The 72,089-nt window shown below is 43.2% G+C and overlaps 2 protein-coding genes across 3 annotated transcripts; one reads left to right on the forward strand and one right to left on the reverse strand.

The window, feature by feature from the left end:
* The first annotated feature begins 1,565 nt into the window (after positions 1 to 1,565).
* On the forward strand, positions 1,566 to 28,240 carry LOC136620764 (cytochrome P450 2K6-like). 2 transcript variants are annotated; one of them, XM_066595741.1, is made up of 10 exons: positions 1,566 to 1,653; positions 5,098 to 5,291; positions 6,559 to 6,721; positions 9,393 to 9,542; positions 10,039 to 10,199; positions 17,827 to 18,003; positions 23,753 to 23,894; positions 24,740 to 24,924; positions 25,261 to 25,402; positions 27,044 to 28,240. In XM_066595741.1, the coding sequence occupies exons 2-10, from the start codon at positions 5,118 to 5,120 to the stop codon at positions 27,220 to 27,222; spliced, it is 1,473 nt and encodes a 490-aa protein (XP_066451838.1). In that variant the 5' UTR covers positions 1,566 to 1,653; positions 5,098 to 5,117; the 3' UTR covers positions 27,223 to 28,240. The 2 variants fall into 2 exon arrangements, with proteins under 2 accessions (XP_066451838.1, XP_066451846.1); XM_066595749.1 differs by lacking the exon at positions 1,566 to 1,653 and adding an exon at positions 4,026 to 4,159.
* A 14,975-nt stretch (positions 28,241 to 43,215) lies between these two features.
* LOC136620798 (cytochrome P450 2K4-like) lies at positions 43,216 to 55,256 on the reverse strand. Its single transcript, XM_066595794.1, has 10 exons — positions 55,177 to 55,256; positions 53,977 to 54,173; positions 51,327 to 51,489; positions 50,623 to 50,772; positions 50,045 to 50,205; positions 49,690 to 49,866; positions 48,932 to 49,073; positions 48,050 to 48,234; positions 47,149 to 47,290; positions 43,216 to 45,342 (listed from the first exon to the last, which is right to left on the reverse strand). Exons 2-10 carry the CDS (start codon positions 54,148 to 54,150, stop codon positions 45,164 to 45,166), a joined length of 1,473 nt encoding a protein of 490 aa, XP_066451891.1. The 5' UTR covers positions 54,151 to 54,173; positions 55,177 to 55,256; the 3' UTR covers positions 43,216 to 45,163.
* Positions 55,257 to 72,089: the final 16,833 nt, after the last annotated feature.

Consider the following 72,089-nt stretch of genomic DNA (forward strand, 5'->3'; position numbering starts at 1 on the left):
ACTGTAATGTATTCCGGCTTTACAGAGAAAGTGAGATCCTAGGTAGTCCGAGTACACAGAAATGGATAAACTCTGAGTAGTAACCAAAGGGGGGAGTTTATGTAATGGTTTTGCCATACACTATCTAAGACTGTGTACATGGTTCTTAAAGTGATAATGAGTAGAACGCTGAGAAATTCCAACTTCGGATTTTACATCCTGTTTTAAGAGGCGACGGGTTCACCTTTTTCTAAGTAGGGAGGAACTGTAGCGGCCCAGAGTTAGTGGGGCCCCTGCTTAATGGTATATGTCTGTCTCGTTCCATTGTCTTGTCAGTGTACCATGAGTGTAGAACGGTAGAGAGTGAGAGAGAGAGTTGCTGGGAGCGGGATCACGCAGATAACTTATACTGTGGATAGTCCGGAATATCCCCCCGAAAAAATCCCTGTTTCATCACTTTATCTTGTTGTATTTGTTCCAGCACTGTTGATGTACTTTGAACATTGCCAAGTTACAGTAACCGGACATTACCAACCATTCCCGGTTTTATTCAGAAAGTTTCCCCTGTGTGTGGACTACTTTACTCCATTATCAAGATTCACCACAGAGGATAGAATGGTGGCGTTACGTGTGACAAATGGACTAGAGGTACCCTCTGGTTACTTTTCCCCAGTGATCTCCCCGAGCAGTTATTTGGTCGGGTCTCAAGCTAACTCTAGGGGAGATGATTGTAGATCCCTGTGACCAGGTCTTTATCTACCCCGCTATCTCCTCGGCTGTGGGCTCATTCCTCAGACACTGCACCGGAATCCAGCACTGCAGCACACAGCAGTTTCAAAGATTTCTCTGACCACTACAGCCAATAAGAGGCTGCAATGTCACCGTTTGTTCTTTGGCATCAGTGAGCTACTGAGCGTCACAATGGCAAGAGATCAAGAATGTGATTCTGCAGCCTCTCATTGACTGCAGCAGTCAATGATTTCTTCTGTCATAACAACCCCAGGCACCACAGTGGGCTGCAGAACTATATCCTTGGGTGCTGGTAGGGGTAAGAGCTGACATTCTAAAGGAGAGGTCCATACCTATAAGAGCTTACAGTCCACAGGAGAGACGTCTCTGCCCATAAGAACTATCATTCTACATGAGAGAAGTTCCTGCCCATAACAGCTTACACTCTACAAGAGAGAGGTCCCTGCCCATAAGAGCTGACATTCTACAACAGAGAGGTCCTTACCCACAAGAGCTGACACTCTACAAATATAATGTACAGATAATGGGAACTACTATAACCAGTTTATTCAGCATATAGACGGAGCTGCTATGGGAGAACTGCAGGCTGTTGTAAGACAGTGCAGCAGGGGAGGCAGGGTCAGACTGCTGTATCCACGTTTCTATAGGAGCAATATCCCTGTCCATAGGAGCTGACACTCTACAGGAGCGAGATCCATGCCCACAAGAGCTGACACTCTACACATACAATGTACAGTTCATGAGAACTGCTGTAACCAGTTTATTTGGCATATAGGCGGAGCTGCTTTGGAATGTTTTGGGACTAAGGTCAAAGTACTGTAATTACATGAGTTAAACATTGTCCTGGTTGTTTATAAGCACACAGCTCAGGGCGGAGGAGTGGAGACTCGTGGAGCTCTTTGTGTCGCCTCTACAGCCCTACAAGTAAGAAGCAAGGCTTCCATATTATTAGTATACCCTGTATATAGAATTATTCCATGTCACATATATAATGTGTTGTGTCACCATAGCAGTGATATACATGATGGATTATAGTCAGCTATATGCACCTCTCCATAAGTGATTACCTGTGGACTGGAAATGACTGGAGATGTTGAGCTTCTCATGTTATATCCTATATCTGAAATTGTCTTTAGAAATAAGTCATTATGATACTACAATACTGTATCTTAAGAAAGTCAGATTTCTCACTGTTTTAAGGGACATTTAAATGGGACGATTATCGCTCTAAATTCATCCAAACCAGCTAAACTGATAATCATCCCATGTAAGTGCAAAAAATTAATCTACTATTCGTTCACTTTCACTCAGTATAAAAAGCATCGCTAGATTGCAGGATTCTCGCTAAGTGAAAATGCTCCCCACTTGCAAGAATCCAGTAAGAAGCCCGCCATCCAGCAGTGATATCTGCCTGTCTAAATGCTCTGCACAAGCGCTGACTACCTTAGCGGTGACGTCAGAGCTCATGCAGTCATTGAGACAACTCTTATCCTGTCTAAGGGGGGTCTTACACAAACAGATTTTAATTGCGGAATCCCCAACCACCATCTGCACAGAAGATTCGCGGTAAAACACAGGCATTGAAAGGAAGGTATGAAGAAAATCCGACGCGTTCATGTGAGCCCGTGCCGCTGCCATAGGATTGCATTGGTTTATACAATCCTATGCAGACAGCCGCGATTTGACCGCGTGAAAACTCACGTGGTAAACATATCACAGTATGTCCTATTTCTGTGCGGGCCTCGCAGAAACATCACTGCTGAAGTGCCAGCACTGCTCTGCGCATGTGCGGTTGTGCGCCAGCCAAAACATCACAGAGCAGAGAGAAGACACCGGAGGAGGTGAGCCGCAGGTCACTGCAGGGGCATGGGTCACATCCAACCCGGCCGTCTGTATTTACCCTAACAATGTTGGCTGCAGGTTAGGAGTCCAGCAAGCGAGGCAGAAAACAAAGCTTCAACCAAAGTCCGATTTATTGCAAAATGAAGTAAGTCCCAGCACAAATAATAACCCATTCACACAATTGTATTTTGTGTCCGTATGCAGTCTATATTTTTTGACTGACTGAATAAAACTGGTGTCTGCAGATGTGCGTTTTTTTTTTTAAGCAAACCAACATTGTACATAAAAGGAAAAATAATAGCAGCTTTAACTATTTTGGTTTATATTCACAAACCAAAATTGCTCATTAAATACTATGGATGCAAGAAGCACAAAGCTGAAGGAACATGCAATACCAATCCTATCCACTACAGTAAGAATGGTGCCGTCTGCTTCCTGCAGAATTTTGGTCAGCATCAGCCTGACAAACAATCCCCCACCAAGCTACTAGTGACGATTAATCTTAAGGATAGGCCATTAATAGTTCACAATTAGACAACCCCTTTAATCCATGGATGCAAAAAGCACAGATCTGAAGAAGGCTAGGAAAGCAAAGTCTTCAAACCGCATGATAGCCAAGGCTGCAAGACATGACTGAAAATTCCCTTTGAAAACGGTTTCTGACAGAATGTGTGTGAATGCTTCATTTTCCTTGCTTTTCCCTTTAAACGCCTCATGTTCCTCCTGGGAATTATCACAGCCAATGAAAATGCTAAGAATATAAATCAATATGTTTAAGGGGTTGTCTGAGATCTTTTTTTAATGAAACCGAGCTCCCACCTGCCATAAAACAACAAAGTCCTATACTCCTCTCCCCTATTGTACCCTACACCAACGTTAGGTCTTCACTTGTTTACAGACTACAGTCCAGCCTATTTTTGGGATGTTCCAGGCTGCTATAGCCAATGACAGAGCTCAATGCTTAACCCTTTCCAATCCAATTTGTATACTGGTTTTTCTAAGGGATTACACTTTTTCTGCCATTATACAACGGCACTATATGCTGGCTAAAGCCAGTACTGCATGAGGTGACACGTTGAATAGGCTCCGACAGCAGAGAGGCTGGTAATATACAGTAAGAGAACCCCGACGGACGTCTTCCAAGATCAGAGCTGTACAGCCTTAAATCATAATGTCTTCAGAACTCAGACAGTGGATTGGAAAGGGGTTATCCCTGAGCTCTGTCATTGGCTACAGCAGCCTGTGACGCCACATAAACAGGCTGGGGCAACCTGTAAATTGAGGTCACGGGGCAGGGAGACCCAGAGTGTCAGTTTTGGACATAGCAGGGAGCCGAGAGAGGTAAGTAAGGGACTGTTTTATGAATGGGACAGCTGGGTTTTATAGAAAAAGATCTCGGACAACCCCTTAAAAAAATCTTTTGTTTCTGTGCAGTAATTTCCCTTACATGGACAGGTGAAGCTGCAGCAGGGTGTCTGTTCTGTGGTCATAAGAGACAGTCCAGCAATAATTCAAGGATTTTATAGGGAGACCCTGAAAGGATTGAGAGTTTCCACTTGTATAAAAGGGGCACAAACAACAGTCAAAGGTATATGATTATGCAACTGTGTGCTGAGAACATGTCTGTGGAGTTATGGGCTTGTCTCACACATAGTATTAATGTGCGACAATCACGCTAGTGAAAACAAAACCAAGAAGCACTGCTTTCAATAAAATTCTTATTATTTTCCACAAAACAAGGTCTAATACTACTTTGAAAAATCAAATGATTTACACAGCCATGAAATGTATGGGTTCATGTAATGATCAGCAGGCATTGTCCTGTTGTGTCATCATCTTCTCTCTCCTAGTTTGCTGTTAGTGTAGTTGTTATATAACAATCCCACAGCTGATCCACTAGTCTGGGTCAGATGAATACACTGCTGTTGCCCAGGCTCATTTAGGCAGAAGTTCCTGTTTAGTTAGCATCTCTTTAAAAATTCCTGGGTTTTGTAGTGTGTTGCTGGTTATAGTGTAAGCTATGTGTTTTATTCCAGTATTTCCTATTTGCTCTTATTTTCTTTTTCCTAGTCTAGAGTTTGTCATGCATGTGTATTCCTGTGGTTATATCTAACCCAGGCCTTGTTTCTAGCCTTGTCGTTGGTTTGCTCTTTCCCTTGTTATATCTATCATTTACTTTGCAGCATAATTAGCTTTGCTCAAGTTAGGATTTCTTCTCTACGGCTCTTAGTGCCCTCTCATTGGTTGTCTTAGCTCTCCCATATTGCAATTTGGCTTTCTGAATGCTACTATGGTATATGGTGATTAAGCCTGCCATGTAGTTGATCAGGTGGTGCATATTTGGCTTCATTTTTTGTGAGTTATATCTTTTTGTTAAAAGGGCCCTCCGAAAATAAGTTGAAAAGGTATTTTTCTGCTAGGCTAGACAATCCCTTTAAGTATAATATTTGATAATTTATAGCTAATTTTCCTGCTCTTGTTATAACTTTAGGGTTATTCTTTGTTTCTAAAACTTTTCTTCTCCAGGTTTTCAGAAGACTCTTGCCATGGACCCCATCACAATTCTTCTGTCTCTTCTTCTCATTTTATTTGTGGTCATTGCTTCTAAGAATTGGAAACAAGGAATTTACAAAGATTTCCCTCCTGGACCAACACCCTTGCCGCTCATTGGAAATATGCTCAGTGTTAACATGTCAAAACCTTATAAGACATTTGTGGAGGTAAAGTGCAACTAATGTTTGATCAGAGCAATTTTACTTCTCTGGAAATGTTACAGTTTACCTTCCTTGATATCATCAATGATGGTCAGGAAACTGGAGAATTTCTGGACTTTGTGGGGGACATTTATGAAACATTTTACGCCAACTTCTGGTGTAAAAGTCGCAAAATTTTTTGCAATGGTTGAAAAAATGTAGCAACTTTTGGCAATTTGTGACACTGTCTGCCACTTTCATTGTAAGGGAGCGTGGCTTGTCGAGAGAGGGCATGGCTACCCCAACCGACATGTTATGTATAATTTATGCCAGAAACTGGCATCAGTTTCTGTGTAGGCGCACGGAGGTGCTGAGCATGCGCCTCTTCATATATTAGTATTGTGTAACGGGGGAAATAATATTAGGATCGCAGTTAGAAATATCAGTTTTAAGTTCCTCCCTGTGTCTCTTATATTTTAAGGAATACTCTGGCAAATCTCATAAACTGTGTTAGGTCTACTGTAGAATGTCTACGGTACATTCTGCAGCATTTACACATCTAAAGCAGAGTCAAAATCTGCATCATCGATGTGGAATTGACTGGAAATTAGCAACTGCAGCATTCCCCTCACTCCTAAATTCTTCTCCAATTTGCTTGCAATTGTGATGCATTTTTAACACATATTAGTATAGGGAGGTGTGGGGGGGGGGGGAGGAAAAAAAAACAAGAAGTACAGAACAGTGAAAAATGGATGTAAAGCTGATACAAATTGTGCAGGAAAATCACAAATACAACTGCAAAGACATGAAAATTGCACAGAAAACAGACCAAAATTGCACTTACCTGTGTTAATGCAGCATAATATAGATAATATGTAACCATTCTTAACAGTAAAATATGATAGAACTATTGTTGAAGTAGTCATTTTTAAACTACAGTATATTGGAGTGAAATGTGCTTACTTCTTAATACATTTGGCGCATCTTTTCCTATCCATCCAACAGAAAATAAAATCTACACCTCCTACAAGTCAGTTGTGGTCACAAGTTATAGTAAACTTGTTGGTTGGCGGAACTCCACTGATCTGACCCCTTCTACTAAACTAAATGTTTACACGTAAACAGGGTACGCCAAAATATACAGCTTTTTAATGATGCAAAATTGGCATTTGGGGCAATTTCCAGCTATTTTTAAAGACATCAAAGTTCAGTCTCCATGGCAACAACAGTCTAAACCAGTGTAATAAATTGTATTGTCAGTCATTGATTGATCAACTTATACTTGTATTCACAGTTGTCTAAAACGTATGGTACCGTCTTCGGCATCCAGATGGGCCCTGCAAAAATGGTTATCCTATGTGGTTATGATACAGTTAAAGATGCCTTAATCAACCATGGGGATAAGTTTGTGGACAGGCCGAAATCAAATTTGTTTTCTAAAACCACAAAGGATCATGGTAGGTGAAGAAATTGTAAATCTTACCCTACATCTTTTTATATGTGATTTATTTTACCCTTATACAATAGACATTGGACAGTGTTTGGGCTTTATATGGATACTTTTGGCAAGTTTTTATTAAAGTTGTTTTTGAGGGACTATCATTGCCCTCAGTTACTACTGAACATACTGTATGTATAGCTAACTGATTTGGGACACCAAGGCACAAACGAATCCGGCTTCTTCTCAACTATGCAAATAAAGGATGGAAAAGCACCTCCACTGTGCTATCTATTGGAAGGTGGTTTCCCTATAAGTCAATGTCTGACCTTTTAACCTAAGGGTGTACAGATGTAGCAATTGTTAACATGACTGGCGTATCGTGAGAACTCTATTTACAACATTGTAGTCAATCAACGTCTCCTTCAGAAAAAAAAGACTCTGATCTTTGGACATACTGTGCTGTTTTGGGTTATTTGTCCCTTGTCGGAGCAGGTACTGGTTGGCTGGGGGAGAAACCTTTAATGCAGGTCCAGTAGAGTAAAATTGAGGACAGTGCTAAGTTGGCAAGGGCCATACAATGCTCCTTGGGAGAAAGGTATGCAAATAGGGAATAGAACCTCCATGAAACCACCTATTAGAAGGTGACTTCTTTATAAGGCTACACTAGTACCAGTGTTTCTGGTGGCACCAAGTGCCACTTATTAATATAATATAGTAAAAGGGATTGAAGTTGGTCAAAATATTTCCATGCAAGATTTACAAAAATTCTGCTGCTCACTGAGTTGAAATTACTGTATTAGGTAAGCTGCATTAGCTTCATGGCGGTGTTGAACCTTCTGTAGTGACATGTTTGCATGACAGCGACAGTTTGTTTCAACACTGGACGACGGTTGCTGATTAGATGAAGGCTAGAATGGTATTGGCAGCATTATCACTTGAAATCACATGACAGCATGTTCACAAGACTGTAAATATAGTGGTAAAGGACTGTTTCAATGTTGTTGGTCAATATGCCCCACGAGCTATGTATGTGTACATTTGAGAAGTGTAATTTATTGGAGTCTCCACACAGGTATGCAGCTGTCTCACAACAAACTACAAACTGCCTGTTACATCCATGTGGCACACTTAAGCGTCATGCCTCAGTACAGACACAAGATGGTGTCCTAATAAAACCACGACAACACTTATAGTATTTGCAAGAACCAATTACAACTCTTCAGGTAAAGATGGAAGGACCCATCAGGGAAAGTAGGGCACCCCTGCCTAAAAGCAGGGTGATTGTTCCAATAAGAACAGCCCCACTGACTTCAGAGATAGCCAGGTCCCAGGTGATTAGAAACCTGAAGAGATGCACTAAACACAGAACATGACAGTTCACACCACATGTCTGGCCAGCTGCACAGACATACGGAACAAGTCATTGTTCACACCAACATACAAAGTTTTGCATTCCACATAGAACAGAAACTCCACCCTGAACTCACATGCATCCAGATAGTAAACCATAGCCAGTACAAGTGTCCTCATTCCAAGGGGAAAGAGTCAGCCACCATGCTGAGATACAGGGAACACACATAGGACATCAGACGTCTGGAGGCCACACCTGCCAAGGCAAAGGGAGAAACCTGCGGGTGCGTGTAGCTGCGTGGACCCTGTACCACATACTACTCAATGCATACACCCCAGAATGCAAGGAGGGGAGGGACAACAGGTGTCAAGACACTTCAGACAAGCATGCGTAACACCAGCTCTGAGTGTGTTTACAACAGAGTAACACAGTAAAATGACCAGCGTCTTCTACCAAGAGATACTGGTATTTATGTGCAGTAGATGAAACACCACACCCAGCCAGCTCAATTAACCCTCACCTGTGAAGCTGTGGTCATAGAAACCTGTAGGACCACAGATCCAAGATGCGCAACCTGATACTGCCAGACTGAAAACTGCTGTATCAATAGCAACTGATGCCACATGGGTTTGTGAGGGATGTAATCTGCCCATAATCCTTCATTCAGTGCACAGGGATGAGGGACATGTGATGACGTCACCATCATGTGATCAGGGGCGGGGCTCAGAGCCTCGGGGACTGATCACATGATGGTGACATCATCCTATGTAACTTACACAGTCAGTCAGTCATTCATCACTCACAGACAGGTGGTTGTTAGCAGGGGCATATCTATAGGGGATGCGGTTGAACCCAGGCACAGGAGCCTTAGGGGGCCCATAAGGTCTCTCCCCTCCATATAGAGAGCCCAGTACTATGAATAAACCATTATAGTTCGGGTCCCTGTTACAGGTTTTGCATTTAGGCCCAGGAGCTTCAAGTTACGCCTCTGGCCGTTAGTATTTTGATGTGAGCTTTCAACAGGTCACCTTCCAATAGGTGGCACTGTACAGGTACTTTTCCATCTCCTTTTTGCATACCTTTTTCCCAGGGAGTATTACAGCATCTATGTATGCTTACCTACTTGGACTTGGTACTCCCACAAGGAGACTCTTTACTCCCGAATACATCACCATATGTAATATATAGTGTTACCCAACTGTATTACAGGTTAACTGGTTGTTTCTCACAAATGTACCCAGCATCCCATACATTACAAGAAAGAGCTGAAGAGGTGGCCAAGTTGATTATCACATGTCCCATCAACAATAACATAACACGTCTTTCATGTATTCAGGCATCGTCCTTGCTAATGGAGAGAACTGGAAAGTGATGAGAAGATTCACACTGTCAGCATTACGAGATTATGGAATGGGCAAAAAGACAACAGAAGACAAAATCATTGATGAGGCTGAGTCTCTGGTACAGAGATTCAGAAGTTATAAAGGTGAGTGGATACATCGTTTTCCTAAATGAATGCCTGGTTTAAAAAGATATATTTTCAAAAATCATTTAATAGATTTCTAAGCTACTAAAAAGAAGTCCCTCATGCAGATCTCTCATTTGTTAAAACGGGCAAAGAGCAGTTTCAAAAAGTTTCTCCTTCTAGAGGACAAATCATGCCCATGTATTACATGAACATCTCATGGATTTCAATAGGAAATTGTGAAGGGGCTTATACAAACGACTGTGATTTTGTCCCGTTTTGTGGGTGTGAAAATCACGCCCGCAAAATCGAACGAAGCGAAACCATTCTGCTACTCGCTGCTGAAAGAATTTTATTTTTTAGCTTGTTTATTCATGAATGATTAAGATGAGGATTTTCAGGTACTAGAAGTCTGTATGATGTGAGGTCAGTTCAGATGAGACATCACAGGAAGGCGTGTCCTATTCTATAATTGTGTCCTACTTTATCTTGTAAAACCTATGTGTTCTATTTTCAGGAAAACCTTTTAATAACCTGCAAAATGTGAATTCTGCCGTTGCCAATATAATTGTGGCTATATTGCTCAGTCATAGATTTGATTATGACGATCCAACCATACTGAGACTTGTGAGCTTAATTAATGAAAATATGAGACTCTTTGGGAGCCCCTTGGTCAGGGTAAGTTGGTGCATTATACAGAGTTATTGCAAATCTTCTTCCTAATTCAAACCTCTCATAATTCCTGTTTAATGACACCCAAATACATAAATTTAATATCAATGGAAACAAAAACTCAGAGTTCAATGAGACCCCTTTGTCACTCAACACACATCGAGTCTGGAGTCAAGTTCCTACCATTTAAGTAATAGCATATCACTGTTGACTGATGCAACAGCTTCTATGATGTGTGCTCAGAGATCATGCATGGTGGGTGGTATGGTTGGCATGTAGACGCTAACATATCCCACAAATAAAAAAATCACAAGGCGTGAGGTCCGAGGAATGTGGAGGCTAAGGTTGAAGTTCTAAATTGTCATGATCTGAACGGCCAATACATTTGTTTGGTAGTCACCTATTGAGCTCACTTCTGACTTCATTTTGACAATGGGGGGCAAATGCCCCGTCCTGTTGGGAGATGAAACCTGGGATTTCCTGTTCCAGAAATACCACAAGCCACATATGTAGCGTCCAGATACAAAATCCCTGAGATTGCTTCCTCATTGAAAAATAAGGGGCTGTCCACTCTCCACTGTGCAAAATGCACTCACCTTGAGGGAGTCACCATTATGCTCCACATTTACCTTCCCTAAAATTCTGACATTAGGTTTGTTAGCTGAGCCCGAAAGGTGGTGGGCATATTCATCACTAAACACTAAAGATTCTATGAAACTATTGCTGTCCATTACAGTTTTCATACTCTCAGAGATAGAACGTTGCTTCACTTTGTTGTCCGCTTTCAGGGCCGATAACAATTACAATCTGTAGGTATAACATTGCAAACATTTGCACAGAATTTTCCACACAGTCAGCTGTGGAATGTCCAATTCTCTACTTGCTCTGATGGTGAATTTCTGAGGGCTTTGTATGAAATTTACCCCATGATTCTTTCTCAAAATGCGTCGGCAGACTCGTCCTGATACATTTCCTGCACTCTTACAGCCGTTCCTGAAGAAGGGGCTGTGTCCCCAAAATGCATTAAGGCTGGCGGTTTTTATCAAAAAGAATAGAGAAGAACTGGGTAACTGCCCCATTGTAATATTTTTCTTGGCTAGTGTTTTACTTCTCCTCAAACTACTCTTTGGATATGGTCTCTAATACGTAGACTTGGACACATCCTCCTATTTTGCATGAACAATGGGATTTCCAGCAGCATGTTTATCACAGCATTTTTACTGCACTGTGAATACTGTAAAAACTAACCCCTATTTGCGTTTTTTTTCCACTGTGCCCCATTTACAAACTCTTCAAAATTTTCTAATACATTATATCATGTTAAATGGTACCACTGAAAAATGCAACTTTTCCCACAAAAAAAAACCCTAATGTAGCTATATTGCTGCTAAAATAAAAGTTATTTTTTGAAATCGAGGAGATTAAAATGAAGATGAAAAAGAAACAAAGGGCTGCAGCGGAAAGGAATTGAAGAGCAAATCTATTTGCAATATATTTCTTCCTCATGTACTCTTGAGTAATGCTCCCATTCTCATGCTGCTGGATGGTCACAAGAGGCTTCTCATTTAGTCATACTGTTCAACTCTCCCAAAATAGCTAAGAAACTCCTGGAAAAAGTGAGATCTCTAAGAAGAGCCAGAAAATCTACTGCAGAAGAGCCGGTACATACTCATTTTACTCCATCCCTGTGCTTCTCTCAAGCACACCCACTTCCAGTGCAGTGGGAAGCACAGAAATGGGGAGAAGTGACTATCTGAATTTCTGGTCTGAAGATTGTAAAGTGGTAGTTTGACACACCTCCACGCACCAATAAATTTCCAGACACAAGACCAGACCTTCATATAGATTCACAACTGTTTGGAGTCTTACATTTGGGTTGTATGTACTTGCCATGTCTGGTGTGTGTAGGTCTGTATTCATTTCAGGGTGTACTGAAAAAGGTTATGTATTTGTGATTCAAAGTTTATAAATTAGGGGCATGTCCTTTATAAGTGGGTGGGACATAATTCTAACAATTTTCTCAGCACGCTGCATGCACCACTTTGACTCTACCTTTTGGGTCCTCCTTCATGTTCTTGTTCAAAAGTTGGCAAGTTGGCAAGTATGCATTTAGCCATATCTGCTAATTTAAGAATGCCTATGTTAGTGCAAAAATTAATATTTGCTATATGATATACTTTTGGGGTCCAAATTCTTAGTTAGAGGTAAGCTGAGCTCAGTCGATTATCTCTCACCACAAGAACACTTAGCGTGATCAACGTGATCTTTTTATTGATTGACAGCCAACAGTTTTTATAGGGACATATGCTTCAATTACAATATTTCAAATCTATTATAATTCATTTATTACCATTGGTCAAAAGAAACAAACACAATATGAATATGCAAAATAAGGAAGTTAACATCTAAAATGCCAGGCAAACGCAAGCCAGCGTTGAAACAATCATACATGATTAACTTCGTGGAACAGTAAATCTAGAGAGAATGTTTAGGAACATAAGTGAACAGCTAGGAATATGTCAGTTTGACCTGCCGGACAGTCTAAATGCCACATAGCTATCTTCTGGTGCAAAAGCCTTAGGGTGGCTTCACATCAGCGTGTTTTTGTGCGTGCATATGCACACACAAAAACATGCTTCTATTTGCAACAATGCATTCCCTATGGTGTGCCTGCAAGATAGGACATTTGTTCACCATAGGGAATGCACGCATTGTTTTCAATAAAGCCACGGCTGCTGTCGGCGGCTCCATTGAAAACAATAGTCTGCCGGCACTCCTGCATTGTTTTTCAGGGAAGGGCTTTACATATAATCCTTTCCCTAGAAAAGAAAAATTTTAGTGTAAAAAAAAATAATAAATATACTTACCTGTCCGCCGCTGCCGTGAACTCTGCGGGGATGAAGAACACATCTGCCGCATGCGGCAGATGTTTCCTTCATCCCCACTAGTTAGAAGAATTCCCTGCTGCTACATCTGCCACATCTGTGACAGATGCAGCAGAGGAATTCTTCAATTCTCTACCGCAGCTGTCACACATGTCAATGGCTCAGCCACGTCTTCTCCTGCTGTCCCCTGCACGGTGGTGCTGATCTATCAGCAGGCGGGGATTTAAAATCCCCGGCTGCTGAAAGAGCTGTTTGTGATTGGCTGACCTACTCAGTTAATCACAAGCAGCTCTCGTCGAATGAATGGCGAGAGCTGCCTGTGATTGGCTAAGCATATCAGCCAATCACATTCACCTCTTTCATCAGGCGGGGATTTTAAACTAGCGGGGATGAAGGAAACATCTGTTGAATCATGGTAGCGGCGGACAGGTATATTTTTTATTTATTTATTTTTTTACACTGAAATTTTTCTTTTTCAGGGAAAGGCTTATATGTAAAGCCCTTCCCTGAAAAAGAATGCAGGGGTGCCGGCAGACCATTGTTTTCAATGGAGCTGCCGGCAGCAGCCGCAGCTCTATTGAAAACAATGCACGGACCTGCATTCACGCGTGTTTTTGCACGTACAAGGGTGCGCACCTATGTACGCACCTATGTACGTACAAAAACACGCTCGCATGAAGCCACCCTTAGTCATTCATTCAAGGCTTATTGAACAACTATTTAATATCTATAATTTGTCATGAAGAAGGACAAATGAATATAATGAAAAGAGGCATACAGGATGGGTAGTGGGAAGGAAAATAACTGCGTATAGGATAGAACAGTGATGGCGAACCTTTCAGAGACCGAGTGCCCAAACTGCAACCCAAAACCAACTTATGTATCGCAAAGTGCCAACATGTCAGGGGGCGGGGCTTATCACGACATGATTTTACCCCCGTCATTCTAAAAAGGACAGGGCTGCTTAAAAATAGACAGGGTGCAGATTCTGACTGCTTTTTGGATGTGGAAAATTCTGCAGCATTTCTGCATCCAAAAAGCAGTCAAAATCTGCACCCTGTCTATTTTGAAACAGCCCTGCCAGTTTCTGCCGCATGTAAACATACCCCAGTGGTAATAGTGGCCCTCCTAGCGATAATAGTGACACCCCCCCCCCAGTGGTAATAGTGACATACCCCAGCGGTCCCCCAGCAGTAATAATGCCCGCTTCCCCCCCAGCGGTTCCCACAGCAGTCATATTACCCCCCCCCAGTGGTCCACCAGCAGTCACAATGCCACCCCCAGCTGTCTGCCAGCAATAATGCCCCCCTCCCCTCAAGCGGTTCCCCCAGAAATGATAATGCGCCCCCCTCAGCAGTCATAATGCCTTCCCCCCCAGCGGTTCCCCCAGCAGTACTAATGCCTCACCCCCCAACAGTTCCCCCAGCAGTCCTAAAGTCTTCCCCCCAGCGATTTTCCCAGCAGTCAGAATGCCCTCCCCCCCGCGATTTTCCCAGCAGTCAGAATGCCCCCCCTCCCCTCCCCCCCAGCAATTTTCCCAGCAGTCAGAATGCTCCCCCCCAGCGATTTTCCCACCAGTCAGGATGCCCCCCCCCCAGCGATTTTCCCAGCAGTCAGAATGCTCCCCCCCAGCGATTTTCCCAGCAGACAGAATGCCCCCCTCCCCCCCAGCGATTTTCCCAGCAGACAGAATGCCCCCCTTCCCCCCCCCAGCGATTTTCCCTGCAGTCACAATGCCCCCCCTCCCCCCCAGCGATTTTCCCAGCAGTCAGAATGCCCCCCTCCCCCCCCAGCGATTTTCCCAGCAGTCAGAATGCCCCCCTCCCCCCCAGCAATTTTCCCAGCAGTCAGAATGCTCCCCCCCCAGCGATTTTCCCACCAGTCAGGATGCCCCCCCCCCCAGCGATTTTCCCAGCAGTCAGAATGCTCCCCCCCCAGCGATTCTCCCAGCTGTCAGAATGCCCACCCCCTCCCCCACATACGTACCCCTCCTCCTCGCGGGAGCGCCGCTCCTCTCCTGCCTGATCCCAGGTGCTCACTGAAGGCAGTGTGCTGCTGTTGGATGCCTTCTCCCCCTGCTCTTGCGGAACCAAAGTAGGAGACGTCGGGGGACGGGGGAGAAGGATCCTAGCTGCACACTGACTCAGTGTGCGCCGGGATCAGCACAGAAAGCAGCGCTGAGTGAATGTCAGCAGGGGAGCCACGGCCCCTGCAGGCATTCACTAAGGTGGTGATGAGTGGCCGATGGCGACGCGTGCCAGCAGGGAGGGCTCTGCGTGCCGCCTCTGGCACGCGTGCCATAGGTTCGCCACCACTGGGATATAACATGAAGTCATATTCATTTTATTAACACATATATGTGGCTGTTTCTGTTATTTACTAATATGATTGCAATGCGACAAGGGGTTATATGATCTTTTTTGTATTTAGTTTTGGTTTTTGGGGATTTTTTTTTCCTTTAAAATATTTATTTAAGAGGTTGTCTAGGAAAATGATATACTTACTGGGTCTAGCTGTAAAACATTCACTTTTGGCACGCTTCCAAGAAGAGTCATGAGGTAATGGCCCTTTTAGTTGCTAATCATACAATGGCACTGGGTGGGTTCTTTGGACTTTTCAATACTATGATGGCCCTCTTCTCTTTACTGGCTGATGCAGAGACAGAGAAGGGGCTGGATTAGCTTAAATGAGTTAAATAGCCAGCCCCCGCCATGATGTGAGGGGGAATAGAAAAGGCCATACCACTTGACTGGTGTTGGAAGCAGGCTGAAAGTGAAGACTAAAACCACTGGACCAGGTAGATAGTTTGCCTCCCAAGATAACTCCTTTAATTATTATTGATACTAGATTGACCCAATGTTTACATAGCAAACATAAAATGTTTGGAAGAATGGTCTTCCCCTCTCCCCACTCTTTCTCTGCATGCCGCTTCTCTCTCCCTCTATCCCCCTCCCTCACTTCATACCGCTCCTCTCTCCATCTTTTCATGCTGCTTCTATCCTCTCTCCCTCTCTCTCCATTCCACTTCTCTCCCTCCAGGCTGCTTCTCTCTCTCCATGCTACTTCTCACTGCCCTCTTCATGCTGCTTTCATCTCCCCCCTCTCCTTGCTGCTCCTCTCTCCCTCTCTCCCCATACCACTTCTCTCCCTCTATGCTGCTTCTCTCTCCCCCTCTTCAAGCCACTTTCCTCTCCCCCCTCTCCACGCTGCTTTCCTCTCCCCCCTCTCCACGCTGCTTTCCTCTCCCCCCTCTCTATGACACCTTCCTCTCCCCCTCTCCATGATGTTTCTCTCCCCCCGCTCTCAATGCCGCTTCCCTCCCCCTCTCAATGCCGCTTCTCTCCCCCTCCTCTCCATGCTGCTTGTCCCTCCCTCCTCTCCAAGCTGCTTGTCTCCCCCTCTTCTCCATGCCGCTTGTCTCCCCCTCCTCTCCATACTGCTTGTCTCCCCCTCCTCTCCATGCTGCTTGTCTCCCCCTCCTCTTCATGCCGCTTGTCTCCCCCTCCTCTTCATGCCGCTTGTCTCCCCCTCCTCTCCATGCTGCTTGTCTCCCCTTCTCTCCATGCCGCTTCTCTCTTTCTTCCTCTTCATGCTGCTTCTCTCTGCCTCCCTCTCCATGCAGCTTCTCTCTTCCTACCTCTCCATGCAGCTTCTCATCTCCTCTCCAAGCAGCTTCTCTCCTCCTCCCTCTCCATGCAGCTTGTCTCCCCCTCCTCTCTATGCCGCTTGTCTCCCCTTTCTCTCCATGCCGCTTCTCTCTTTCTCGCTCTTCATGCTGCTTCTCTCTTCTTACCTCTCTACGCAGCTTTTCTATTCCTCTCTCTCTCCATGCAGCTTCTCTCCTCCTCTCTCTCCATGCAGCTTCTCTCCTCCTCTCTCTCCATGCAGCTTCTCTCTTCCTCCCTCTCCATGCAGCTTATCTCTTCCTCCCTCTCCATGTCGCTTCTCTCTTCCTTCCTCGCAATGTCACTTCTGTCTCCCTCCTTCTCCATATCGCTTCTCTCTTTCACCTTCTCCATGCTGCTTCTCTCCCCCATCTTCATGCTGCTTCTTTCTTCCTCTTCCCTCTCCCCCCTCTCCATGCTGCTTCTCTCCCTGCTTTTCCATGCTGCTTCTCTCCCCACCTCTCCATGTCGCTTCTCTCTTAACCCTTTCCCTTCATGCAGCTTTTCTCTTCCACTCTCTCCCTCCATGCAGCTTCTCTCTTACACCCTCTTCCTCCATGCAGCTTCTCTCTTCCCCCTCTTCCTCCATCTTCATGCTTCTTCTTTTCCCCACCATCTCCATGCTGCTTCTCTCTCTACGTGTCAGTGTGTGTGTGTCAGTCAGTGTCATGCCGAGTCTCTCACCGCTGCTGCCACCACCAAGTCTTCAGACTCTCGCCGCCACCACTGCCGGGTCTTCAGTCTCTCCCACTGGCTTTGCAGCTAGTAGAGATGTTCTAAGTCATGAGGGAAAAGAGATGCTGTGAGACTATGAATGTCGCCTAGCAACACCTGAATCTCCATAATGGCCCTCACCGCTATACTTTACATGGGGAACTTTCACTTAATATACCCGCCTTCAATTTTAGGATTTTACAGCTGTGGTGAGGATCTAAGGAATCCAATGACACTAAATTCATCCTCCTAATGTGAGGCAAATTGGTCAAACAGTGGTGCAGGTAAAAGCATGTAGGCTTATTTATATTAGATTTATGTATTTATTTATTAATTTATACTATTTTTTTTCTTTTCTTTTTTTTTAAGCTGGCAAATGCTTTTCCGTTTCTATTGAACTTGCTACCTGGAGCTCACAAGAAAATTTTTGCAAACATAAGAGAATTTCACAGTTTTTTAGAAGCTACATTTACTAAACAAAGGAAAGAACTGGATGTGAATGACCAGCGCAATATAATCGATGCATTCCTTGTCAAGCAACAGGAGGTATTTCTATTTCATTAATCACGATCGGCTACGGGTAAAAATAATTAAATTGCAGAAAAATATATATATATATATATATATATATATATATATATATATATATATATATATATATATATATATAAAGGTGAAATGCCTCACTGACTGACTCACTGACTCGCCACAAATTCTCTAACTTGCCGATGTCACACAAACATGAAATTTGGCAGGAGCATTCTTTAGGTCCTAAATAGGCAATGTAAAGTAGTCACAACTTAAAAATTCAATGTTAAGTGCAAAAGTATTTGCACCTCTATGTAATGCAACTTCCCGGTGTCGTACAAACATGGCATTTGTGATGATCATTCTTTAGGTCCTAAATAGAAAAAGAAAAGGGGTTGCAACTTGATTATTCAATGTCAAGTGCAAAAGTATTGGCACCCCCATGTAATGTAATTTCCCGGTGTCGTACAAACATGAAATTTGGCACAAGCATTCTTTAGGTCCTAAATAGAAAAAGTAAAGGGGTCACAACTTGATTATTCAATTTTAATTGCAAAAATATTGGCACCCCTGTGTAATGTAACTTCCCAGTGTGGTACAAACATAAAAATTTGGCATGACTATTCTTTAGGTTCTAAATGGGAAAAGTAAAGGAGTTACAACTCGATTATTCAATGCTAAGAGCAAAAGTAAGTGCACCCCTATGTAATATACCTAATTTAATTCTCTAACTTCCTGGTGTCATGTAAACATGAAATTTGGCATGACCATTCTTTCGGTCCTAAATGAGCAGAGTGAGAGGGCTGGCACATTCTGCAGAGGGACATCGGTACATGCAGCCTGAAGAGAATCTAATGCTCCTCTATGTGTATACATATTTTATTTCTCGGTTACTTTAAAGTAACCTTGACTTTATAAAATGTTCCATGCAAACAACACGTAAACACCTGTTTGAAAATTAACTTGGGTTAGGCCGGGGAAAACAGCTAATATATATATATATATATATATATATATATATATATATATATACAGTATATATATATACCTATGGCTGGATACCTTTTTTGTATAATTGGAAGGCACATTTCAGGTTTTATGTAATCAAGCATGCTGATTTCAAAAATCAAGACGAAAAAGCTCTCCGAAAACTGGAACACCTCCCTATTTATACTAAAAAAAAGGAAAATCGTATTTGTATCAATAATTTTCATATTTTATATATTTATTTGTTGTTTATTATTTACTTTATGCTTAAAATAAAATAAAACCAAAATACAAGAAACATCGTAACCATATTATTTGTTATTTATATTTCTGTACGTACAGTACAAAAAAAACATTACGATCTTTACAACAGTCATATACTCGTTAGCCTCCTCAATTTACTCATATACTATTTAGGAGAAGGATAGTTAGTAGAGATGAGCGAGCACCAAAATGCTCGGGTGCTCGTTACTCGAGTCGAACTTCCCGCGATGCTCGAGGGATCGTTTCGAGTAACGAACCCCATTGAAGTCAATGGGCGACCCGAGCATTTTTGTATATCGCCGATGCTCGCTAAATCGGGGAAATTCAAGAAAGTGATGGGAACGACACAGAAACGGATAGGGCAGGTGAGGGGCTACATGTTGGGCTGCATCTCAAGTTCCCAGGTCCCACTATTAAGCCACAATAGCGGCAAGAGTGCCCCCCCCCCAACAATTTTTACTTCTGAAAAACCCTCATTAGCAAGGCCCAAGCAGTAAACTGAAGACGGTCACAGGCAGCCCAAATATAGTATTTTTTTTTCCAATTTTTTGAGAAAAAGCCCACTGCCTGTGATATAGCCTGTATATGGATTTCCCTGTTGGAGGATAACTGTGGTTATTGAAAGCACAGTGCAGCCAGAAAAAATTATGCGCAAGGCTGCAGTCACACCTAGCTGGGTAATAGTGAGCGACTACTACCCCCAGCAGACACGCAGTAAACTGAACACGGTCACAGGCAGCCCAAAGATTTTTTTTTAACAATTTTTTTTTAAAAAGCCCACTGCCTATATAGCCAGTATATCTCTTTCCCTGTACCACTGTCCCTGCCTCACCAGTACTGCCCCTATACTCAGTAAAATGACTGCAGACTGAGGACGCTGTGGTCTGCACGCCCGATATACAAAAAAAAAAAAAAATGTGCAAAACTGCTAAAAGCAGCCTCAACAGTACTGCACACGGTCAGATGTGGCCCTAAGAAGGACCGTTGGGGTTCTTGAAGACTAAAATAACACCTAACACTCTCCCTATAGCAGCTACAGCAGCAACAGCACTTTCCCTGATCTCTCTTAGCTTGTGTCTGGGGCAGATTTAAATACGGGGGGGTCACTTGATCTCGCCAGCCACTCACTGCAGGGGGGTGGGATAGGGCTGGAACTTCACAGGAGGAAGTTGTAATGCCTTCCCTGTGTTTCTATTGGCCAGAAAAGCGCGCAAATTTCTCAGGGAAGGAAATGTAATGGAGTAGAGCCCCGCGTGGTGCTCATCTCGAGTAACGAGCATCTCGAACACCCTAATACTCGAACGAGCATCAAGCTCGGACGAGTACGCTCGCTCATCTCTAATAGTTAGTCATTTTTTTGTATCAAAATATGGCAGTCAATTTTTCCAGTTTTTCCCTTCATTTAGGGAGGTTTTCTGGTTTTTGGAAAAAATTTTCGTCTTGATTTTTGAAATCAGCATGCTTGATTGCATAAAACCGGAAATGTGCCTTCCATTCATACAAAAAAGGTCTCCGGCCTTTTACATATATATATATATATATATATATATATATATATATATATATATATATATATATATATATATATATATACACACACTAAAGACTGTTCATGCTGTTACGAAGGATTTATATACATCTCTTTGCTAACCTAAACTAAGAGTACATCTATGGCTCCAATAATCATACATTGATTACATGACAAGGAGAAAGTATATACATGATGCTGGAATCTATCCCAGCAGAAACTTGATAACTACTGTAAGATATGTAGACTCAATTCTTGTGATGGAAAGGCCACAGCAGACTACTTAATAAACTTAAAAAATATATAGACCTTGTGGCAAGGGGATTTCTTGCCTGCAGATCGCCAACCTCAATGTCAGGGAAATGGCGCACTTCATGTGTAAGCAGGCTCCAGGAGACTCGACTTTCTTCTAAATCTGTCTTCCACAGCATTTATTTAACAGCACACCAAATGAATGCAGCATACAACATTTGATTTAAATGTCCAGAGTTCACAAACCCGCATGGTCCCTGTCAGTAAACCCCACCTGAGGCATCTAGAGGGTGTCCTCCTCTTTCAGACTGGGTGACAGGTCCCCCACTGGTCTACACCAGACCTCACTGGTCCCAACTGGACCTCAGGCTAGCAATGCTTCAGCTCCACTGAACTGATACTCTCTCCCCTCTGAGTTTGACAGGAATAGACTTTTATGTTGCTTCCTGACACACTCAGCAGGTATTAACCCTTTTTTTGCAGTCCAGGGTGCCTGTCTCTAGCCCTCCGCAGGTCACTCTTTTCACTGCACTCCCACAACCTCTATCAGAAGAAATAACTTTCACAGACAAGGAACAAATATCTGCACAAGAGCATCAATAAAATGTGAATACTAAATAAGAAGATAACCATTAACCCCTTAATGACATGGCCTATTTTGGGCTTAAGAACGCAAAGATTTTTGGCGGATTTTCATCTCTATTTTTCAAAAGCCATAACTTTTTTATTTTTCAGTCGACGCGGCCGTATAAGGGCTTGTTTTTTGCATGGTGAGCTGTAGCTTTTATGGGTGCACCTTTTGGGTACTATATCATAAAACTTTTATTATTTTCTTTATGATAACAGGGAGAGAAAACGCATCAATTCTGCCGTAGATTTTTTTTTGTTTTTTTACAGTGTTAATCATGCAGCATAAATAACACAATACATTTTTTCTGCGGGTTGGTATGATTACAACAATACCAAAATTCAAATTTTTTTTTAGGTTTTTCCACTTTTTGCAATAAAAACGCCTTTTTTTGGAAATCCCTTTGTTTTCTCTATTGCTGCATTCAAAGTCCTGTAACTTTTTTATTTTTCTTTGTACGAGCTCTATGAGGGCTTATTTTTTGCGAGACGAGCTGTAGTTTTTATTGGTACCATTTTGGGGAATATACGGCTTTTTTGATCACTTTTATTGCATTTTTTGGGAGGCAAAATGCTAAAAATTAGCATTTTGCCTCTGTTTTTTAGCGATTTTTTTACGCTTTTTGCCGTACAAAACAAAAAGCATGTTCAACTTTTTGTACACGTTGTTACGGACATGTCAATACCAAATATGTGGCATTTTAATTTTTTTTAACCTTTTTTTTATGCTAATATTAGAAAAAGCACAAAAAGGGTTTTTTTACCTTTTTTTTACATTTTTCTTTTTTTTTTTTTACACTATTTGAGTCCCTCTGAGGGACTTGCAGCGATCATAGGCATTGGCACTACAGGACGCCAGTGTCTGGCGTCCTGTTGCCATGGCGACAGGCCGGGCTCTCGTGATAACATCGCGAGAGCCGACTGGAGACACAGAGGGAGCGCGCTCCCTCTGTGAACTCTTTCCCTGCCGCGATCAACTTAGATCTACTCGCGGCAGGGAAGGGGTTAACTGCGGGGGGCGCATCTCCGATACCCCCTGCTGTTGCGGTGGGAGGCGGCTATCACTGACAGCCGGCTCCCGCTGCGGGATAGCGCGAGATCAGTCATGATCTCGCGTTATCCCGATGACGTAAGGGTACGTCATTTTGCGGAAAGTACCAGCCTGCCTTGACGTACCCTTACGCCATGGGGCGGGAAGGGGTTAAACAAGATAAAGATTCCTTGAATGTCTTTGCATCAGCTTCCCTCCTTAGCAATCTCTGGCTGTTGATCCTTAATTCTAAAGCTAACGCTTAACATTTTTGAAAGGCATGTAGGAAATGTTTGCTTACTGCTCTCCAGTCCGCCTCCCTATGCTCCACTCTATTGGCCCCAATATGCAAATTCTGAGTTTGCCGAACGGTATGCTGGGAAGGGCATGGGCAACATAAAAAGCTGCTCATTTTGTAATAACTATTCATTCATCCAATCGAGCACTTGTGGGACCAACTGGAGCAACTTGTACGACATCACCACCCACGCCCATCCTCACAACAATCTCTTCTCACAGCCTTGCACAAGAAAAGGCACGTTATTCCTGCCCAGGCTTATAGAGAACTTGTAAAAAATATGCCTCAACGTGTTACAGCTGTAATACAAGCAAAAGGAGGGTCAACACCTTACTAAATAGAATAATAAAGCACTTTTACTGAAAAAAAGCATGCAGTGTTCAAATACTTTTGTCCATATAGTGTATATTTTAACAGTCAATTGCTAGCTTAGTAAAATAACGCTGGATTTTATCTGATTGGTGAAAGGCTCATGGTGTCCATGATCATACTTGGCTACAACAATGTCGCCGAATTGTGTTTTCCTGGGGACACAGAAAACTTTTTTTTTACAGCCTTGTAGAGAGGAAGGAAGTGTTACTGGGTTCTGGAAGGAGCCTTGGAACTTCCAATTAGACAACAGTGGAATTAAAGATTTTAAACCCACTTGTCGCATTTTCTACATCCGCCAAATGGACTGAAATACATTATAATATTTCAATAATATATTAAATAATGAAAACAATATATTTCAAAAATGTTCTAACCATATTGTATGTTGATATTCAATTTATATTTGAAGGACAAGCCAGAATCCACTCAGTATTTCCACAATGAGAACCTGATCGCTCTGGTGGGAGATTTGTTTGTTGCTGGAATGGAGACCACATCAACCACTCTGAGATGGGGGCTTCTGCTCATGATTAAATATCCTGAAATTCAACGTAAGCATAAGCATGCACTGGTCATCAAATCAAGGGTTTTAATGTAAACGTTTCAATATGCATTGTATTTTGTTAATATCACCTGAAAAACAGATTTAAGTGCCCTTTGTGGCAGCCTTAATGTATACCTGCTAATTCTTCTGGAAGGCTTAGGATTATACCAGAAAAATAGAAGACATCCCACAAGATTTGGCAAGTCTAGCTTTATGCATTTCTTCAAACCCTCCATTCGATGTGCAACATCTTCATGTGAAGCAGTGCATGAAGCAATTTGTGTAACTGTGGTCAGAGAGGAACTTATGGGGCACAGAGTGGGAACTATTACCTAAAGGGGGCTTTATTACATTGTGGAGGCTCTGTACCTGTGGGGCACTACGGGAGAATTATTACCATCTGTGATGGACAACCAAGGATGGGGAACTAAGTAGGCATTATTACCTTTTTGGGGGACAAAGAGGACATTATTATTGTGTAGTGGGCACTGAAAAAGGTGGAAGCAGCAAAAGAATTGGCGAGTCTCCAGGTACCATCTTCCTTTTAGTGCCCTTGCTTCAGGGGATGTGGGCTGTAAATAGGAGATGTAAGGGGTTGTGGTCTGTTGAAAGGGGCATGTTATGGCATACCTGTCAAGTTTTCGAAATTGCAATCAGAGAGATCAGCTTACAAAGTGTGGAGCAAGATTTGTGTTGGGGCGGCTACACAAACAAATATTGCTTCATACTTTGTGTGCTGCTCTCTATAATCTCTCTGTTTGCAGTTTTGAAAACTATGGTACGCCATAACACGGTACAAAGGCCCCCACATTTTCGTGAATGCGTTGTTACAGCTTATCTCTTTTCTGACAGAAAAAGTCCAAAGTGAAATTGAAAAAGTGATTGGATCGGCTCAACCTCAGGTAGAGCATAGGAAACAAATGCCGTATACTGAAGCAGTCATTCATGAAATTCAGCGGTTTGGAGATATCATACCGGCTAATGTCCCTCGTGCAGCTTCTCAAGATGTCACATTTAGAGGGTATTTTATACCAAAGGTAAGAATTGGATTTCTATGTGAATAAACAATATATAAAAATTCTAACCATTGTGATTATCATTATGCCATACTGTATGGATGAGCGTTTTGCTTTTCTAAGACTCTGTTCACTTAGGCATTCAAAAGTCATTGGATGGTGTACGTAGATGAGAATTCGGATCAGTCACAGTGTCATGGTTTCCCTTATACTGTAAATAGAAGCTATGATGTTATGTGGTGATAAATCCATATGGAGCTTTGTTGTTCCTGGTTGTGTGCCCGCTCGTGTGTGGGCACCCTAATTGTTATGGCTCACATTACAATTTCACTGATACTTGATTTATTCTTCCTGCAGGGCACTGTTGTTTTCCCATTGCTGAACTCTGTGCTGAAAGATAAAACTCACTTTAAGAAGCCCGATGAGTTTTATCCAGAACACTTTCTTGACTCCAGTGGAAATCTCATGAAGAACGAGGCCTTCATACCCTTCTCATTAGGTAATGACAATCTAGTGTCTAGATAGATTTTTTATTAATTTTGGAAATTTTTGTGTGTATTATGGCAGCTCTAATGAATGAGAGTGAATCAACAGGTAAATGTTATAGATTATTACAGTCTGCAGGAAGTATAATAAGCCCCTCCCCCAGGGACCAGGATGTGACAACAGACATGCATATAGAGCCTTATTTCTGTATATAGTTTTATGGCCCTTTTTCATGGGACGATTATCATTCTTAATCACTCAAATTGCCACATCCAGTGTAAATGCTTGCAGCAACTGAAGGAGAGCTGTCCGCTCATTCAGTTTCTACATGCAGAAAGCCATCCATTGTAAACAGCAGTTGTTCACTTCTGAAGGACTGTCTACTTATTGTGAATGGAGGCGAGCAGGGAGAAAACGCTTCCCATGCCCCCTCCGCCTACATGTCGGCAAGGCTTTGGACAAGGCCAGCGATACTTGCTCCTGTTTAACAGCACAGAAGTGAGCATCACTGAGATGAGCTGCTGTGCATCGTTTGCCCGACAGCTTGTCCCGAATAGATGGATCTTTACTATCTTACCTTACCTTGGTCTTCTGAAGTACACCGGAGAAGGCAATTATTCCACTCTCTAATGATAATGAGATCACTCTATTTATTCTGTCCCAGTCTATATATCAAAGCTGGTAAGAGCTGCAGAACACATGAAGCATCAGCATATTGTGTCTGCTGTAATGCAAGTATGATGACTGTAATATTTCAAAATTTGAAATAAATATATAAAGTCACATATTTTCTTATAAAAACACCCAAAAACTGTAAAAATACATGCATGCACATAGTAAAACCTGACTTAGATAATATGTCATTTTTTGATATTTCCTTTAAAGAAAAAATCAGAATCTGGGTACTTGTGAACCCAGCAATATGTAAAATTTTATCTTAAAACTCTTTGAATGTAATTGAGTATACTGGCAGCATGAGCAGAAAATCGATTTCTTGATAAAAAAAGATGCAAAAAGCTTTATTAATCCATGGTCAAAATAAAAACTAAGCAAGCTATGTTTCGGCCATATTAGGCCTTTTTGAGCTTGAAAAAGGCCTAATATGGCCGAAACCTAGCTTGCTTTCCTTTTTTTTTGACCATCGATTAATAAAGCTTTTTGCATCTTTTTTTTTATCAAGTATTCGATTTTCTGCTCATGCTGCCACTATACTCAATTACATTCAAATTGCTATTGGAGTCTTGTGGTTCGGGCTCTCACTGTGGCTTGCAGTTTATCCACCTCACCCTTTTGGGAGCTTCTTCTGTGTGCTGCTGTACCCGCTCATTGTACGTTATCTTAAAACTCTAATGGAAATGATGAGTTTATTGTATAAACATTAAAAGAAAACATTTGAACATCCAAAATAGCTTGGCTCCAGAGGAAAGTTGTCGCTCTAGTGCCCCCTATAGGTAACTATCCTGTAAGTAAGTGTCCAACGATGTATGAAACCTTGAAACATGACCCAGGTTTTAAGAAGCATTGCCCTAAAGACTCTGCACCAGCTGGAGGGTCAATACTTTTCCAAGAACTAGATTCTGAGTATTTTCAACCACGTATACGTTTTTCAAAAATATTGTAATTCTCTTAACATTTTATATTCTTTGATTCCTAGGAAAAAGAAGTTGTGCTGGTGAGACATTGGCTAAAATGGAGCTGTTTTTGTTTTTCACAACTTTATTACAAAACTTCACATTTCAGGCCCCACCTGGAGCAACATTAGACCTTACACCTGGACCCGGAACTACAAATGGTCCTAAACCTTATGAAATCTGTGCTGTACCACGCAAATAGAATACATCTTCGATTAAAGATACACTGCTGTCATGGAATACCACCTTAAACTAAGTTATGATCCTGTTCTGGATGGTGACGGGGAGCCGAGAGGTGTATTTTATTTATACCCGCCCACTGCCCAGTGCCTGTGGTCTCCTTCTGTGAAGTCTGCCTGCAATCTGAAGACTTTTACTCATTTCAGACAGCTGTGCATGCGCCATCCTATACACATATATTGGAGGGCAGGCACACAGTAGTCTGGAAAGAGTTAAATCTTTAGACCATGCGTGGACATCATGGAGGGATACCACAGGAATCAGGCCATGGATGAGTATAAAAAACACACCCCAGCTCCACGTGACCATCGAGAATAGCACAAACCTTAGTTTACAGTACTGTTCCGTGGTGACAGTGTCCCTTTAAAGTCATGTCAAACATTATCTTGGTCATAATGAAATTTCAAAAACTAAGAACTTGTGTCATCTGCATTAAGACCTGAGCAAAAAACAAATTCCAACACTATACACTTATCGGCATTAAACCACATGGATGATGTTGTCTTAGGAAAAGCCATCAGTGATCCCTGAAATGGCCAAAGAGCACTATATGTTCTTCAATGTTCATCCTGTCATAACTGCTCATCTATATCTGGCATTGAACCACAATATCAGCAGGAATCGCTCATGCCAATGCACAATTGGACCTGGATGAACATCCTATTACCACTTGAGTGTCACAACCTCTTTTTCTACCAATTGCTGGGGTCCAAAGGGGGTTGGTGCATATTGGACTTCTTCTTTTGGTTTTCCAAGAACTCCCTTTAATACTTTAGTGTTAATGTGAACATGTTGACTTGCTTCTAGAAAAATCATATATTTTTTGTAACCTTTAGCTTCAAGTGTGTTGATGATGATGTGAATATCCATATGTGATATTAAACGGTGTTATGGGGATTTAATATTGATAATCTTTCCTAGCCATTCATGCATGTTGGGTGCCAGTGTCAAGCAAAATAAAGTTGTCCCTCTATTGTTTACCCATTTGTTAACCCTCCTAGGCTCTCTGCAACTATTGAGACTTAACGATTATTATTGTTGGCTATAATTAATGTCAAGGGTAAGTTAAAAGCAAAGCGGATGACAAGACAGGGAGCATCTCCCCAGTGCTGAGGGACCGTAGCTGGGTAACGGAAGTCAAGGTAAAGTCTCCTATAGAGGACCCTAATGACAAAGCTGTAGGTAGGCTACAACTACAACATTTGCATGCCGATTCTGGTGAGCTGGACCTTGTACCACATCACCTTCATTCAGTAAATTGGTACTTGTTTGTCTGCTAATATGGATATGGACTCTATTTCTTCCCTCCTCCATTTGAAGACTTCCATTGAAGGAGAACTTACAACCTCCCATGGTGACTGCTAGATAAATTTCATGTGAGTATTTACGTTGATGGAGTCCTGTCCCCTTTTGTACCATCTCTGCCATCTTATATCAGGGATATTATCTGCAAAATAAAGGATATTAGTGTTATACATAAACAAATTATCAATTTTATGGATTTCAAAATCTTGATTGATGATTCGGGTCAGATTCAGACACAAATACATAGAAACGAAACCTCAATCAATTCAATACTGGCTATGACTCTATCCCCTTTAGGAAATATATCCCAGTGGGACAATACCTTAGAGCTAAAAGAAACTGTTTAGAGGAGTTAACTTTTGAACAGGAATGTGGCAAACTATACAGTGTTTTAAATTATGCAGTTATCCCATTAAGTATCTGATAACAGCCTATAAAGAAGCTAGGAGAAGTAATTGAAATCACCTTTTGAACTCCACTCTATCTAATATCTAATACCTCAATGCTGCATAATCACCAATAATGCCTATTCCACACAAGTCCGCATAATTTGGAAGAAATTTTGGCCTGTGTAAGAAGCAGATACAGATTTACTGAGTGTCATAAAAGAAATCAGCGAAGAAAGATCAGAAAAGCGCCAGGGAAAGCACCAAAAGGTGGTTGCCCAGGTGCCTCACCTGTTGTCCCAATAATGGTTCATAAAAGTTCTCTTCGTATGCCAAATGCATCCAGTGGTAAGGGGAGAAGAGCACAGATTTTAGGGATCTTTTAATTTAAAAAGTCCACAGCACATGAAAACAAAAAGGATTAATCCAAAATCAAAAGAATCCTGCGCTCATAGGTAGAATATATACCTAAAAACATAACCTAGGTTGCACCAATGATGAAAGTAAAAAACTTAGTTGAGAGGAGGGGGATATGATCATTACAGAAGCCACCTCCTAATGATGGTGCAGGACCTTATTCAATCTGGGTGTCAGATGGAGATATAAGGAACACCGGCCATAGGAATAGTATTCAGCTTGTTATTTAATATTTAATCATATAAGACAGCAGAGTACAATAACACTGGTGATGCGTTTCTGTGCACACAGGCACCTAAATTACAAGCACTAGACAGTTGGGCTGGAAAGTGGGCGGACCCAGGGTGACGCAACTCCGCCAATCCACTGTAAACCGGGTCGTGTGGGATCACTATGAAGCACATGATGTGTGGTCCACCTGATCAAGAGAGGGTGTACATCCACTGTCGATCCCTTCTCTAGGTGCCGGTGTTACCTCTACTGGATGAGGGAGACCACGTGGTGACGCCATGTGCAGACGTCACCCCACTAGCACTCTATGACACGTGGCGTCTACTTGGAATGCACGTTCTGCATTCCATAATACCAGCCTACTCTGCACCTGTGCAATGCTCCTCCATATAGCAGTCTGGATGTCTGCATGTTGAGAGATAAAGGGCAGGTAAAGTTGTGGTGCCTTTACCTGCTATCTTGTATCAGCAAGTATATAGCTGCTTCCTGTGCTTTTACTCTACAGTCTGGAACCAATTGGATTTTCTGTTCAGACTGTCTAAATCCAGAGGTATTGAAAAAAGGCTTTTATATTTTATATTTATACTATATATTACACCAGATGTGAATAATGAAGACAAATATCAGTACTAGAGATGAGCAAGCATGCTCACTAAGGCTAACTACTCAAGCGAGTAGTGCCTTATTTGAGTATCTGCTCGCTCGTCTCTAAAGATTCGGCTGCCGACGGGGAGCGGCGGGGAGGGGAGATCTCTCTTTCCCTCTCTCCCCCCCTCACTCCACCCTGCTCACCGTCGCAACTCACCTCTCATCCGCGCCGGCAGCTGACTCTTTAGAGACAAGTGGACAGTAGTTAGCCTTAGCGAGTATGCTCGCTCATCTCTAATCAGCACTAGAGATGAGTGAACATACTCGTTTCGAGTAATTACTTGATCGAGCACTGCGATTTTCGAGTACTTCCATACTCGGGTGAAAAGATTCGGAGGGCGCCGGTGGGCGGGGGGAGGTGTGGCGGAGCGGGGGGTAGCAGCGGGGAACAGGGGGGAGCCCTCTCTCTCTCCCTCCCCCCCCCCTACTCCCCGCTGCAACCACCCACTCACCGACAGCGCCCCCCGAATCTTTTCGCCCGAGTACGGAAGTACTCGAAAATCGCGGCGCTCGGGCGAAAAAGGGGCATGGCCGAGTAGGTTCGCTCATCTCTAATCAGCACCCATTATTGTTAGGCATGATATATGGAAATTCAATTATATTGCTATTAGTGATAATATTAGTATGATTAGTAGCATTACAATAACCACCAAGCATTCTAGTAAGTTATAGCAAATTATCATATAACTTTATTAAACTTATTATAGAAAATCATGAAATATTGGGATTTGTAAAGCCTATCTATAAAACCTATTGGATGTCAAGTACAAAAACCAATAATATTTAAAACAGTGTGTTTATTGCATAAAACTTTGGGAGCCTTTTAATCAAACACCGATGCGTACAAAGCTGATGCGGTAATGTTGCAGATTCATTGATTTAATCTTGTCTTTATATCCAGAACAATTTGTTTAACAGCCGGTAGCATCAGGTTTGCTTACCAACATAATGCAACCCGACACACAAGTGGTGACATCATCAGGGTGGAGGTGCGGTAAAATATACAGAGCATGTGGTCACGTAATAATTCATGTGCCCGGTCACGTAACCTCCAGTGATGTGTAAACCCAGTACTACCTTTTGCCAGCACTCTTGTAATGATGTAGATAGTGTGCCCCAGATTAAATCATTTTTGGGCTCCTGTGAGTGGTGAGATCTGACTGGCTTTGCAATCTATCAATCAGAGTATGATGATGTCATTGCTGTTTATGTTCTGATACTTAATGATGATGTCACAAGAGGATATATAAATGGGGATTCTTTAGTGTGGAACATCCGTAAACCCCATACCCTCTGATGTTGCCATAATATATGGCAAAACATGTCAGAGGGGCTTTGCAGACCATTTTAACAGCAGCTATGTGCCTCTTAGGGTGGTTTCACAGCTGCACCCGAGGTTCTGGTTTCCTGCTCCATTTGGGAACCGCGCTGTACGAACCCCATTGACTATAAGGGGGTATGTTTGGTTTCCGCTAAGCTGTCTAGCTTTTAGATGTAAGAAAAGGCGGTGCATGCTGTGGTATTCTGAGCCGGACAAATGTAGATGTGAAACTGGCCTTAAATTGTCCTATATACAGTGATGGTCCATGAAATGTATCTAATTGTCAATCAGGCAGTTTAATTGAGACAGATAGGTGCGGGAGCCGTGTTTATAACTTACACTTCACATTAATAATAACCAACAATAAAGTTACATTTTAATAGTTGCGAGGAGCATGGCAGGGCCAGAAGGGCTTATGGACAACATATAAAAAGTTAATTCTTAAATTTGAACACCTGGTTCTTTAGGAGTCAATTAAAACTTATGTCTTTACTGTTTACCCAAATATAGTGGCAAATACACACCTATGCCCGTGCCTGGTGCTATAGCTCACTGTAGCTCACTGCAATTAGTACAAATGCAAGTGAACTGCACTACGACGGTTGGGCCATTATTACATTTCATTAAGCCCCTTTAATTGTATACAGTAATAATTCACAAACAGCGCTGTAAACACAAGAATCCATGAGAAATCGCATTACAAAACAAAACAAAGAAAAAGCCTATTAAAATATTGAGCATTATTGGATATTTAAAAAAATAACCCCACCACATTCTGGCCTCTCTCCCCGGGTTCCATCACAGGTTGCCATATACATCGCCAGAGATGGCATTATGATGTTGACTGCGCTAAACTCTCTGGCACAAATGTGGGAGACAAATGTAACACAGCTCAACCTGACTCCTTATTGGTCTCTGTGGGATATGGAAGTCTATGGTTTCATCTAGATCTACATCTATAAATAATAATCTTTATTTGTATAGCGCTAACTTATTCCACAGCTTTTTTCATCAATTTACATAAAAATTTGTGATGAAACCCAGGGTCAGGGGCCTTAACCTGGCATGAACAGGCCCTAAGGGTGAACACCCACTTGCGTTTTTTTAACGCTGCGATATCACTGCATTTTTGTTTTACGCGGTCGTCAATGGGACTTTCTAATGTTAAAAATGCATCGAAAGTTTGTGCTTTGCAATTTTTGTGCGATGCGTTTCTAACATTAAAAAGACCCATTGACAATTGCGTTAAAAAATTGCAGCGATATTGCAGTGTTAAAAAACGCAAGTGGGTAAGAGCCCTCATAGTATTAATAAGTATGCAAAACTTAATGATAAAGGTGACTTCAAGCTGTATCACAAATCATGTTATGTTCCAGCATTACAATAAATGCCTGATAGGCTACTGTATTAAAGTGAACCTACATATGCCATATGTCTAAGTGTGGCACGCATCTACTATATGTTAGGGAGCACACACTGTATTATCTAATTGCTCTGTTATCTTTGTATCTTCTGTTTGGATAGAAAATGTCAAGAAACCCGCAAGAGAGGAAATGCGTTGGGACTTTATTTTTTTTAATCCGGACTTTTTTTTTTAGGGCTAGCCCCGACTATGGGTGGTTATTCTTTTTGTGGGTAACATAGGCAGTGTAGGTGCAGCAGCAGAGGGCAAGCTGGCACAGACATGTTGGGATTTATAGCATTTAGATAAATACCAGGGAGGGATGACCATAACAGTAAATAATTAGTCCAGAGACAAGGAATGTGAAAGGATTGTGAGATCTCTCATCCAGACCTGCAAACAAGGCAGATGGAACAATACCTTTTCAGCACCACCTATTGGATGGCAGCATTCCTTCAAATCAATGTATGAGTTTTTACCAAGTCTGTAAAACAATGATTGGGAATAGCACCCCTTCTGGGTGCTCTCCTTGGGGAGAGATGATGCCGTCCCAAGACCCACTCACCCCCCCAGGCACCTCGCTATAGCACTAGATAAATACCAGAGACAGAGGGTAAGGTGGCACAGACATGTTGGGATTTATAGCATTTAGATAAATACCAGGGAGGGATGACCATAACAGTAAATAATTAGTCCAGAGACAAGGAATGTGAGAGGATTGTGAGATCACTCCTCCAGACCTGCAAACAAGGCAGATGGAACAATACCTTTGCATTACCACCTATTGGATGGCAGCATTCCTTCAAATCAATGTATGAGTTTTTACCAAGTCTGTAAAACAATGATTGGGAATAGCACCCCTTCTGGGTCCCATGACCCACTCACCCCCCAGGCACCTCGCTATATCATGTATTTTTGTGAGCCATTAAAAAGTATCATATCTACAAGATTACTTGATTTCTCTTACTGAACACAATCACATATCTTTATCCCTGAGACACGCTCCCCCCCCCCCCCCCCTTCCCCCAGGTTTCCTTTTGGAAAATCGAAGTTAAGTACTTGCTGTACACTGACTGAGTTTTGTAAGAAAAATATTGTATATACCTGTAGTACTTAAAGGAAATAGAAATTGTATATTTCTTTCATACTTAAAGAGGACGTGTTAACATTTTTGTCCTATGCCCTACAAATAATAGAAAATCAGGCCTAAACTGTACTGGGGGCTTACTAACAGTAAAGTAAGTCAAATACCACTATTTATCCACTGTTCTGTCCTCCCTATGAGTGGAGCATAAGTAGACAGGCAGATGACCTTCCTTGCAAAACAATGACGATGGAGCAATGTCCACTTTCAACTTTATGACATGGTAGAGGTAAAACTGTGAAACAAAGAAATAATGCACTTAGCAATGTACACTAACATAGCAGTACATAGAATACATTACATATGTGTGAAGACAGGCAGCATGTAATACAGCCATGAGAGATGATAGGCACGCAAGCGGATACAGTAGGACACATGCTATACTATCTGAATAACACACATAAGACCAGAAACTATAAAAGGGGTATAATCATGGAACTGGAAACATAATAAACACAGAATGTTAAGGGTAGGATATCAGGTAGAAGTTATCACATACCGATGATGCCACTGTGAGCCTGGATAACGAAGATTTCCAGAGGGTCTCTAGAACAGTCCAGACATGAAGAGAATGTACCAGAAAATGGCTACTGTAGGCTGAGCTGATGATGTCACCGAGGTCATGGGTAAAAGATACAACATCCCGCAGAGAACAAAATAGACTGAGGCTCAGTATATAAATGCCCACTAAATGGAGCCCTAACAGAAAGTCCAACTAGTAATGCCAGAAATAAACCAATACCATAATACATTATACAGTACAGATAATCTCACTGCACAAGACTGCAGAAGGCATGACACTCCCCATTTGGTAACCGAAGGTTACCACATTAAGACCTCTTTGTCGTGAGTAATAAAATTAGTTCAGTAACAGGTCTGAAGAAGAGTTTAGGCTCATTTTGTTTGCACAATTTGACTTCCACCTTTCTGACTTTCCCATCTTCACTAGGAAAAACCTTGGGTGCGAGTCCCATAGGTCATTCGTTTCTTTTTAACTGAGAGTCCTTGACAAGAACAACATTGCCAACTTCCATGTTGAGTTTACTGGAATGCCAGTCCCTGGTGTTTAGTCTGTTCATGGTAGTGCTGCACAAGTAAAGATAAGATCGTTAGGGAGTATTATAGAATGGCAAGCTGCAAATTTGAGACACGTCCTCCAACTCTCAACAACCCATTAGCTTCCATATATGGGTCAAGTTTCCTGAGGGAACTATATTTAGGCACATTCTTTTAATTTTGGAGTAATTCTAGTTCCCTTTCGTAAAACCTCTTGTTGCACACAATGGATGATAACATCCTTGGCCCATGTAAGTTCATCCACTGTATAGCCCTTTTGACAGTGGTGCCAACCTCTGCAATGACTTGATCTTGCTGGCATGGCTCTGAAGGATCTGGCTATATGAATTAAGCAACTTACAGCACCTTTTTTAGTAACTTCCAAGTAGAGAACCTGTAAAAACGTTTAGATCTGAGCTGTTTGTTAGAAAGTGTTGGAATGAGTGTGGAAACTTGAGGGCGAACCTCTACATCGGAATCTGGGTTAAGCAGTTCATAGGTGCCTTTCTTGTGAGTATCCAGCACAGGTTTATAGGAGAAAGTTGGCCCTGTGAGCCATGTGGTGTTTTTAAGGAGTGATGCCGGTACAGCTCTTGTAGCATGATCTGCTGGGTTGTGGTCAGTCGGTACATAGTGCCACTGAGTAGGTTTTGATGACTTTCTAACCCTGTGGACTGTGTTATGCACATACACATAGAATCTCCTAGACTCATTGTAAATGTAGCCCAGCTCTACTTTGCTGTCTGTATGGATTCTGTGTCATCAAGTGTCATATCTAATTCTGTCACAATGAGTTCTGCTAGTTCTACTGCCAGCCTTGGTATAGTTGGTTCAGGAGCTGGTGCCAGTTTTGCCTTTCCCATCACGAACCCAATATGCGCTTGGCCCTTAATGTCAACTGTTTTGAGGTAGGCAACTGCAGCAATTGCTTTCACTGAGGCATCACAAAATAAACACAGCCTTTTAGACTTGACTTCTGCAAGAGGCATGTGTGCATACGGCCAAGAAACGTGTAGGTTGGACAACGCTTCTAGGGAGTCTCTCCACCTTACCCATAATGTCCCCTTCTCTGGGGAAAGTGAGGAGTCCCAATCGCATGTATCTGCAGTTAGGTCTCTGAGCTGCGTCTTACCTTTGATTGTCACAGGTGCTGCAAACCCGCGCAGCTCGTAGTTGCTGTTGATGGTAGATAGGACGACGCGTCGAATGAATAGTTTTGGCTTTTGATCCACCTGAAAGGTAAAAGTGTCATTATTAAGGTCCCAGTTGAGCTTTAGACTGCGCTGCAAAGGGTATTGTGGCCGTTGCCAAGTCTAGATCCTTCAGGTAATTGGCATGATCTTGAGTTGGGAAGGCTTCCATGACAACATTGCTGTTTGAAGCTATCTTATAGAGTTTGAGGTTTGAACAGACAAGCATATTTTGGGTTCTTTTGAGTAGGTCGGTTGCTGCATCTGGTGATGGAAGTGATTTCAGGCCATCATCCACAAAAAAATCTCTTTCTACAAACTGCCTAACATCTTGGCCATATACTCCTTCTCAGGCAGACCTTCTGAGTCCATAAGTGGCAACTGCAGGAGATGGTCTGTTGCCAAAAACATGTATTTTCATACGGTATTGTATTATGTCTTTGGTTTGGTTGTTGCCTCTAGCCAGAAGAATCTCAAGACGTTCCTATGTTCTTCTTTCACTAGAAAACAATGAAACATCTGCTGTATGTCGGCAACAATGGAAGTTAATCCTTTACAGAACCTAATGAGCACTCCTAGAAGTGTACTATTGAGATCTGGTCTGGTCATGAGAACATCATTGAGGGAGAGTCCTTCACACTGTGAACTGGAGTCAAATACTACCCGGATCTGTCCTGGCTTCTTAGGGTGGTAGATACCAATGATTGGTAGGTACCAGTGATCCTCCTTTTCTCTTAGAGGTAGAGCAACTTCCGCATAACCATTTTCACATATCTTCCCATGAATGTGAAGAAATGTTCACTCATATCTGTTCTTCTTAGGAGGTTGCGTCTGAGTGAGGAAAATCGCTTCAGTGCTTGATCTCTGTTGTCGGGAAGATGGCGTCTCTGAGTTTTGAAAAGAAGTGCTGCCACCCAACTGTTTGTTTTATCTTTGAAAAAAACCCTGTTCCATTATATTCAAGAAGGCTTCCTCTTCAATAGAGGGGGGCAATTTTGTGGTAGTCTTTTGTCCTTTGGAAACTGTGCATTCTAACTGGTCTCTGTCCTCGTCACAGAAATGGGTCCCGATTTCCATAGAGTCGGAGTATGAAATACTGTTAGGTTTGTCTCTTATCAGGAACCTGTTATAACAAGGCTGGAAAAAGGATGGACGTCCATTTTCCAATGTATTAGTGCAAAAGGAATTTACCGTGGATGATTTGTGGATGTTTCCTAGGCAGACGTCACCTACAATGACCCATTCTAGGTCTGGTTTCTGTTCAAATGGAGAATTGTGAGGACCATGTACCTGTTTTCTGACCTTGTGGACTCTTATGATGTCCCTTCCAAGCAGAAGCACTATTTGAGCCTTTGGATTTAAAGCAGGGATTAGATGGGCCATGGTCTTCAAGTGCCTATGTGGTAATGCTGCTTCAGGCATAGGAATCTCCTCTCTGTTTTTTGGAATTTGATAACATTCTATCAGTATAGGTAGAGGCAGGGATGTTTCACCATCCATGGATTCGATTTGAAAACCAGTAGCTCTTCTTCCGGCTTCTTCGGTCACACCTGTGCAAGTCTTAAGTGAATATGGAGAGCTATATCCTTCAATGTTGAAGATGTCAAAGAAAGTAGAGCTGGCAAGGGACCTGTTGCTTTGATCGTCAAGAATAGTATACAACCTTACAGCCATTTCTTTGTGTCCAATTGGATAAACTTTAACAAAACAAATCTTGGAGCAGGATTTACCTCGAGGCCCTCTCCGCAGAATTGGGTACACTGTGGTGACACTTCAGGAGATACTGTGACTTTCTCTTCCCCATCATGCTCTGTGGCCTGGTCTGAAGGCGTGAGAGTCCATGGGGCGGGCTCAGGATTTAAGGCTGTGGTATGCTCCTTACTATCACATTCTGAACACTCGATGTTTGCTGTACAGTCTTTCGCCTGATGAGACATTGAGGCACAACACCTGTAGCAAATTTGGTTTTCCTTGAGAAAGGCTTTCCGGTCCTTAAGAGGTCTTTCTATGAATCATCTACATTTCGGCAATGGGTGAGGCTTCTTATGTAGAGGGCAGTCTTTACAAGGGTCTCTTGTTAAGGGATGCACAGCAGACATGCTGGTTTTGTGTTCTGCAACAGGGGTAGCATTCAGGTTACAAAGTGAAGCAGGTTTGTTTGTTCTGGTGTAAGCGGTCTCAAATGTTGAGAAGTCAAAACTCGGGTCATTCCTAGACTTTGATTGTTGGCGTATGAAATCCACAAAAAAAGGAGAATGGAGGGGATGAGAGGTCATACTGTTGTTTGTTCTTGGAGCCTTGATTAATCCACTTTTCTTGTAGACTGTAAGGTAATACTGTACAATGGGGTTGACACCACGTGCTGTGTCTAAAAATCGAGACCTTGCAAGTCTCTTTCACCTTTAGCAACTTCGAGTTCCATCAGCAGATCACTTAATTCTCTCAGCCTCTGAAATCTTTTATTGGGAATCTTAGGAAAATCCTTAATCCTTTTGAAGAGTGCGTTTTCTACCACTTCTGGTAAGCCATAACACTCCTCCAGTCTTTCCCATATCATGTTTAGTCCTCTGCTTTGGTAGTTAATGTTGATGTCTCTAATTCGCTTTGCATGTTCTGCTGACTTGTTGCCTAACCATTTGACTAGGAGGTCAACTTCTTCCCTTACAGACAGGTCGAGATCTTCTGTCATATTCCTGAATGAAGAGCTCCATGCTCTATAGCCTTCAGGTCTGTCATTAAACTTCATGAGGCCTTTAGTTATTAGCTCACGTCGTGCAAAGAATTTGACGAGGTCTTTCATACCTTGATCTCTGCGTGGTAGATCTGAAGGTAAGTTGCTTTGTGGAGGTCCTAGTGAGTTACCGTGATTCTTTGACATGCTGCTACGGTAATAGTCACTGCCTACAGGTTCCTTCTTATTGGTGCTGACTGCGGTACTCCAAACATTTGTTGGTTCAAGCTCATGTTGTACTGAGGGCCGACTGAATACTAAACTGCTATCTAATTTGATGTTGGGCATTTGGTCTGCTGAGGTTGCTTGCTGTGTTACCAGATGCTGGCGGAGGTCTTTTTGGAGGTTTGACTCTTCTCCTGGATCTGAACACAAGTCGTCACCCGACTTAGCATGTAGCTGTACATAGTCCAAAGTACGCTGAGGATTGTCTTGGTGACCAGAATTGGGCCTAGATATGTTGCTGAATCTTTCACTTGCGTAGATTGCTGCTTCTTCCAAAGCCTCTGCTTGGGCCACAGCAGCTGCAGCTTCTTTCTCTACTGATAGTTTTTCCAGTGCTGCTTCCATGCGTGCTTTCTCTACTTTTAATTGCCTTTCTTGCTCGGCATAATGTACTCACATTTTGTCAGCTTCCGCTTTTGCACGAGCAATGGTGACTATAGAGCTATTCACTGACCCTTTTGAGCTTCTGGAGCTAGCTGAGATGTGAGACCTTGTCTCATGCAGTCCAGTTTCTAAGGTTGACATGGTGACGCTCCGGACCAGCTTACACGCTTGCCGCCATAGTGGTCATCCTGTAGCAGTATCTCTGTGTATAGCACTAAGCGTGGTTCGGTATCCTGCACTCTAGACTGCTGGTGGCCTGAGTCCAGCCTGTGAGAAGTCCCTGTTTCTCTATCCACTCTGTATGGGGCTGTCATTTTACTATTCTGTCCTCCCTATTAGTGGAGCATAAGTAAACAGGCAGATAACATCCCCTGCAACACAATGACAAGGGAGCAATGCCCGCTTTCAACTTTATGGCAAGGTAGAGGTAAAACGACAATACCACTGTGAGCCTGGATAACGAAGATTTCCAGAGGGTATCTAGAACAGTCCAGATATGTAGAAGAGAATGTACCTAGAAAAATGGCTACTGTAGGCTGAGCTGATGATGTCATCAAATGTGTGGGTAAAAGATACAGCATCCCACAGAGGACAAAATAGACTGAGGCTCAGTATGTAAATGCCCACTAGATGGAGCCCTAACAGAAAGTCCAACTAGTAATGCCAGAAATAAACCAATACCATAATACATTATACAGTACAGACAATCTTACTGTACAAAGACTGCTGAAGGCACGACACACACTTCTAATGTCTTATAATTATACAATCATTCTTTCTAAAAAATCAAGCACCTAGAAGATGTCTGAATTAAATGAAATTTTCTATATGTGATTGCAACATTGATATAAGTAAGTGATTACAATATCAGAGCAAAAGGATAATTTTATTGTACACGATGTGATATGGGTGGACTTGGAGGCTCTAGTACCCTGTTGTACAGTCTCTAGCTTAGATAAAAGATGTGATACGGGTGGGGATGAAGGCTCTAGTACCCTGTTTGGCTGCCTCTAGCTTAGATGCAAGATATGACATGGGTGGGTATGGAGGCTCTAGCACCCTGTAGAACCACCTCTAGCTTGGATACAAGATGTGATGCAGAGGGGCATGGAAGCTCTTGTACCCTGTTGGGCTGCCTCTAGCTTGGATGCAATATATGATATGGTTGGGAATAGATGCATACAGGTTCCATATGGTATCCTGCAGCTTATTGCTCCATATTTGCTGTATCTGAGCCTCTAGATCATGCAAACTCATAGGTTGCTGAAATTGGCATTCCAGATGGCCCCATACATTTTTCATAGCCAAAAATCTGGTGACCGGGAAAATAATGGAAGTGTGGCAATGTTGTGGAGTTATTCCTGTGACATCCTTGCTGTGTGAACCTTGGCATTATCCTGCTGGAAAATGGCTCTTGGAAGCCCTGCCATGAGAGTCAACAGATGTAGCTGCATGATGTCCTAAATGTAGCGCTGATCTGTGATTGACCCTTCTACGACTACTAGAGGTGACCGGCTGTCATATGCAATGACCCCCAGACCATCACACTAGTGGGGGCAGTATGCTGCTAAACAACAAAGGCAGGATTGAGGTGCTCATCCCAAGGTTTCCGGACAAGAACACTGCTGTTGTCAGTGCCCAATCTAAACATCTATTTTTTGCCGAAGACATAGCAGTCCAGTTTTGTCATTCATGACACCACTGCAAATATGGGGGACGGTGAGTGTCAATGAGCACTGTGACACCAAATTTCCTTCATTCAAGCACCTGGAAATGGTCCCGACAGACACAGAAGCCTGTAACAGTGGTGCCATTTGTCTCTAGATGGTAGATAATGAAACAGTTGGAGGTGCTTGTTGGATGATGAGACGATCCTCTTTACCGTTGAGGCCATCCTGAGCCCGATTACCTAGTATGCATGTATTCACTGTTTCCAACACCTCCTAACAGTCGGGTCAGAATGGCCGAAGTAACAGGCAATTTTCACATTTCAATAATGCACCCCTTTCAAACTCTATTATTAATTAAGTGAAATCTTTTTAATTGCATCGTAGAGGCGTCTAGTGGTCAACAAGCTCTACACAAGCAGAAAAAGAGGTCCACTACACACAAATAGCCTGAGAGCCTTTTCATAGCTCCAGCATGCAGCCACAACTCTAAACATTTCCACATTTGCCTGAGATGTAACTGCATTGCTTGTTTTGCAGCAAAACAACAATTCCTTCTAGGGGCTTGATTTTTTTTTAACAAAAAGTGTAAGTATGTTATACAAAATTATTTTCGAATATAATAAAAGAAAAGTGAATATCACTGCTGCTATACTTTATAATGCTTTCTTTCACATCGTAGAGTAAACCAAATAAAAGGGTGGTTAGCATTGTGCTAACATATAACAATTTAAAGTGACCCTCTAGTCCAGGGATAAAGTTTTGTCCCGGGATTGGAGTCAGAGTTACATTACCTGCTATTGGTCTTCTGTGCCACTGTCACCCCAAGCCATTGACTCAAGGCCCTATTTTTAGCTGTCTAAGATGGCTGCCCAATTTTCTAACTACCTAATGTACACTGTAAGCTACTCTGTGATTGGCCAGTACAGATTACATGAGCAGCTCTGGCCAATCAAAGAGCTTGTATAGTGCATCAGTAATTTAACACTACCAATGCACTGTGTGTATTAGGTAGTCAGAAGATTGTGCCAGCCATCTTGAATGACCAAAAAAAGGGCCCAGAACTGGCAGATTGAATAGACAATGGCACAGAAGGACAATGGCAGGTAATAATTCCCCCCCTGCAAACCTTGGATTGAATGGTGTCCGGGAAGCAAAAGTTCGCTTTAAGACTAAAATATCTACAATTAATACAGTCTCTTTCTAACACTTTTAAAAACTTTTATAAACAGGAGTTAAATTCATCAAATTTATTAAGAGAAGCACAACTCTTTATTAATTTGGCACATCTTTTAACTGTGTGTGTACCAGACAAACAAATATATGCAAGCTTGAGTCAGCCTAGATTTGTGCCACAATTAACATCATTTTCTGGTGTAAATTATAGCAAATCTGTAAGTTCATGAGAGGCCATGTCCCTCCCACCAAGCCCTGCCCGAAAAAACAAAAATTGGTGTACATTTCTGCACACATAGGTGGTGCACCAGAAACAAACTATTTTTTACACAAAAAAATGGTCCAAATGGCTTAATAAATTCCTCTTTATGAGTAGGAGCTCCATCTGCATCATGTAAGCCAAGCTGCATGGATTTCTACTATGTGTACTTTGATTTTTCTGCTCTAAAATATCAGATTTTTTTTGCAACCTCCTGGTCCTGGAATTCCTTTTCTACCATTTGTTTCTGTTGGGATCTCACAGCTGGACGAATTCAAGTGATATAGAGTGGAGATTATGTGTGGGGAGGTATCGAGAGATTAGGGTAGATATGAATATAGTAGGCAGGTTGTGGACTGGAAATTACATTTGGGAAGTATCCGAATGTTAGGTCAAAGGAGACAGGTTGTGGATAGAGATGTACGGAGGGGAAAGGGTGTGGACTAGAGAGTGTGGGGAGGTGTTGGAATATCAACCTTTACCAATCCAATTTCCCTCCCACTCGCATTCTCCCCAGCTCTTATTTATTTTAGGTGAGAACACGCCTTGTGGATTTCTTGGAATTACTCAACAGAAACACATAAAAATGAACTCTAAATCATGAGTTTATTAGCAATTTTTAAAAAAATTAAAAGTGAGTCAATGTGCATCTTACACTGTATAGAGGTAGTAATCTCACCCGGTGCCTAAGAGGGCCCTATAGCTCTACCTGTATTATAAATGGCACATGGTACAAATTTTGCATAAGGGTCTAGAATCTCCAGGTTACACCTCTGCCTTGCCCCCTCCATATGGACAGCAAAGTTAACCCCACCTCCATTTTAATTTGTATTGTACAGGATATATTTACAGAACAGTAATAAGTATGTACAGTTTTGTCATTATATTTTTACACATTTACATTTTCTTGGACCCCTTTCTCAATTTAGGTCTGGACTTATTTTGGGTTTTTTCTATTTACACTACTATATGTAGCAGCATTGTCCCATCATCTTCTAAGTATTTGTTGTACTTCACAGAAGTTGCATTTTTCATTTCCATGGTTTTGCTCACAAGTGTGACCTTACTGTAAAGTTCACACAGATCTGGTAAATGTTCCTGGGGAGGCGTTCACAAGTTAGCTGCAGGGTCCAATACTTTCTATTTACAACCCTGTAACGTTTAATAAGACTGTTGGTAAGGCGGAGCATGTGCCTGATACATAAGAAATTACCCTCTGTACAGTAGTGCCATCAGTAGTGGTGAAATAGTAAATGTGGATCTACTTGTAGACTTCATACTGGGGATCAGAAGATTTTAATCTTTGGCCATTTCATTTGACACAGCTGAGGAAGAACTGCTTTCTCGAAAGTTTGTTTTCCATTGAGTCCTTGACCAGTCATATAGAATGTAAAGCTCATTAAGGAATTGTACAGAGACTCATAAATCTTGGCCAGTGCCATTAGTACTAATATAGGTGACTAATGTACACTAGCCTTGAGCAGGGCAAATATAAGGAGAATCATGCACATATAAGAAGAAGGCCAAGGAGGAGGTGCAATAAGTGACTGTGGCTCTTATCACCGTTATGGGGGCATTGGGGAGATCTTCCTCACGATATTTCGTGAAGGGGTGTGAATCTCGCACATGTGTGTTTGAATTTAGGTACGCTGTGACTATCAGCATTCTCTTGTTAACCCTATTCTAGGTAACCCGCAGTGACGGCTTCATTAAATGTAACTCTTAATATGGTAATGCTTGGGCGTAAGGCTAGTTAAATACTGGCGGGTGATGATCATTAGCACTTCACCTTTACATAGGTGTTTTGAATTTGTAATTTTACATTTTTGTATATATATGTGTCATCTTGTCTTTATGCACCACGCATGATTAAGACCTAGTGACAGGTCGAAAAGTCGCTGGTGTTTTTTTACTCTGGAGGAATAAAGAATATAAGCCTTATTTCATCTCATGCTGCCTGGACTGCATATACTTTCTTGGATGATGTTCTGGTCCTGATCCGGACCTCAAAGCCGGGCGTTGCATCTTGTTTTCCTTGCCTTGAGAATCAGGCGTGTATAACACCAGGAGACTCTTGTGGTCTTCAGTTGCTGATGTTCATAATGCTTTACTTACGTTATGGGGGCATTGGAATTTCTGAAAAAGGACATGCAAAAAAAGAATTGTAGCATCTTCTGTCCATCCTTTGTCTTTCCTACCCTGGTAGAACTTGTTACTCAGTCTCCACAAAAGTAGATGCCATGGTAAAGTTTTTCACTTCTGCCCTAAATGTTCAGTTTGGGTAATTGTCAACACATTTACAATTATTTGGTCTGTCTGTCAGGAAGAAATATTTGACATAAGATTGATGAAAATCATTGTCTATCTGCGAGACACAGCACAGATTTCATAAGGCTTGGGGGCATTTGTAGCCCCAAGGGTTGGAGTAAGATCCAGTTCAGCGCCAGGTGTTGAGTGAAATGTGAAGTTTTGTAGTAGTGATGTAAAAAAGAGAAATAGCTCCATTTTGGCCAAGGTCTCACCGGCGCAGCTTCTTTTCCCTAGAAAGCGAAACAAATATAAACATGAATATATTCATACTGTATTCTTACTTTGGTCACTTAAAATAAACCCACCAGGTCCTATAATACCTAAGAACTAAAGTTATGGGCTCGTAGGAGAGGGGGAACTGAGTACAAGGATGCCAGGAAGCCGTCACGCAGTGTACACACATTGGGAACGATTTATTAAGACCAGGTTTCCATACGCCAATTATTTTTTTCTTATGTTAGTCTCGTTACCCCTTCATATGTTAATCCCACAGAATTTAGCGACTTTTTTATGCTAAAAAAGGCTTTATAAATCTCCCCAGTATCCTTTCATAGAGGGCTCATATTGATGGGATTAGGCTACCTGTCCATGGCCATGACGGAGAATTGCTAGCGATATTCTGCCACGGAGGAGGAGGCGGGAGCACTGATAGGTTTCAGCGATGAGCCTATCTAGTGAATAGGCTCACCACGGAAAATCTCGGCAATTTGCAGCATGTGGTGATTTCAATACCGCGAGCAGAGAATCGCTATTATTCTCTGCTCATGGATGTCGGCTTGCGCTTTCTATTGGTAACCTTTGGAAAACTTTTCATAGCATGATCCATGGGCGATTTATCACAAGTAAATCATTGCTTGTGAACAGGCAGCCTAAAGAGTTGAGTCTTTTGCACACACTAAGTGCTGACTTCGAAGACAGACAGCCAACAGTGTAAGGGGGCAGGTCAGTATGACAGACATATTCTTTGACTGAACTACCTCCTTCCCTCACCTCTAAATGTTTACATTTAGGTTATTCGGCTCATAGGACCGGACATGATCTATAATGTGTAAAAGGCCTTGATATATTCAACATTTAAATCCGTATTTTATCCCTTTTTTGAGTGTGTTTGGGTTTTTTATAATTTTTGGGGTTTTTTTTCTTAGTTTTAGTTCAGCGATCCAATAAATTTGCTTGAAACTCCACATTAAATGAGATTTTTTGAGACTTACCCTATTATAGGCCATTAATGCTTTCTGTATCAATTTTTAATTGGTAGGAGTCCAATCTTGCAGAACTCTGAAATCTGTAGAGTAAAGGGGGTTCCTTATCTGTATAGGTGGATGTGCCTGATACTGCAGCTCAGTCTAATTTAACTAGGCCAGTATGGAGGTTTAGTGGTTAGTATTATTGCTTCACTCCACAGGGTTTAAATCTAGTGAAGTACAACATTTGCATGAAGTTTGTATGTTCTCCCCATGTTTGTGTTAGTTTCCTCCATGTCCTGCAGTTTTTCCCCATACTCCAAAACATGCTGGCTTTCTAAGAAATCTGGCTCATGTATGTTTGAACAGAAATTAGATTGTTGGAGAGCCGTGCTGGTGAACAAGGTGTAATTTGATTGATGAAAATATTACTATAGTACTGTGGAATATGTTGCTGCCACATAAGTAACAGAAAAAAAAGTTAAATCAATTAGGGCAACACCAATGACCACTTTTATACATATGGTCCAGTGCCAGTTTAGACAATGAAGGGGACATACGATTCACTCTTGTTAACTAAGGCTTCTCAGGGGTGGGGCCCCCTAAATCAAACATTAATATCCTAAGGATAAAACACAAATGTATAAATCCTGGAAACCCCATTTAAAGTGTCTTTTGGTCTTGACAGTTTAATACAAATGACTAGAAGAATGCACTTTCTCTTCAATAGTATGGAGAAAAGTAAAGTGTTTTCAACATGTACAGTAGTTATTAATATTTGGATTCAAATTCATAATATTGTAGTTTAGAGATAATCCTACCCAAGGAAAAGCCATTTATTATTAATGTTACCTATTGAGAATGGTATGAAGGCCTCGTTTTTCTTAAAATTTCCAGCAGAGTCAAGAAAATGTTCTGGATAAAATTCATATGGTTTCTCAAAGTAAGCCTTATCTCGAAGAGCCGAATGTAGCAGTGCGACCACAGTTGTTCCCTGGAAGAAAAGAGTAGGTTATGTATAAAATATGTCAAATCAATGTAGATGCAGAAAAAATAAATGGTCCCAAAAAGTTAATCAATTTCCTAAAGATCCAATAAATAAAGCAAAAAATAAAAGTAATTAAAATCATAACACAGCAAATACACTATAATAATAAATTCTGCAAGGGCTGGGATAAGCTATTCAGAGGAAGGTTGGCTCATCTGCTATAGGCTGGGTGTGATTATGCTGTCATATCCTTCCTAGTTGCAGAACTTTAAGTTCTATGGGCAGAGACTTTTTGGACAAAACCCTGATTGCTCTCTCTCAGCTCTCTTTTATTAAAATTGTTTATACTTCTGCCATTATTGGTGTTGTAAATTATTTTTTTCCCTAACAACTACTTTAGAGGGGTTTTTTTTATTTCCTCTGGATTAACACTATAGAAATATAGGTTAGACTTCACAGACATGGATCTTTCTTCAACCTTAACAGATATATGCTAATTAAAGCTATGGTTGCCCTTCTTATTAAAGATATTTATTTAGTGTGTTGGTTGAGTCCCAATGAAGGACGTTTTGTAGGTGACTGGGTTTTAGTTCCCTGCAGTCCTGTCTATGATAATATATAGTCCTATAAAGGTTTTAAAATGTATACTGAAAAAATAGTAATAGGAGGAGACTATGGGGTGATCTTGTCTGGGTCTATGGCCAGTGATATCATTTGTTGTGATTTTTGAATGGCCCAACAGGAAAACAACAGGTGACAGAATACCTTTGGAATAAAGTAGCCTCTAAATGTGATATCTTGAGTTGGTGAATGCGGAACAGCAGCTGGTGCAATATCCCCAAACCTCATAATTTCATGAATCACAGCGTCAGTATAGGGCATTTGCTTCCTATGCTCCATTTGAGGATGGGTTGATCCGATCACTTGTTCAATTTCACTTTGAACTTTTTCTGTAGGGATAGAGGTATATAAATATGTTCACATTATATTCCATGTTAATCTTTCTAAACAGGTTGTCTATTCTTTTAACATTTGGGTGCAGCCAGCTACCTTTAAGGGTCTTGTACCTGGTCCAATAATTGAGTAAGAACATTCATCCGAATGTTCTTTTGTTCAAACATTAGACTGTGTAAAAGTGCAAATGATCAACCAACAAATAAGCCAATGCTCGTTTGTCAACTGATCGGATTGTTTATGCTAGCATAAAAATGTTTCTTAGTCAGCCAATAACAGCTCTATGGGGAAGAATGATTATATTTATGAATGTCTGTTCCATAACAGACTCTAACTTGATCTGTGAAAGGTCTGGTATACAAGTACCAATCAACAAGACCGAATAGGGGAGCAAACTGCTCTGCATACAAATTATGGTTTCATGGCTGTCTGGAACATCTCATAATCTGGTACCATCAGGTTCCCTTGATGTAGTTCCTTCAGAAAGTTTCCTCTATCTTTCAAAGAGCTCTCAAGCACTTCCTAAGTCATCGTGACAGTTAAATCTTGAGGTGCCAAATCACTTGGCAATATGCAGGTGAAAATGAATAAGTTGCACCCAGGCTCTGGTGCTTGAGAGGGTCAATAAAATATATAAAAGTGGAGAGATTTATATTGTAAAACTGTATATATGTTTTTAATGATAGATCTTACGTTGGATTTCTGGATATTTCATCATGAGTAGAATAGCCCATCTCAATGTGGTTGATGTGGTCTCCATTCCAGCCCCAAACAAATCTACTACCAGAGAAATCAGATTTTCATTGTGGAAATAATTTGTGGATTCTGTCTTTCCCTGGGAAAATAAGAACACAATTCTATAAAATATTGTCTTTATATCTAGAATTTTTACCTTATATAATACATATTTACCCAATGTGCTATTACAGATCGGAACTTAAAAACAGGTCAGTTTGGGGAGAAGGGCTAATTGTAAACCATTTAATCTGCCATTGTGATGCATCAACAGAATAGAAAAACAAGCCCATATAACATCCTTCAGATAATGCCTTAAGCTGACAGCACAGCTACCATTTGGCCTACACTTGACATAAAGTAGTGCTTCCCTAGCAAAGTACAACCTACTCCAGTAAACTATACCAAAGTATGTCAACGGCAATGATTATGCACTGAACCACGTATTGCAAGCACAACATGGAGCCCAATACGGTATCAGAGCCCAGGTCCATCAGAGGATTCTATAGTTGGCCAGTCTCTATTTGTAAACTCAACATATCTTCATTAAACATCTGTAATGATTGTAAAGTATTTAGCATATTCTAATTGCCTAATGGTATTATTTGCATAATGAATTGAATACATTGTGTTGTGGGATTTTTTGCCTTTTGCATTTTTTTAGTATTTTTCTCTCTCAATTTTCTTTTGATAACAACGTAGATTGTTCACCATACCTCTTGTTGCTTGGCAAGGAAGGCATCAATGAGGTTCCTCTGGTCATTTATGTCCAGCTCTTGCTTTTGCTTTGTGAATGTTGCTTTTATAAATTCTTCCAACCCTTTAACATTTTCTAAAATTTTTTCGTGAGCTCCAGGCAACCATTTTGCCAGAGATGGATAAGAATTGTAGAGCTATGGGAAACGGGGAATAAAAAAAAGCTAAGTTTAATCAATTAAATTTGAAGAAACAGAAAAAAAGTTTTGAGATGCTATTTAGTTTCTAGTAAATTTTATTTTTTCCAGTGAAAATGATATGAAAATGAAACCTATAGATGTAATATAAAAAGGCAATAATGTAATAATCACTTACAACAACCGCAGGGCTGCTAAAAAGTTTGACATTTTGATTGAACAGACCCATAAGTTGCAGTATGGTTGGATCCTCATAATCAAATCTTTTACTCAGCAGTATAGAAACAATTATATTAGTTACTGCAGCATTTATATTGGTAGCATTATCAAAGGGCTTTCCTGAAAAAAGAAACAAAAAACAAGGAAATATATAATTTCTCAACTTTTATTGATATTTATTCAACACACCCTTTTGCTTCCTTTCTTACATGTCTAGAATGTGCATCAGAGAGGCCATCTCAACCTACAAAAGTAACATGCACAGGATATATCGTAAATGTCTAATAGGTAGGGGTGTCTGATAAGTGACCCCACTTTGCAATATAAGGTGCTGGTCTGTAAATAGGTAAGGCCAAGGGGAACCAGTGTCACTCAACTGTTTCTGTAACTCTCAATGGAGTTGAGGGAGCTATGTTTATTCATGACAAGGTATTCATGACAGACGGACATAATATGTCTTTAAGTGGAATATCCCTTTGCAACTTGGTATTTTACATAGTGATGCTCTAAAGTGGAAATTGTAAATTAACCACTCACCTTCATATGATTTTATTTTCTGGATTAAGTTTTCAGATTCCTCAATAATCTTGTCTTCTATGGCTCTCTTCCCCATTCCATAATCTCGTAAGGTTGAGAGTGTAAATCTCCTCATCACTTTCCAGTTCTCTCCATTGGAAAATATAACACCTGAATGAAATGAATATGCAGTATATGATGCACAGTGCCTACAAGAATGATGTAGTAGATAGATAATATACTATGCACTATTATTATGGCACATGATAAGTGGGAGGCTTGGGAACTTTAGGTTGCATCTCTTCAAAGTCAAAGATCACTTTTCAATGGTCCAGGCAGTGGGCAATTCATGCAGCTTTTCGCATTCCAATAATGCCCTCCTTCTCAAACTCTGTTAACTGAGCAAAATCTTTGATTGCATCATAGAGGCATCTCTAGTGGTCAACAAGGACTATACAACTGGAAAAAAAGGTCCACTACAAACAAGCAGCATTTGAAAGCTTTTTTTTAGGTCAAGGGTGGAACCACTATTATGGTCTCAGATGTCAAGACTGTTCATCTAATCACACCACAACTCTAATATCTGACTGAGATGTAACTGCATGCTGAGTTTTGCAGCAAAACGACAACTTCTTCAAGTGCCTGGATTTTATTTTTTGACAAAGAGTGAGCTTTGATTTGGAAAAGAAAATATATCTAAGGTAATAATCAACACAAAGACTTACCATGGCCTTTCGATGTTGCTGTAAACATAGGTGTATCTGGTCTTTCCGAAAATATTTCAGCATGGTTGAGTAGAGCATCTTTAAGGGTCTCGTAACCACATAAGACAATTGTTTTAGACATTCCTAAGTGGAAACTGAAGACTGTGCCGTATTCTTTAGCCAACTGTGAATATAAGAAATGATCATATATGTTAATTACCAAGTGTCAAGAAATGTATTTACCCTATCCATGTATGCCTATAACAAGTAACCCACAAGTACTGTACAACAAAGTGCCTTTCAAAGTTCCATCAAGCTCGATCTACAGTATTTTGCCAAGCACAGTGGACATTATATACAAGCAGCGGTGGGCTATTGGCCTTTTTGAAACCATATTCATAGCTAGGAGCCTCAATCCTAGAAATAAAGAAGAGTCTGCTGATGCAATTTTTTTTTTCAATGTAAAGATTAACTTGACCATACCCATAAGACCATATTCAACTCAACATTGTAATTTCCATTTATGAAGCAAAAACCACAATGCAGTGCCAAATTAGTCATAAGATGGGTACCACTGGTGCCCAATGGATCCCACTGACTTATAATGACATGTTTCTAACTCCACCCTGGTATCCATCATTTTGAGAAAACAGTCATGCATGTGGTGCTATTCTTCACATTAAATCTTACAGCAACTGTAATGACGGTTCCAGCGGGAGCCGCCAATGCAAATGTAAATTTATTCCTACTCCTCCATGGTTTTACACTGCTGTCTACTCCACGAATAGGAACCTACAATTAAGCAGCTAATCATCAATCATTAATCTATTGGTATTACTTTACTTTCTGCACCAATCTCTACAGAGTAAGATCAGTACTAGAGAAGTTCGTTGGGCAGAATGCATCTATAATTGGTAGTTACTACAGTATATAAGCGGAGGACTCATGAAAGCTGGCGACAATATGGAACTGTATCACTTGAACTGGATACTGTTAGTATCCTGGCGACTCAAGGGGCCACCGGCCCTGTTACACAGGCTGTTGCTGTGCAGTGTAGGGGAGCCCCGCCAATCCTGGTAACCTGCCTCATCCACCGTGTTCTTCCTCTCCACCTCGTTGCTATGGCCACGGCGGGTGGCGGCCCGCGCCACGTCCTTCTCACCATGATGACCTGGCATGCATCCCTGGTCTCCGCCTGTCCTGCAGGGCTGGGGGTGGGCTTCCCAGCGTTTTGGTGAGTCTATTCTGTTGCTGTCAGGCTCCCTGCCCCAATCAGCTGCTGGGGCGGGAGCCCTGACAGCAATTAAACGACTCTGTGTCTTTCTGCTGGTGCCAGTGTTAGTTAGGTCTCTGCTGCTATCATGTCTTTTGGAATTGCCTGCCTCCTTGTTTTGACTATTCATTTGACCCAGACTTCACCCTCACCCCTTCTGTACCACAGACCTTCCTGTGGCCGACTCGGACTATCTGACTCCCCTCTGTGTTTATTTTGTTTTTTGTGTTGTCTGTATTGAGTCCCTGTGCTCCGCTTCCCTAGAAAGTGTAGGGACCGCAGCCCAGTTGTCACCCTGTTGTGGATAGGATTAGGGACTGCCCCCTGCCCGGACCCAGTCCTTGACAGATGCTTGTTTACCGTATTGTCAGGAAGGTGGATGTGGATCCACTTTGCAGGACACTGTATTGGCTTTGGGCTATCTGAGGAAAGAGCATCAAGGTAAACCCTAGTTTTCGCAAATGAACTCTGCAAGTGGGATGCCATTTTTTGCTGTGGGGTCCTTAAGCTGTTACACATGCAGATAGTCCCAGTTTATGTGACTGCTGAAAATCTAAACAGGAGTGTATTAGAGAAACAAGCTATAGTTAGGACTGGCAACAGAGGTGCATTATCGAGGTCCAGGATGAAGGTCAGGGCAGACAGCAAACAATAACAGAGTCCAGAATACAGAACCGAAGTCAGGGAGCACAAAAGTCAAAATAGTCAGTGGTGGTTAATGGTCAGAATCAGAATATACACAAACAAAGGATTTCCCTTAAATGGCTAATGTGACCATCTCCTAGGAGATGGATGCCTAATATAGCAGCTGCAGGAATGGGATTGGAGGTAGACTAGTTTAGGGAGATAACGCTGGGCTTTTAACATAGGGGGAAAATGTGTGTGAGCCCTACAGGTAGAGGACAGAACGTGGTGTGCAGGGTGGCAGTGTGCAGAGACAGCTGAGGCATGGGAGCGGCGGTGACGTGCCAGGACACATATGTCCTTAGTATCAAAAGACACATGAAATAGCTTGAGAGCCACACCATGACCACTGTGGGTATGACTTCTATTAAGGCCATTTTATTCTTCTGCGCAGTCTGCAGAAATCTCACAGATTCTTTCGAATGGGTGAAGAGGCAAAAGAAAAAAATTGCATCTCACTCGCAAGTTTCATCCAAGTGTGATTCGATTTTTCATTATTCCTTTTGAAGATACATGTTGTTTTCATGAGCATAAAAACCACATGTTCAGCGATGCGATGCAATTTTCTTACAAATCGCAACACACTTTACAAGTGTAATAAGGGTTGGCGTTTCTTAGACCAATATTGCTCGACCCGTGTGACTGCGCCCTAACTGGCTACCCCAGTTCCTTACTATATAATACTCTGTAAACAATGTGGTCACTCAGTCTTACCTCCATGAATGTTCTATAGGGTTTATCTATGTCCATCTGGTGAACATTCCCAATTATCGGTAAAGGTCTCGGTCCAGGGGGAAAGTTTTTGTAATTTCCTCGCTTCTGGTTCTTGAAAGCATTGACCAAAAATAAGATGACGACGACGGAGACGAGAAGTGCGATCGGGTCCATGGTGAGTGCGGGGTCGGTGAAATCTAGAAATAAGAGGCAAAGAGTAGTTTAGGTTTGAAAATTGTGGGGACATAACGATTGTCTGCAATGGCATATAAAGGAGAAGTAAACCTAGAAATCAGTGATGCAACCAGGCAGGGGGCATTTGTTCCGTCACACGAGCATATGCCTGTTTGCAGAATGGACGTAAGTTTTTTGCACATGCATCAGCATTCTTCACTGTAGTTCTTCACACTTCTATGAGGACCCTTAGGCTGGGTTCACATGGGATAGATTTGCCACGGAAATTCCATGCGGAATCCGCCCATGGCTCCTAATCCGGTTGCAAAAATCTCGTCCACACGGGGTGGACAATCCACTCCTCCCTATGGGGAGGGTTTTGAAGTTGCAGCTCTCCCGTGAAAATCTCGCGGCTTTTTGGTGCGGCCAAGCTGCGAGATTTCCACGGGATTTCCAGCCCATTGGAACCCAGCCTTAGTGCTTAAATCTGCTGAAAAATAGAGCATATTCTATTTCTTTTTGTGTGATTGAAATGTGCTTAAAGTACAGAAAATGAATGTACCCATTGAAATCAACTGGTTCTATTCTATGCACATTGCATGCGGAAATACGCCTGTGTGAAGCCGGCCGAACACTGAACAAACCCTTTAATGTAGAAGAAAGAATTTCCATTCACTAACAGCAAGCTGATATTGTAAAAATGGGTTGCTCTTCCTTCTGAAGGAATCTTTCGTTCGAATGATATAAGCTGATTTGCATACTTTTTCCCATGGATCATTGCCTGAAATGTCTTAATACACTCATTGGTCTCTTCAATGAGAACCAGTAACGCCCCCTCCTGACTTGAAATGGTAAAGAATTTATACACAAGATATATCAGAAAGTTACAGAACTTTTCATTTATATACTGGTTAAGATATAAGAGGCTACATGAACAGATAAGATCAGGATAACATTGTATTACCCAGAAGATATCCTGGAGTAAAGGAAAGGGTTAATGAAAAGATTAAGAATCTGTAGTCTTACGTGGAGTCCTGCAGTAAGAAATATTCAGGGGCCACAACACTCTGATCCCGTGTTCTCTCTTCAGTCCTCTGCATGTCGAGGACCTTTATACCAGTGTACAGAATAGTTCCGCCCAATAATTAACCCCTAAGTAGCCATGAATACATGAGTCATCACATCTCAATGACCCAACATGTCAAACGTTAACATGATACTGTGTATTAATGAGGAACTCATTTGCTCCCTTGCTTTCCAGGATGTGAGTGACAGGACTGTTCTGTCTTCAGATATTCCCATTTAGTTTTGCCCATCGGCCATCCAATTTATTTATTTTGAATCTTTGTGACTCCAATGCATCGAAAATGGAGAATAAAGCAAGTTTTTAATTAGTCGTGAACAAATCTTATAAAACCCAAGATGAGAACAAAACAAGCAGCGTAAATATCTGCAGGCTCTGATAATGAAATCCAAAAGATTAGAATTTTTCCTTAACTCCTTCATGCCAGAGGGCGTCCATTCACATCATGGGTGTGCGAAGTATGTAAGGAGCGCCATCATAGGCAAAATAAAAACGTTGTGGCCGCAGAAAATGATTTTTATTTTCCAAAGGTTTGATTTTTTTTTAAGTAGTACAGCAAAAAAACTATATAAACTTGATATCACTGTAGCCCCACTGACCCATAGAATAGGGTTATCATGTCATTTTTGCTTCAGAATATACTACCTGATGGCAATTTCACACGAGTGTAGCGATTCTCGGTCGGCCGTGTCACGGCCACAGCATGACCAGACACTGCACGAACGGGCGCACAAATCTTCTGTTTGTGTGGCCGTTCAGATGGCCCATGTCTGTCGGACACTGGTCAGCTGCCAACAATGGATGGGGTGGGATGAGGCGGAATGGGGCAAGAGCTTAGAAACTAGTAACCGCCCCACCCCCTCCTATTGCAAACAGCTAGCAAGGGGGAAGGAGAGCAGGAAGGAATTGGGTGGAAGTTCAGCAGAGGCTCCCATAGGAGTCTATGGGAGCTGCCGCCATATTTCGGCCAGAAGTTCCTGAACTATCTTTCCTGACCGGCGTAAAGGCACCTGACTGAACTGCACACCATATTCACTATCTTGGCTGTCTCTGCGCTTCTATGCCACGGGAATACGCCCACCTGAACTATTGCATTGTAAACTAATGTATCAGATGGGCAGCGTATATCGGCTGGCTGTGAAAGCTCATCCGATATATGCTCATGTGAATGAAGACTAAAAACAAGGCTACCCCTACCAAAGAGAAGAAATTGTTAGAAAGCTTTTCAGTATATTATATGATTAGAGATGAGTCAGCATGCTCATTTAAGGCAATTACTTGAGTGAGCATCGCTTTTTTTGAGTAACTGCCTACTCGTCCACAAAGATTCGGGGGGCGGAGGGTGGGAGCGTGGGGGGGGGGGGGGGAGTGAGAGAGATCTCTCTGTCCCCCCCACTCCAATCTGCAACCCCCTGCCGCCCCCCGAATCTTTTTGGACAAGTAGGCTATTACTCAAAAAAGCGATGCTCCCTCAGTAATTGCCCTAAACGGGCATGCTCACTCATCTCTATATATGATATATTAAATAACATTATTGCAGAAAACAACTGATCCTGCAAAAAATGAGTCTTCTGACGGCCACGTAGATGGAAAAATAACAGGTATTTTTGAAAAGCGAGGAAAAAAAGGCCTCGTCTTTAACGAGTTCTGAGTATCATGATTTTTGTTATTTATATAAGATGAGAAAACAGAACTTTTCTGACAGATAGATACATTTTGAATATTTCCCCTGCAATTCATGAAGTTATTGGCTCTGATATTCCTGTTCCCTCACTTAGAGGAACTCAGTTCACCTCTTGCTTGGAAACTCGTGTAACTCTCTCCGCCCTTCTCTCACTTTGGCAGCCAGTCCAGGATTCTCTATCACCCCAGATAGAGAGAAGGTGAATTCAGTGCAACAACACCGAGTGCATGAATAAAAGTCAGACATTCCGTACCCATGGAATACGTGAACTTACCCTTCTTCACTGACATTACATACCACCCATTTGAATAATCTGTCTCTTTTTTAGGCTAATTTCACACGGACGATCACAATTTTGCTGCAAGAAAATGGCGGTAAAAATCACATCTTTGTCCCTACGATTTTTGAGCGTTAGCGCTGCTTTTTTTGAAGAACAATGTTGCATTGCTGCCGCCCGCGTTATAATCGCATGACAAAATCACACTTTTTTTAACGTGAAAGTCAAAGGGAAAGAAACCATTGTAAATTATTGGTTTCCTAAATTGTTTTTTTATTGACTAACACATGGGCGAAAATCACACGATTTTCTCACCCATGGAAAACCACTCTTAGGGCTCTAATTTTCTAGCGATGCGAGAGAAAAAACACATAATTATGAAGCCAATGATTTTCAATGGTTTCACTCTCATTTGCGATGTGTTCACTCAAGAATCGCTGCCATAAAAAAATCTGCAATATCACCCATTGAAATCAATGGAAGAAGATCGCAAAACAGAGGGGGAGGAACTACATGGGATTTCCTACATATTTCTCTATATAAAAAAGTTATGGCGGCAGAAAAAAAAAAGTTCTTTTCCAAAGATTTGATTTTTTTCAAAGTAGTACAGCAAAAAACTATAGAAACTTGATATCATTGGAATCCTACTGACCCATAGAAAAAAGTTATGTCATTTTTGCTTCAGAATCTACTACCTGTGGGCTCTTTCACACAAGCATAGCGATTTTTTGGTCAGCTGTGTCACGGGCCACAGCGCGACCGAACATCACGTGAATGAGTGCACAAATCTGCCAATTGTGCGCCTGGTCAAGCGTCCGAGGTCCAGCACATATGCAACGAGCCCAAAATGCCATCAGGCGGGGGGAGACAGTGTAGCTTTGCTAAAAAACTTAAAAATTAAGAAAAAAAGGCCTCATCCTTAAAGGGATTGTCCCGAGAAAGCAAGTGGGGTTATACACTTCTGTATGGCCATATTAATGCACTTTGTAATGTACATCGTGCATTAACCCCTTAATGACATGGCCTATTTTGGCGTTGAGGACCAAGCGATTTTTTCGTATTTTTCCATCTCCATTTTTCAAAAGCCATAACTTTTTTATTTTTCCGTGGACACGGCCGTATAAGGGCTTGTTTTTTGCGTGGCGAGCTGTAGTTTTTTAACGGGCCCACTTTTGGGTACGTAGACAATATTGTAAAATTTTTAAATTTTTTTATGATAACATGGAGATAAACCGCATCAATTCTGCCATAGATTTCTTTTTCTTTTTTTTACAGCGTTAATCATGCAGCATAAATGCCACACAAAATTTTTTCTGCGGGTCGGTACGGTTACAACGATACCAAAATTGGTATTTTTTTTAGGTTTTTACACTTTTTTGCAATAAAACCTTTTTTTTTTCTTTATAGCTGCATTCAAAGTCATGTAACTTTTTTTTTTTCTATGTACGGAGCTCTATGAGGGCTTATTTTTTGCGAGACGAGCTGTAATTTTTATTGGTACCATTTTGGTGAATGTACGGCTTTTTTGATCACTTTTATTGCACTTTTTGGGAGGCAAAATGCTAAAAATTAGCATTTTGCCTCTGTTTTTTAACTTTTTTTTTAACGCTTTTTGTCGTACAAAAGGAAAAGTGTGTTCAACTTTTTGTATACGTCGTTACGGACGCGTCAATACCAAATATGTGGGGTTTTCATTTTTTTCCCCTTTTTTTATGCTAATATTAGAAAAAGCATAAAAAAAGGGTTTTTTTAACATTTTTTTTTACATTTTTCTTTTTTTTACATTTTTCTTTTCTTTTTTTTACACTATTTGAGTCTCTCTGAGGGACTTGCAGCAGTATGCCTATGATGGCTGTGATAAGGCATGGCAGAGCTACTGCTCTGCCATGCCTTATCGCCTATACAGCGATTATAGGCACAGGCAATACAGGACGCCAGTGTCTGGCATCCTGTTGCCATGGCGACAGGCCGGGCTCTCGCGATGACATCGCGAAAGCCGGCCGGAGACACAGAGGCATCGCGATCCCTCTGTGAACTCTTTCCCTGCCGCGATCTACTTAGATCGCGGCAGGGAAGGGGTTAACAGCGGGGGGGGGGGGGCGTATCTCCGATGCCCCCCCGCTGTTGCAGCGGCACGCCGGCTGTGAGTGATAGCCGGCTCCCGCTGCGGGATAGCGCGGGATCTTATGTGATCCCGCGCTATCCCCAGGACGTACCGGTACGTCCTGTTGCGGGAAGTACCAGGCTCCCAGGACGTACCGGTACGTCCTGGAGCGGGAAGGGGTTAATTATGAGCCATACAGAAGTTATTCATTACCTGCTCCGTTGGTGGCGTCCTCGTCTCCATGGTGCCGTCTAATTTCAGCGTCTAATCTCCTGATTAGACGTGCTTGCGCAGAAGGGTCTTCTCCCTTCTCTTGGGTCTAGGCACGAGCGGCGTTCTGGCTCCGCCCCCTTCTACGCGTCATCGCGTAGCTCCGCCCCGTCATGTGTGCCGATCCCAGCCAATCAGGAGGCTGGAATCGGCAATGGACCGCACAGAGCCCACGGTGCACCATGGGAGAAGACCCGTGGTGCATCGTGGGTGAAGATCCCGGCGGCCATCTTGGTAAGGTAAGTAAGAAGTCGCCACAGAGCGGGGATTCGGGTAAGTACTAAACTTTTTTTTTTTAACCCATCCCTTGTGTTTGTCTCGCACCGAACGGGGGGCCTATTGAAAAAAAAAAAGCCGTTTCGGCGCGGGACAACCCCTTTAAGGAGTTCTGAGTATCGAGATTTTTGTTATTTATATAAAGTGAGAAAACAGAACTTTTCTGACAAATAGATACATTTTGTATGTTTCCTCTTCAATTCATGAAGTTATTGGCTCTGATATTCCTGATCCCTCACTTAGAAGAACTCACTTCACCTCTTGCTTGGAAACTCGTGTAACTTCTCTTACTTTGGCAGCCAGTCCAGGTTTCACTATCACAGCCTAGATAGAGAAGAGGTGAATTCAGTGCAGCAATATGTGACTTTTTCTGACAGTAATCCATTTCTCGGTCACATGGTGTGGTATGCTGGATTCATTGACGACATTGTCATAATTTGGAATAGCGGCGATGCAATGGATGGTGCTATATATCAGGGGTCCCCAACCACCGGTCCGCGGACCTGGGCCGGGCCGTTAGGTGTCTTGCGCCGGTCCGCGGCACCGCTGGGAACTTTTGTTCTAAACACAAGGCCTGCTGCCTTGTGTTATGTGGCCCGCGGCATGCTGACGCCGCTCACCACTGAAGCGATTACCAGCGGGGAGCTGCGAGCTCCCCGCTGGTAATCGCACTGATCCCGGCGCACACTGACGTCAGCGTGCAGCCAGGATCCTCCTCCCCGAGTCCCCTGCTCATTAGTTCCGCAGGGGAGGAAGCGTTCGGGGCTACACACTTACGTCAGGGCAAGCAGAGAGAGAGCGACGCTGACAGCAGGGAGGAGGTAAGTATATGGGTTGGGGTTGTGCTTATTACTAGGGGTCTGTTTATTTCTGGGGGGGCTGCTTACTACTGGGGGGGCTGCTTACTACTGGGGGGGCTGCTTACTACTGGGGGGCTGCTTACTACTGAGGGGGGGCTGCTTACTACTGAGGGGGGGCTGCTTACCACTGGGGTGGCTGCTTACTACTGAGAGGGGACTGCTTACTACTGGGGTGGCTACTTACTACTGGGGGGGGGCTGCTTATTACTGTGGGGCTGCTTATTATTGGGGGGCTGCTTATTAGTAGGGGGGCTGCTTATTACTAGGGGGGGCTGCCTATTACTAGGGGGGCTGCTTACTACTGGGGGGGCTGCTTACTACGGGGAGGCTGCCTATTACTGAGGGGGGGCTGCTTATTACTGGTGGGGGGCCTGCTTGCTACTGGGGGGGGGGATACTTATTACTGGGGGTGGGGGCTACTTATTACTGGTGGGGGGCATGCTTGCTACTGGGGGAAGTCTGCTTATTACTGGGGGTGGGGGCTACTTATTACAGGGGCAGGGGCTGCTAATTACTGCAGGGGGCTGGTTATTACTGGGGGGAGGCTGCTTATTTCGGGGGGGGCTGCTTATTACTGGGGAGGGCTGTCTATTACTGGGGGGGGGAGATAAATTATATGCTTCCCTATGTGTGTGCTGGGGGGGAAGATATATTATATGATGCCCTATGTGTGTGCTGGGGGGGATAAATCATATGCTGCCCTATGTGTGTGCTGGGGGGGGGGGGGAGATAAATCATATGCTGCCCTATGTGTGTGCTGGGGGGGGGGAATAGATTATATACTGCTGTATGTGTGTGCTGCCAGGCGGGGGGGATATATTATACTGCCCTATGTGTGTACTGCCAGGACATTCTAAATGTCATAATTAAATAAGTATGCACTAAACTCCAATCCCCTTCATAACCCGGCACCATATAACCAAAGCCCCGCCCATGTCCCGCCCAACCCTGCCGGGCCTTGTAGAAATGTTCTTGCTTGAAGCCGGTCCCTGGTGCCAAAAAGGCTGGGGACCACTGCTATATTTGATGCGGTGACTACTTTTGAGAAATATATTAAGAACAATGACTGTAACCTTCATTTCACTTGCAGTTACCATGAGGCTGAGGTCCCTTTGTGGACCTCATCCTGCATGGTAATGGTGAAACGGGGGAGATAACAACAAAATTATATGGGAAACCATCTGCTGGCAACACAATATTACATGCGAAAAGCAGCCATTCTAGACACACAATGGACGCCATCCTGATTGGGGAACTTGTAAGGGCAAAGAGAGCCTGTTCCAAAAATGAAACCTATAATGACACTAAAAACTCCATTTGCAATAGCATAGCAGAACGGGGTTATAACAAAACAGTTGTGAAAAGAGTCTGTAATAAGGTGGAAAATCGCACAAGGGAAGATCTCTTAGATAACTCTTCTCTAAAGAAAGATTTCTGTTGTAGAAAAAGAGATAATAAATTGGTGTTCCCAACTCCTTTCAATAATTTCTATGAGATTAAAGATTTGTTCTTTACATACTTGCCTATTTTAAAGCAGGATAGTGATTAGAGATGAGCGAGCACCAAAATGCTCGGGTGCTCGTTACTCGGGACGAACTTTTCGCGATGCTCGAGGGTTCGTTTCGAGTAACGAACCCCATTGAAGTCAATGGGCGACCCGAGCATTTTTGTATATCGCCGATGCTCGCTAAAGTTTTCATTTGCGAAAATCTGGGCAATTTAAGAAAGTGATGGGAATGACACAGAAACGGATAGGGCAGGTGAGGGGCTACATGTTGGGCTGCATCTCAAGTTCCCAGGTCCCACTATTAAGCCACAATAGCGGCAAGAGTGGGCCCCCCCCCTCCCAACAACTTTTACTTCTGAAAAGCCCTCATTAGCAATGCATACCTTAGCTAAGCACCACACTACCTCCAACAAAGCACAATCACTGCCTGCATGACACTCCGCTGCCACTTCTCCTGGGTAACATGCTGCCCAACCCCCCCCCCCCCACGACCCAGTGTCCACAGCGCACACTAAACTGTCCCTGCCCAGCCTTCAGCTGCCCTCATGCCACGCCACCCTCATGTCTATTTATAAGTGCGTCTGCCATGAGGAGGAACCGCAGGCACACACTGCAGAGGGTTGGCACGGCTAGGCAGCGACCCTCTTTAAAAGGGGCGGGGCAATAGCCCACAATGCTGTACAGAAGCAATGAGAAATCCAATCCTGTGCCACCTCCATCAGGAGCTGCACACGTGGGCATAGCAATGGGGAACCTATGTGCCACACACTATTCATTCTGTCAAGGTGTCTGCATGCTCCAGTCAGACCGCGTTTTTTTATAAATAGTCACAGGCAGGTACAACTCCGCAATGGAAATTCCGTGTGCACCCACAGCATGGGTGGCTCCCTGGAACCCACCGGCTGTACATTAATGTATCCCATTGCAGTGCCCATCACAGCTGAGGTAACGTCCGATTAAATGCAGGTGGGCTTCGGCCCACACTGCATGCCCCAGTCAGACTGGGGTTCTTTAGAAGTAGACACATGCAGTTACAACTCCCTGTGGACCGACAGCATGGGTGGGTGCCAGGAAGCCAGCGGCGGTACATAAATATATCCCATTGCAGTGCCCAACACAGCTGAGGTAATGTCGTGCTTAATGCAGGTGGGCTTCGACCCACACTGCATGTCCCAGTCAGACTGGGGTTCTTTAGAAGTAGACACATGCAGTTACAACTCCATGTGGACCCACAGCATGGGTGGGTGCCAGGAAGCCACCGGCGGTACATAAATATATCCCATTGCATTGCCCATCACAGCTGAGGTAATGTCATGTTTAATGCAGGTGGGCTTCGGCCCACACTGCATGCCCCAGTCAGACTGGGGTTCTTTAAAAGTGGACACATGCAGTTACAACTCCCTGTGGACCGACAGCATGGGTGGGTGCCAGGAAGCCACCGGCGGTACATAAACATATCCCATTGCAGTGCCCAACACAGCTGATGTAACGTCAGCTGTAATGCAGGTGGGCTAAAAATTCATTTGATTACACTGTAGGCGAGGGCCCCCAAAAATTGGTGTACCAACAGTACTAATGTACCTGAGAAAAATTGCCCATGCCCAACCAAGAGGGCAGGTGAAATCCATTAATCGCTTTGGTTAATGTGGCTTAATTGGTAACTAGGCCTAGAGGCAACCTAGTTAAAATAAAAATTGGTTCAGGTGAAAGTTTCAACGCTTTAATGAGCATTGAAACGAATAAAAATTGTTTACAAAAATTATATGACTTGGCCTTGTGGGCCTAAGAAAAATTGCCCGTTCGGCGTGATTATATGAGGTTTCAGGAGGAGGAGCAGGAGGAGGAATATTATACACAGATTGATGAAGCAAAAAGGTCCCCTTTTTTGATGGGGATAGAGAACGATGCTTCCATCCGCGGGTGCAGCCTACGTATTGCTTAGGTATCGCTGCTGTCCGCTGGTGGAGAAGAGAAGTCTGGGGAAATCCAGGCTTTGTTCATCTTGATGAGTGTAAGCCTGTTGGCACTGTCGGTTGACAGGCGGGTACGCTTATCCGTGATGATTCCCCCAGCCGCACTAAACACCCTCTCTGACAAGACGCTAGCCGCAGGACAAGCAAGCACCTCCAGGGCATACAGCGCGAGTTCAGGCCACGTGTCCAGCTTCGACACCCAGTAGTTGTAGGGGGCAGAGGCATCACAGAGGACGGTCGTGCGATCGGCTACGTACTCCCTCACCATCCTTTTACAGTGCTCCCGCCGACTCAGCCTTGACTGGGGAGCGGTGACACAGTCTTGCTGGGGAGCCATAAAGCTGTCAAGGGCCTTAGAGAGTGTTCCCCTGTCTGTGTTGTACATGCTGCCTGATCTCCGCGCCTCCCCTGCTACCTGGCCCTCGGAACTGCGCCTTCGGCCACCAGCGCTGTCGGATGGGAATTTTACCATCAGTTTGTTCGCCAGGGTCTTGTGGTATAGCATCACTCTAGAATCCCTTTCCTCTTCGGGTATGAGAGTGGAAAGGTTCTCCTTATACCGTGGGTCAAGCAGTGTGTACACCCAGTAATCTGCAGTGGCCAGAATGCGTGTAACGCGAGGGTCACGAGAAAGGCATCCTAACATGAAGTCAGCCATGTGTGCCAGGGTACCTGTACGCAACACATGGCTGTCCTCACTAGGAAGATCACTTTCAGGATCCTCCTCCTCCTCCTCCTCCGGCCATACACGCTGAAAGGATCACAGGCAAGCAGCATGTGTACCCTCAGCAGTGGGCCAAGCTGTCTCTTCCCCCTCCTCCTCATGCTCCTCCTCCTCCTCACCGCGCTGAGATATAGACAGGAGGGTGCTCTGACTATCCAGCGACATACTGTCTTCCACCGACTCTGTTTCCGAGCGCAAAGCGTCTGCCTTTATGCTTTGCAGGGAACTTCTCAAGAGGCATAGCAGAGGAATGGTGACGCTAATGATTGCAGCATCGCCGCTCACCACCTGGGTAGACTCCTCAAACTTTCCAAGGACCTGGCAGATGTCTGCCAACCAGGCCCACTCTTCTAAAAAGAATTGAGGAGGCTGACTCCCACTGCGCCGCCCATGTTGGAGTTGGTATTCCACTATAGCTCTACGCTGCTCATGGAGCCCGGCCAACATGTGGAGCGTAGAGTTCCTCCGTGTGGGCACGTCGCACAGCAGTCGGTGCACTGGCAGATTAAACCAATGTTGCAGGGTGCGCAGGGTGGCAGCGTCCGTGTGGGACTTGCGGAAATGTGCGCAGAGCCAGCGCACCTTTCCGAGCAGGTCTGTCAAGCGTGGGTAACATAGTAACATAGTAACATAGTATGTAAGGCCGAATGAAGACATTGTCCATCTAGTCCAGCTTTGCAGAAAGCGCTGAACCACCAAATTAAAGTCGTGGGCCAGGCATGGCACGTGCGTGAGGCTGCCGAGCTGCAGAGCCGCCACCAGGTTACGGCCGTTGTCACACACGACCATGCCCGGTTGGAGGCTCAGCGGCGCAAGCCAGCGGTCGGTCTGCTCTGTCAGACCCTGCAGCAGTTCGTGGGCCGTGTGCCTCTTATCTCCTAAGCTGAGTAGTTTCAGCACGGCCTGCTGACGCTTGCCCACCGCTGTGATGCCACGCCACGCAACACCGACTGCTGGCGACGTGCTGCTGCTGACACATCTTGATTGCGAGACAGAGGTTGCGTTGGAGGAGGAGGAGGGTGGTTTAGTGGAGGAAGCATACACCGCCGCAGATACCAGCACCGAGCTGGGGCCCACAATTCTGGGGGTGGGTAGGACGTGAGCGGTCCCAGGCTCTGACTCTGTCCCAGCCTCCACTAAATTCACCCAATGTGCCGTCAGGGAGATATAGTGGCCCTGCCCGCCTGTGCTTGTCCACGTGTCCGTTGTTAAGTGGACCTTGGTAGTAACCGCGTTGGTGAGGGCGCGTACAATGTTGCGGGAGACGTGGTCGTGCAGGGCTGGGACGGCACATCGGGAAAAGTAGTGGCGACTGGGAACTGAGTAGCGCGGGGCTGCCGCCGCCATCATATTTTTGAAAGCCTCCGTTTCCACAACCCTATACGGCAGCATCTCCAGGCTGATAAATTTGGCAATGTGCACGTTTAACGCTTGAGCGTGCGGGTGCGTGGCGGCGTACTTGCGCTTGCGCTCAAACACTTGCGCCAGCGACGGTTGGACGGTGCGCTGACAGACATTGGTGGATGGGGCCGAGGACAGCGGAGGTGAGGGTGTGGGTGCAGGCCAGGAGACGGTAGTGCCTGTGTCCTCAGAGGGGGCTTGGATCTTAGTGGCAGGTTGGGGCACAGGGGGAGAGGCAGTGGTGCAAAACGGAGGCGGTGAACGGCCTTCGTCCCACCTTGTGGGGTGCTTGGCCATCATATGTCTGCGCATGCTGGTGGTGGTGAGGCTGGTGGTGGTGGCTCCCCAGCTGATCTTGGCGCGACAAAGGTTGCACACCACTGTTCGTCGGTCGTCTGCACTCTCAGTGAAAAACTGACAGACCTTTGAGCACCTCGGCCTCTGCAGGGTGGCATGGCGCGAGGGGGCGCTTTGGGAAACAGTTGGTGGATTATTCGGTCTGGCCCTGCCTCTACCCCTGGACACCGCACTGCCTCTTGCAACCTGCCCTGCTGCTGCCCTTGCCTCCCCCTCTGAAGACCTGTCCTCAGTAGGCATAGCAAACCAGGTGGGGTCAGTCACCTCATTGTCCTGCTGCTCTTCCTCTGAATCCTCTGTGCGCTCCTCCCTCGGACTTATTGCCCTTACTACTACCTCACTGATAGACAACTGTGTCTCATCGTCATCGTCCTCCTCACCCACTGAAAGGTCTTGAGACAGTTGCCGGAAGTCCCCAGCCTCATCCCCCGGACCCCGGGAACTTTCCAATGGTTGGGCATCAGTCACGATAAACTCCTCTGGTGGGAGAGGAACCACTGCTGCCCAATCTGAGCAGGGGCCCGAGAACAGTTCCTGGGAGTCTGCCCGCTCCTCAGAATGTGTCATTGTAATGGAGTGAGGAGGCTGGGAGGAAGGAGGAGCAGCAGCCAGAGGATTCTGAGTTGCAGCAGTGGACGGCGCAGAACTGTGGGTGGACGATAGATTGCTGGATGCACTTTCTGCCATCCACGACAGGACCTGCTCACACTGCTCATTTTCTAATAATGGTCTACCGCGTGGACCCATTAATTGTGCGATGAATGTGGGGACGCCAGAAACGTGCCTCTCTCCTAATCCCGCAGCAGTCGGCTGCGATACACCTGGATCAGGAGCTCGGCCTGTGCCCACACCCTAACTTGGGCCTCCGCGTCCTCGGCCGCGTCCACGTCCTCCAGGCCTACCCCTACCCCTCAGCATGCTGTATTACCAGTAATGCAGAAACAGAACACTGTAATTAAATGTGCCGCTTATTGGCCTGTGGTTGGAGGCTGACTTCGCTTACGGAACGCCAGGAAATAATTTTGCGCAAGCCTGCTTTAACACTTAGCTGGCTGCGTATGAATTTGGAGAACTACTACACCCAGCAGAGACCCAGAACACTGAGGACACTCACAGGCAGCCCAAATAGATTTTTTTTACCCAAATGTTTTTGCAAAGGCCCACTGCCTATATTCAATCAATATGTCTTCTGTCCCTGCCTAAGCGCTTCTGGCCCTGGAGTATGTCAAAGAACTGCAGAGTGTTGCACTGTGGACTGCAATACAGTGGTGATTTAACAGCCCAGACAGAGCCAGGAAATAATTTTGCGCAAGCCTGCTGTAACACTTAGCTGGCTGCGTATGAATTTGGAGAACTACTACACCCAGCACAGACCCAGAACACTGAGGACACTCACAGGCAGCCCAAATAGATTTTTTTCCCCAAATGTTTTTGCAAAGGCCCACTGCCTATATTCAATCAATATGTCTTCTGTCCCTGCCTAAGTGCTTCTGGCCCTGGAGTATGTCAAAGAACTGCAGAGTGTTGCACTGTGGACTGCAATACAGCGGTGATTTAACAGCCCAGATAGAGCCAGGAAATAATTTTGCGCAAGCCTGCTGTAACACTTAGCTGGCTGCGTATGAATTTGGAGAACTACTACACCCAGCAGAGACCCAGAACACTGAGGACAGTCACAGGCAGCCCAAATAGATTTTTTTCCCCAAATGTTTTTGCAAAGGCCCACTGCCTATATTCAATCAATATGTCTTCTGTCCCTGCCTAAGCGCTTCTGGCCCTGGAGTATTACTGCAGGGCGCAATGCTCTGCACGGCCGATATACCAAAAAAAAAAAATGTGCAACACTGCAAAAAGCAGCCTCCACAGTACTGCACACAGTTAGATGTGGCCCTAAGAAGGACCGTTGGGGTTCTTGAAGCCTAAAATACTCCTAACACTCTCCCTATAGCAGCTCCACCAAGATAGCACTTTCCCTAAAGTATGTCAGAATACATCTGAGGCGAGCCGCGGGAGGGGCCGATTTTTATACTCGGGTGACACCTGATCTCGCCAGCCACTCACTGCAGGGGGGTTGTATAGGGCTTGAACGTCACAGGGGGAAGTTGTAATGCCTTCCCTGTCTTTCTATTGGCCAGAAAAGCGCGCTAACGTCTCAGAGATGAAAGTGAAAGTAACCCGAACATCGCGTGGTACTCGTTACGAGTAACGAGCATCTCGAACACGCTAATACTCGAACGAGTATCAAGCTCGGACGAGTACGTTCGCTCATCTCTAATAGTGATCTCTGTAAAATATTAGATGAGGGTCTATCCTCTGTTTGCAGGAGAAACAAAAGCTTTGGCAATATTCTATCTCCGAGCCTCTTCACACATAATGATAGATCACATTGGCTCACACAGAAGGGTTTCTACAAGTGCAGTAACACCCGATGTAGTGTTTGCGATCTAGCAATAAAAAAAGCTATATTTACGGATAATCAGAGGATTTTACTGACTAACGCATCAGGCGAAAATTAGGGCTCTAGTTTTCTAGCGCTACAAGAGAGAGTGAAAATGCATGATTATCAAACCAATGATTTTCAATGCTTTCATTCTCCTTTGTGACGTTCACTCACGAATCACTGCCATAAAAAAAATCTGCGATATCGCCCATTGTTTTCGGCCCCATTGAAATCAATAGAAGAAGATCGCGAAACAGCCTTGGAATCCCCCATAGCAAGGAAAGAGAGGGGGAGGAGCTATAGGGGATCTTCTAATTATCTCCCCATATTTGGAGAGATAAGGGGCATGGCTAGAGGGCGGAGCCAAATAGGGGGCGGGCTAGATGGATTCTCCTACTTTTTCTTCTTTAGAAAGGAGAGGGAACAGGGCTAGTGGGCAGATCACCACTCTCTGGGAAGTCCTGGGAAAGCCCTCTATTCCTGCCCCCTATCTCTCCAAATATGGGGAGATATGTAGGAGATTCCCTGTAGCTCCGTCCCCTCTCTCTCCTTGCTATGGGGGATTCTAAGGCTGCTTCACGATCTCCAATTAATTTCAATGGAGCCCCGGCTCCATAGAAAACAATGGCCGATATAGCAGATTTTTTTTTTTATGGCAGCGCGGCTTCAGTGAACTCATCGCAAATAAGAATAAAACGATTGAAAATCATGGTTTTAGAATCATGCGTTTTAACTCCCTCTCGCATCGCTAGAAAACCTATTGCCAGTGTGCAAGAGCCCTTAGACAGATGTATAAGAGAAGAGTCCTTTCTGTCCTATCCAAGTAATAGAATCCATCTATCTTGGCCTTGGTTCTGTTCCCTGACTATATCTCTGTCTTCTGTATTGTGTTACTGAAAAACCCGACTAAGTTGCAGCAGCCACTCAACCAGGACTACTTCAGGAATAGTGTTCAGGGATTCCAGCAGTGAAGACAAGTTCCCTATCGGTGGGGTTAAACAGGGATTCCCAATGTGCAGCCCCAGGATCTCTCCATCATTAAAATCAATATAGAGACTCCACAGATCCACATTCATTGCTCTGAAAACTGTATTCAGTAGCAGACATAGAAGACAGGGAGCCACTTAGCGAAAATGAGTAATTTGGGTCCTTTTAGGTGCTGTTTGACACCAACAGAACGTCTTGATGCCTCCATTTTGATGCTGAGCTACTAACATTGTAGCACCTGTGGAGAACAGATACTTGTATACAAGGGTGTTACTATAAGCAGTGCAGATGTAACAGGCACATCCAGGGCCTGGTGCTTAAGGGAGCCCAAATACCCCTCCACCACATAAAAAGCCACAGGTATTATAATTGGCACATGATAGGTTGAGGTCCTGTTATTGATTTTGCATTGGGCTTAGGAGTTTCAATCATACAGATGAGACCAATCTAGAATGGACCTTTACCTCCAGGGCCAAATAGCAGTCACACTTACTGTTTTTATATTACATAGGTCCTAGACTGTATTCATGTATATTGATAATGATATATTGGTAGAATATACCAAATTATCATGATTCCTTTTATCGGCACAAGATATGAGTCAGTTTTGTCTAGAGTGCTCTTTAAATCTAACATTAACTCCAACACTATCATAAGTCTTGTGCCTCGTGTCGAGAAAAACTCGGGTCACCTTTTATCTGTTTGTGTTGTACTGCTTTTATATTCCTTGGCAATTCCCCAGTCTGGCCTTACCTGTACATAGTTGCCTAATGTGGTTATAAAATATATAAGTCGATTGAGTTCTTGGCAAGGAACAGTATCACTGTGTGCAAGACATTGCAAAATCCAACACAAATTACATAAAGTGCAAACTACATGACTGAACGGACTCTGTACTGTCTATAGAATACACCAGCTAACACCTAATGAAAACGATGGGGGTCCCGGATAACATAGTATCACTCTGCATAACGACATATGAGGTCCCTACTATGTGAACTAGTGCAAAAGTCAATGGAAAGAGTGGCTCTTATGAGGGGGTCGGGTGTGAGCCAGAAAATGTAGATAGCAGGCTGCATGGCAGGGTACCAGGGCAAGGGCCCATTTACATGGAACAGTCTGCTAGGTGCAGAGCCTCACAGGTCATCCCACTGATAATCGTTGCTGTACCTTTACAGAGGAGCAAGTATCCCCCAGTGAATGGAGGTGCAGCAGGTCGGGGATCATTCCTGCCTACCCTCCTCCATTAAGCAGTTCATAAGTGAACAACTGCTTGTTAGGAACGCTATATTTTCTCCTTAGTGAGTGAGGAGACTTATAAGGCTATTCATGCTCCTCTGGGTAATATGCAAATAAGGAAGATGGAACAATACCTCTGTTTGCATATTACCAGAGGAGCATGAATGGCCTTCTCACCCACCATCTAGGAGCTCTCGCTAAGAAGAAACGATAGCGTTCCTGACCCATAACACAGGCCTCTCGTTAGCCAAGCCAGAAACTTACTGCACACTGATGAGGGGCTAACTACCTGAAACTGCTGTCTGTGTATGTATTCTGGCTTGGCTTTCAATTCTCAGTCATTGTTACAAGGCTTGTATAAAGAGTCGAATATTGATTTGCAGGAATGCTGCCTTCCAATAGGTGGCGCTGCAGAGGTATTGTTCCATTACCCTTTTTTGCAACTGCCTGTTTGCACAGGCTGATCTGTCGTTCAGTTTTTTGCATGCACAATGTGCAAGAAGCAAATTAATTTGTTCAGTCAGGGCTTGTATGTATACTGAACGATAATCGTTCAGATTTTTGCAGGATCGATGATATTCAAATTATTACAGCACACACTGTATTATCTAATTGCTCTGCTATCTTTGTATCTTCCGTTTTGATAGAAAAGTTTGAGCAACCGCAGGAGAGGAAATGCATTGGGGCTTTATTTTTTAATCATGACTTTTTTTTAGGGCTAGCCCTGACAATGGGTAACATAGGCAGTGTAGGTGC

This window comes from Eleutherodactylus coqui, chromosome 1, assembly GCF_035609145.1.
Source record: "Eleutherodactylus coqui strain aEleCoq1 chromosome 1, aEleCoq1.hap1, whole genome shotgun sequence".
NCBI lineage: Eukaryota > Metazoa > Chordata > Amphibia > Anura > Eleutherodactylidae > Eleutherodactylus > Eleutherodactylus coqui.

Coding starts and splice junctions, on each gene's coding strand:
- LOC136620764 (XM_066595741.1), top strand. CDS start 5,118: ATGGACCCCATCACAATTCTTCTGTCTCTTCTTCTCATTTTATTTGTG. Junction 6,722..9,392: donor TAAAACCACAAAGGATCATG/GTAGGTGAAGAA, acceptor TCATGTATTCAG/GCATCGTCCTTGCTAATGGA. Junction 10,200..17,826: donor TTGGGAGCCCCTTGGTCAGG/GTAAGTTGGTGC, acceptor TTTTTTTTTAAG/CTGGCAAATGCTTTTCCGTT.
- LOC136620798 (XM_066595794.1), bottom strand. CDS start 54,150: ATGGACCCGATCGCACTTCTCGTCTCCGTCGTCGTCATCTTATTTTTG. Junction 49,867..50,044: donor TTAGCAGCCCTGCGGTTGTT/GTAAGTGATTAT, acceptor CGTTTCCCATAG/CTCTACAATTCTTATCCATC. Junction 45,343..47,148: donor CTTCATACCATTCTCAATAG/GTAACATTAATA, acceptor TTCGCTTTCTAG/GGAAAAGAAGCTGCGCCGGT.